This window comes from Cydia pomonella, chromosome 15 (assembly GCF_033807575.1).
Source record: "Cydia pomonella isolate Wapato2018A chromosome 15, ilCydPomo1, whole genome shotgun sequence".
Classification (NCBI taxonomy): domain Eukaryota; kingdom Metazoa; phylum Arthropoda; class Insecta; order Lepidoptera; family Tortricidae; genus Cydia; species Cydia pomonella.
The window spans coordinates 12,613,173-12,685,261 of NC_084717.1; the positions used below are offsets into that span (position 1 = coordinate 12,613,173).

The 72,089-nt window shown below is 36.6% G+C and overlaps 1 protein-coding gene across 2 annotated transcripts; it reads right to left on the minus strand.

The window, feature by feature from the left end:
* Positions 1-40,872: 40,872 nt before the first annotated feature.
* LOC133525823 (glycosylphosphatidylinositol-anchored high density lipoprotein-binding protein 1-like) lies at positions 40,873-47,557 on the minus strand. Of its 2 annotated transcripts, none has more exons than XM_061862213.1 (6): positions 45,248-47,557; positions 43,863-43,964; positions 43,163-43,315; positions 42,509-42,598; positions 41,929-42,064; positions 40,873-41,623 (listed from the first exon to the last, which is right to left on the minus strand). In XM_061862213.1, the coding sequence occupies exons 2-6, from the start codon at positions 43,940-43,942 to the stop codon at positions 41,447-41,449; spliced, it is 636 nt and encodes a 211-aa protein (XP_061718197.1). In that variant the 5' UTR covers positions 43,943-43,964; positions 45,248-47,557; the 3' UTR covers positions 40,873-41,446. The 2 variants fall into 2 exon arrangements, with proteins under 2 accessions (XP_061718197.1, XP_061718198.1); XM_061862214.1 differs by having other exon boundaries at positions 43,163-43,306; positions 45,248-46,394.
* Positions 47,558-72,089: the final 24,532 nt, after the last annotated feature.

Below are 72,089 nucleotides of genomic sequence, written 5' to 3' on the forward strand. Positions count from 1 at the left end.
TCAAACATTTGTTCTCATTTGATCTTTATTACAATATTTATTTATTCACTTACAGCTCATTTCTTTTATCTCTAGGGCACTTAAAAAATAAATAAAATAGCCATTTATTTCGACTTCATATTAAAAAAGCTTTACATTCTTGTCAAGTTTTCAAAATGGACAACCAATTAATTTAAAGAATAAAAGTTCAAATCCTGGCTTTTACCAATGAGTTTTTCGGAACTTGTGTACGAAATATTATTTGATATTTACCACTAGCTTTTCGGTGAAGGAGAACATCGTGAGGAAACCTGCATACATCTGCGAAGAAATTTAAAGGAATATGTGAAGTCCCCAACCCGCATTGGGCTAGTGTGGGGACTATAGCCCAAGCCCTCTCGCGCATGAAAGGAGGCCTGTACCCAACAGTGGGACGTATATAGGCTGAATTATTATGTTATTTAAAAGTCCATTGTCATTTATGTTATTAGATATATAATAGAAATCGTGAAACGTCTGGTTGACGTAACTGGTGACCGAAGAGCTGGCGGCTTCCTCGCACAACGTATCAGTATTGCGATACAACGAGGAAATGGCGCCAGCATCCTTGGTACAATGCCCCAAGGGCCTATTTTAGATATAAGCTAGTTATAGTAATCATCTGTATATATCCATTATGTATATTGTTATTGTCAATAAATATTTTTTAGTTTTTTTTTTAGATATTAGTATTGACATCAGTCGATTTGCGTCCCGACATAGACCTCCCCTCCATTCGTCTCTGTTGGTTGCTCTTTTTATACTTACGTAAAAACTGTCTCTAAGTGTCCAAATTGAAATTAACTTCTTTAATATGGAATGCTACTTCAATATCATATTACATCAGTGTTTATAGAACAGTCCAAAATTACGTTGACAAAAAAAAATGCGGCGTATTTTTGATAAGTTTAACAAATTTCGATTTTGTATCAAAGGTTCTTAATATATAATTGTTTTTGTAGTTAAATGATTGTACATAGTTTAAATTACTATAGAAATTTAGTGAAAGTCGTGTGAGTAAGAGCAACTTTTATTACAATAACTTTGTCATAAAATAATAAGCTAAATAGTTGCCACTACCGCTTGGCAATCCTATACTCTTTTTTATTGTAAAAAGTAAGCATTTCACCACAATCTCGCCTGATGGTAACCGATACAGTCTAGGATGGAACATGCTTACCAAAAAGATTCACTCTCGATTTAAAAATATACAAGTTATAGTGGACTGGGAATAGATTTGCAGGAAGTGAATTGTACTCAAATGATTCGAATTTTATTTTAAATTATATGTGATATCCTATGAAAAAACACCTTACTTCCAACCGGGTGCACCCAAGAAAAGCTAAGAAGTTGGAAGAGACAAGACATCAATATTCCCATGAGCTACTTAGCCCAACAAATGCGCTTGCACCCGCGATATCCGAGCAATCGGTTCATACTCCAATCAACGATTTACAATCAAGTATTCATTTTTGTATATTTTGTTTTTTTTTGTAAGCAAGTATTAAGCGTTGTAGTAAATACATTGCCACATTATGCTGAGGCAAGCTCCTATTTAACACACATGTATATTTCTCCCTTAGATTTACAGCTTAATTTTTTATTTTTTAAGTCTAAATTTAAGGCTTATTTGTATTAAATGTCACTGTCTGTTAACTCTGCCATTTCATGTGATGTCGAATAAAAAAGTTTACTAGGGGTAAAGTTGTTGTTATCGTGCTAATATTGATACCCGAGCAAGCGAAATATTCCAAAATTAAAATAAGCGTAACGAGTGGTACGAGAAGTGGAATCTTGAGTGTTGCTAGGGTTTCAAGGCACGAAGTATAAGCAAAGTTGCTACCAAGTGAAAAAAAAAATTACCACACAAAATATCTTTTATTGCATCACATACAATACAAATACTACTAAATAAATACTAGTGTATTTAATTTAAAATATCTTTTATTGCATCACATACAATACAAATACTACTAAATAAATACTAGTGTATTTAGTAGTATTTGTATTGTATGTGATGCAATAAAAGATATTTACTTACTTACTTACTAGCTGCAAAACATTATTCTGCACCAAAAGAAATTTGAATCAACCTTCTTTGACTAGGTTAGTAATCCGTGGTCCGGCGCGCTATCAATCTAAGCTATCCAATGAGCGTTCGCACTTTGCCGCTCCTCACGACTCTGTATTTACGCCGCCCGATTACGCGTCTAATGCGAAATATTAATTCAACTAACTGAATATACGTGTATCAACTATAACCTCATACGAATATATTGTATACTGTAAGCATCAGCTTTGTGCTAAGTACTTGGCGAGAGCATTGAAAACTATAATAGCCTACGGTGTATCGAAATCCAATTCTTACAGGCAAACATATGTACAAACAATGATAATAATCTGGATAATGACACGGACAAGGGGAGCTTCCGCTCGATGTACTTACATTTCACAAAAGGGACTCTACGTGTTGGCTTCAGATCCGCGCACGCCTCCCAAAGGTCGGGAACACCATTGTTCCGTGATGGGAAAGAGGGAGAAATCTAAATAAACATTTTTTTTAGCGATAGGTACAACAGTCTGCCGCATCTCCTGTTCCGGTGTGGGATCCGGCAGATAACAAACACTAATTCATGACGATAGGCGGTACGGGCTACTTAGGATTTTGTGGAAAACAAGGTTCTTTTCATGAACACTCAGAAAACTGCCTTTTAAAATCAGAGTCATATCACATTATCAATCCGCAAGAATCAATACAATTTTACGATGAGGACATCTCTAGTTTCTATCCAGACTGAGAATCCCCTTGTGTCCCGTTAATGACATTAAATAATTATTTACTATTCGCGTGAGTACGCAATGATGAAGTTATAATAGCGTCCACCTCAATACAAAACGTACTATCCGCCATGCCATCCCTGCTTCAAAATACCCTTGTTTCAAGATGGTACTGGGCATCGTTTGGTCATAAAGCTTGTCGGCTTGAGTGATTTACGCCCCGGTAGATGGCGCGTGAGGCGGCGCCGTGACGTGATAATTTCAATAAACACGACCCGTTAAACGTATGCGAGTTGCGAGGAGATTATGAGTCTGTACGGCTAAGAAATGATGGGAAAGGATAGGCTTGATTATTGGAAATAAATATTATACGACATTCTTACACATCGATGTTTCCTAGAGCTCAATAGGTGTTATGGGCACCTACTAGGCAATCGTTTAATTTAAATTATACGGCCGCTTTCAGTACAGCTCAATCGAAGGTCATTGATAAGGTGACGTTCGAATGTCAACTGCATCACTGCATTACTGTTGCAGTGTCGTAGTTGCCGTCGCTGTATATGTCAATTTCCGTATTCCTACTTATCTGTACCCGCCCCACTTGACCACCACCATACTAGAGGCGAGCACAGATTTGTATGTAGCACCTATTCCTATCTGTGCCTAGCGGGGACAGAAGGGAATACACCAATATCCTTGATAAAGTCAGTGGCGTTCGCCGCCGCTGTCACCTATTTATATATTCACCGATAAAAAAAAACTGAAACGAGTATAGGTACCTAGTCGATTAAACAGTTACTTATTGTTTACGTCTGATGCACTATTTCACTGCACATGTTTAACGGTAACCCTTTTCATTGCTCATAACTAGAATTTTTGAGTTTCGCGATCAAAACGTGTGCCTGCAGAGTGCGCACACGCGTCCCAATATCTTTAAAAGAAAAACAGCGTATCTATACAAGAACTCAATAAACAGTTAATGCCTTTTGATTTAGAATAACTGTGTGTGCTTCGACCCTGCGACCTGCGCGTTGCCAATTTGTCACGAGACCTAGAACTTTCTACCGACCTCCAACCAGATGTAATTATACGGGATCAATCAGCTGATGCAGTCATTTGTGAGTAATTGAACGTATGAATTATTAATTAGAATTGTATCTTATGTGTGCATTTGGTGGAAAATAAATTCCAAAACCAGGTGAAAAGAAGTCGAAAGTTTCACTACTTATATCATTGTGTAAGTATTTTTTGTATACGAGTATAAAAACCAAAAACGCAGAAAAAACACATTTCTGGCCAAGGGCTGCTCGTTTTTAGTTATATTTCGATATATTATTTTTAGATATATCATTTATTATATTCCCTTTATTCATTTTCTTTCTTATATTAGGTTTTTTAGGGTTCCGTAGCCAAATGGCAAAAAACGGAACCCTTATAGATTCGTCATGTCCGTCTGTCTGTCCGATTATGTCACAGCCACTTTTTTCCGAAACTATAAGAGCTATACTGTTCAAACTTGGTAAGTGGATGTATTCTATGAACCGCATTAAGATGTTCACACAAAAATAGAAAAAAAACAATAAATTTTGGGGGTTCCCCATACTTAGAACTGAAACTCAAAAAATCTTTTTTCATCAAACCCATACGTGTGGGGTATCTATGAATAGGTCTTCAAAAATGATATTGAGGTTTCTAATATCATTTTTTTCTTAACTGAATAGTTTGCGCGAGAGACACTTTCAAAGTAGTAAAATGTGTGTCCAAAGTGGTAAAATGTTGAACGAGATCTAGTAAGTAGATTTTTTTTAATACGTCATAAATGGTACGGAACCCTTCATGCGCGAGTCCGACTCGCACTTGGCCGCTTTTTTATAATAGGGCAGCCCGCCAGCAGCGGGGCTAGGCCCAATCTGCCGATGGTCAGGGTCGTAGAGAGAGGAACCGACGTACTATACGCGCGCCATGACTAAATTACCGCCTTCTGCATCTGATCCAGCGGCTTGACGAGAGTCTCTCTAAGGGTTGATCGAGACCCTTCGCTACAAGACCGTTCGCTGACACGATTTTCGGAACAATTATCATTGAGTCGTCATCCCACATGGCTGTTAACTCGTGAGCTAAGTTTAGATAGTTGCTGGACTTCTCTCGGCATGACTATTTTCGAGAACCAGCGCAGGTGAGTACTTGTAGTACGGCACTTCGGTACGCCAGGCCGAATAGGAGAGCATATTGCTGATGAATAATCCTTATTTATCATATCATTATCATACGAATCGAAAGATGTCCACTTAACGACAAGAAGAAGGCCAGTTTTCTGACCGACGGTGGTTTTTCTTCGCGCATGAGTGTTTACCTTTAGGAATAGTACTCGCCGGCGAAGTCAACAGCAATAAATATGCATACAGACGGAATTTATATTTACTTATAAGTTTCTTGCACGGGAAATTAGTTGATCACTACTCACTTTATCGCCACTAGTAAGACGGCTGCCTAAGTATGGGAGTAAGCTGTTCAATCAACACTAAACTCATATACAATTCATTGAAAACACAACCAGCCCACTTCCGGCAGAAGAAAGCTAACATATCTATTAGAAGACAAAGGCGATTGCCGGCCCACGAACGAGTTAATCACCAACTAATGAATTCAGTGATGTCGTTCCCTTTGCTAACACATCACTTACCTCTTACGAACCAGTACACAGTTACGGCCAATATCCATTTCATGTCATATGTTATTGCTGAAAATATCACAAGAAAACTATAATACCACTATTTTATACAAAACGTTCTGATTTTCTCATATGCCGAAGCATTATGGACGCTTATAACTTCAGAGGTGGCAAGAGCGTGATGCCAATCCTTTTCTGCTATAGTAGACCTTTTTCGCGCAACGCCGATCCCTTGTTCTGAGTTCGAGTCCTGGTACGGGCATTTACTTATTTCTGTAATAAGTACGAAAATTCAGCCTTTTCGAGCTTAATTAAATAAAAAAGGGATTTGGTTTTGAGTAAAATTGTCCTATAATATTTATTTATTATACCAATGCCTGAGACAGGTGCTTGTTAAGCGACGGGAAGACACATGCGTAGGCGCACGCGAATGTGCGTTATTGTGCTGCACGTCGGCGTACTTGCTTCTCGGAGTCATATTTGTATAATGATTGGGCTGGCCAACGCCAACGCCGAACATTGTAAAGGTAAGTTATGAATTGGCCGGAGTGAAGCCTCATAAGGCTAGTGAATTGAAGGTATGACGCCGTTGTCGGGGCTTTTAACCACCATGCTGACCTGACATCGATTGACTGACTCGCTGACTGACATACATATTTGAAAGACAATTTACTTAAAATAATCGACAGCTATACTAAATAATTCAGGTGCCATATAGGTAGGTAAGTAAGTACAAGTAAAGCGGATGATTGCGTGTGACTTTCAGATTAAATAAATATATTAGAACTGTTTTTAATGCATGGATCTATTGAATTTTCAACATGTCGCTGCACTACCTCGGCGTATCGTCGCCGCAGCTAGTCAGTACGTATTGCAGCGACTAATTACTACGTACGCATAGATTACTGATCGACTATCGCAAATATTTGCCATAAAAAAGTGTCCACTATGCTCTCAGTGTGTCGGTGTAGGTATTATCTCGGCATCGTCGGCGCAGCTAGACAGTATGTCTTCCAGCGACTAATTACTACGTACGGATGGGCGACTAGTCGCATTACTTACTTGGAGCGCTTAGTGGGTGCTTTGATTTGAATCTGTAACCGGTTCTTAATACGCTCTTCCAGTACTTTATTTATTTTTATATTTAATTCAAGGTAATTATTTTCCTTTTAATTTCTCAATTAAGTTATCTACTTATCTGAAATAAGTATAAAACGTATCGCTTGATATCAATCAAGATAGCTTCATAACTAAAAAATTATAAAAAAAAACTATATAAAGCATTCCTATATTATAGGTATTCTAGATAAAGTTATATAAATAAAAATTATACATTTGGGGACAATCTTACACAGATCGATCTAGTCCCAAACTAAACAAAGCTTGTACTATGGGTACTAGGCGACGACTCACATACTACGTATATATAGATAAATACATACTTATATATGCACATAGAAAATATCCATGACACGGAAACAAATGTTTGTGCTCATCTCACAAACAAATGCCGTTACCGGGATTCGAACCCGGGACCATCGGCTGCCCGTCGGATATATATTGTATTTAAAAATTAGAATTAAGAAGCAGTAAGCAAAATATTTTATCCCATAGCATCAACGCATCATTTATCATCAAATGACCTCCAACAAAACTACTAAAAATATTCGTCAAGATTTCGAAACAATAAAGACAACAGGCTGCTGATGAAATAACAGTTTAAAACTTTTAAAAAAATAATTCAATAAACTATATTTCAGACTCATCTGACATTTTTCTATCATTACAAAATGGCACCCACGCATCCATTGTATTCTGCTATTACATTGACTATATTATTTAACAGATTCATAACCAAAACGGCATAGTTTTTAGACCTTGTTATAACGCTCTTAAAGCTCATAATAAGATTGTCGTAAGTTAACCGGCTGCAAAGTTACATTGGTTATAAAATCATTGGCGCTTTCGGCAACTTCTTGTGGAGTTGTGGAGGTTCGGAGTAAATTTGCAAATTTCGTTCGTATGACTCATGGTGTGGGCCGAAACAAGTGACTTATAGAATATTGTTGTAATAAGGGAATTTATCACTTCATGCTGTAATTGAATAGCCATTACCGTTTCTATGATATGCAACAACAAAATAATATGAATCCATTCAAATGTATGCTTTATATTATTGTAATACCGCTTAAATTTAAACAGATTCTCTTAAATGATGCAGAGATGTCGATGTTATGAATGATAAGACAAAGAGTCGTAATTCAAAATTAAAATCTGTATGACAGTTTAAAGTCGTACTAAATTATGCTAAAACATGGCAAACAAGCTTATCTAATGTAAAAGCTTGCTAAAAAGCTGCAGTCCCATCTCTGTGTAAACGCGCAACGAAAAGTGCTTACCTGTAAATTTAAAATTTTGTATTAATATTACTTATCCTCGTATTTTTTCACATTTTATTAGTTTATGAATGAAAACATTCTCAAAAAATGAATCGCAATACCATCGTTAAGATGACATTCAAATGGCAACTGCGGCTGCACTACTGTTGCGAGATTACTGCTACGGCGTTGAAGCCGCCGCTGTAGCTGCCAATTCCCTTGATAAAATAAGTGACATTCAATTCTAATTTGTTTGTGATGAGAGTTTCGACTGAACGTCTAGCGACCTTCAACAAGGAGGAGTTTTGGCCGAAAGGTGTCAAGTTTCAGCGGTTCCGCGGCCGGCTCCCTGACACTGCGGGGTTGCGTAATGTATCGCAACCATAATGTAATTTGCAGTGTTTAGTTTTAAAATATAAGGTATTTATCTATGGGCCACTAGTTGCCTGAAATAAAGATTTTCATTAATTCATTCAATCTGTCACTCATTTTATCAAGGAAATTGTCAGATACAGCGCCCAACTCATGGCCGCAGCAGTAATGTCGCAACAGTAATGCAGATGCAGTTGCCATCTGAACTTCACCTTTACTGTTCACGACAGTCATGCTAGTGACCGCGGATGCCTGGACTGCCGAGGACTCGCGATAATGTTCATTCGGATATCAACTGCAGCTGCATTACTGTTGCGGCGTCGTTGTTGCTGCCTGTATCTATAAATTTCCCTGATCATTTGAGTGATGTGCGCCGCAATTCGTCACTCGTCACACAACAATCATGCAAACCGAGAGATACAGCGGTGGCAACAATTACGCCACAACAGTAATGCAGCTGCAGTTGATATCCGAACGTCACCTTTACTCATTGTATGTTCTTCTGATTACCACAATTAAGCCTGAGCGTTAAGCCTGGTTTCGTGACCTCGTTCGTACTTGATCTAATTATTCACATAGGAGTTTATTTCCCATCAGTTTCCAGCACGAACTTACCCTCCCTTCGTCAGTTGGGCAAACCCAAAACCTCCGTTAGTGTCGCGATGACCATCGCCCCGCGGTCACCGCGGCCTGGGAACTGCGAGATAACGCAGCGCACGTACTGATTACCGCAATTAGGCCCAATCTGTGGGCTCAATGGTTGATCTAACTAGTTTACATGGGAGGGCAACTTGGACAAGCAGTACGTCTGAATTGTCTGTTAATTGTGCTATTCCGCTATTTGTTTGCTCATTAGGGCCCATTGATATGTAACCCGTGTTATTGCTGTTGTCAACAATAACAATCTTATGAATAAAATTAATTAATAGGAAATTAATCTTATTGTCTGATGTCTGATAATAAATGGTACTTTACTTACATTATTTATAGTTTTTTTTTTTATGAAAAGTTTAACCATCTTCTTTACTAACGGTGAAAAGCTGGGCGTTGGTTTTCCTAACTCGTAACGGACATAGGAACATATAATAAATTAAATTCACATAATTCAACTCAAAAATTAAGATACGTATGCATCTTCGTCGGTATCTATTGTTTATGAATTCTGTGATCTTCTGTAAGGATTACCCCTGTTGGGCTGTTCCAGATATGAGCTAGACGATATATCGCTGTGTACTGCCATATCCTTCTGGGTTAAATGACTATGAATTTATAATAAAAGTACAACCAAAAATTTAGTTCCAAATTTCGATACATTTTCGTTTTTTCCACATATGACCCTGAACTGTTTTTTCACAGGTTAACCTTAGTTTATTTTTGTCGCTGCATTCATTATATGCGGCGACACGAGTGACGCTCGCGCAGATCCGGCGACAAGGCAGACGTGCGCGCAGATACCATCGCTTCTCATGCCCTGGCCACAGGGCAGATGCGGTCAGAACACGCTGATTGTGCGCACTTTCGGAAGTACATAGGTACCACGTGATGACAGGAATAAAGCAATGATAGGAATGACAACAAATTTTTAGTGCAAGCTAGCAAGTTATCACCGTATTGAATTCAGACTACCGCTGACCAGGGCGAATAGCCGATCAGTTTATAGTTAAAAAAAAACATATAGGTGGTTTCTACCCTGACTAATACCACTTTTTTTTTCAAGCCCTGGCCACAGGGCAGATTACGATCAGATAACACTGATTGGCACTTTCGGAACTACTAGGTACGAGACGAAACGACAAGCAATTTTTACTAGCAATTCGTCACTGTTTATCCTTATGAGCTCATTCTTCCGCTTTATATACTCGGACCGACCAATGACAGAAATAACAACCTATATTATGTATGCCAATTGCTACCAGTTACAGTTAGTTATCAATACTCTACAGTTTTAGGAGATTAACATGAAACGGTTGAAATGTCACTAGATCGTGTGCTGTACGTATATAAGTAGCGCAGTGGTTATACAAAAATACATCATACAATAGTGTTGTGTTCCTGCCGGTGAGTAAGGTTGCCAGAGCTTAATGCGCATGTAACTCCTCTGGAGTTGCAGATGTACATAGGCTACGAAGACTGTCATATCCTTCCTTTATAACGGAGTCCATTCCATCTGACTCCTACTTTCCTAGATGTATCCCTTCCGTTAACCGACCATCTTGAGCTTCTCGGAATCTCGCTGACTTCGAAACTCAACTCCGGCCCGCACATCGAGTCGAAAGCACAGTTAGCAGCAAAAAAGCTGGGCATCCTCAACAAGGTGAGGCAGTATTTTACACCTAGGCAGCTGCTTGACCTTTACCAAGCACAAGTCCGAACGTGTGTGGAATACTGTTCACATCTATGGGATGGTTCAGCCAAATACCAGCTTGAGGGGCTCGAGTCAGTCGAGAGAAGGGCCAAGAGAATCATTAATGACGACGATCTGACGAATGCTCCACTTCAAAGTCTGGAGCATCGTTGCAAGGTTGCCAGCCTAACGATCTTTTATAGGATACATTTCGGAGAGTGTGCCGAGGAATTGTACTATCTTATTCCTCCGTTGCCATTTCACCATCGGACTACCAGACAATCGGCACTTCGGCATCGCTTCATGGTAGATATTCCACAAATATACACGAAGCGTTTGCCTTCAACATTCCTTATGTGAACTGCAAAGGTGTGGAATGCCCTGCCCAAGTCTGTGTTTCCGCATGAGTACCTATACAATCTGAATCTCTTCAAGGCTAGAGTAATTAGGTAGGTATGTAAGCATGCTCCACCGTAGACCGCATCATCACTTAAAATCAGGTGTGATCGTGGTCAAATGCCTGCCTATCACCCATAAAAAAAACTGCTTACCATCAGGCGGGCCGCATGCTTGTTTGCCACCGACGTAGTATAAAAAAATCATCGTTTCTTATCTTATTATTTTTAACTACTATTCATTCAAAAAAAGCGATCATTAGAGTTTTGAAGGTTACAGTCACGGTCGGTACGGGTAATTCCGTTGTATAAGCAAGAATTTATATATTTAATATTGGAGTTGCAGGCGTACACAGGCTACGGAGACTGCTTACCATTAGGCGGGCCGTATGCTTGTTTGTCACCGACGTAGTATAAAAAAAAAGAATCAAGGATTAAACTGCTAAAAGATATAACCTCAGGCTAGCTGTAAGTATAAAGCGTTGCGATAGACAAATAGAGTCGTTTAGCTTAATATTGACCCTGAATAGTAATCGAGGAAAGGTCACAGGTTCGATGCTCAGGCATTTGTCTCCGTGCTGGCTAGGATTCATTCTCACGGTGCTTGTAAGGACTGTGTACTGTGTAGGTCGTGTAAGTTAATACAGCTTTCAGTAATTTATGGAAAGTATCAAAAACATCATTTAAAAGTAGCTACACAATCATTGATACAGTATACATTGGAATAAATTCTAAAATGGTGTACATCCAGTGGCTAATTAACGAGTTCAGTAGATACTGAACTACTAATTTATTCAATACAATCTTATTAGATAATAAGATGCGCGAAATTCCAACTTGTATTGAATAAATTTGAGCGGTATAAAGTACTATAATATTCTACAAAGTACTTTACTAAACGGCACCCTAGCCTAGTCGGTATTAGTGACCCTGCCTACGAAGCAGGAGCTCCCGGGTTTGAATCCTGGTAAGGGCATTTATTTGTGTGATGAGCACAGATTTGTTCCCGAGTCATGGGTGTTTTCTATGTGATTAAGTAAATAAAATAAATAAAAAAAAAAAAATATTATAGGACATTATTACACAAATTGACTAAGTCCCACAGTAAGCTCAATAAGTATTTATAAATATCTACATTCTATATATCGATATAGTATATTGATGTATATATATCGTTGTCTAAGTACCTACAACATAAGCCTTATTGAGCTTACTGTGAGACTTAGTCAATTTGCGTAATAAGGCCTAAAATATTAATTTTATTATTTATTTATTTACTGTGGGACAAGGTCGATTTGTGTAAGATTGTCCGATAATATTTATTTATTTATTATTTCTTAACCATTGGATTCCAATATTTCCAATGCATCTTGGGCAGTTTCTTGAATGACAATCGAATCAACGGGACCTCCATAATGACCATCCGTGAGCTTCGAACATCTAAAGTTAACAATTTATTTCTCGTTATACTCGTATCAAGATTAAAAATAAAAATTAATCCTCAATGGTATGAACGCCCTACCGACGGTGAGCAATGCTGCGGTAGAAAGCGGCCGGCATCATGTCGACCGATTCTTCAGAGCACAGCCCATTGTACGAGTAGTAGAACACACATAAGGAGGCAAGTCTCTCCTTAGACGTGAAGATACTAAAGTATGTAGTAAGTATTAGTGAAAAATGGGTCTCATCCCAGGTCAGCTGCTTAGCTGTCACGCTCGTGTCAGGCACAAAGTGCACAATATCATTAACTCGTTGCGGCGATGACAGACAGACAATCAACTTTCACGTAGCAACCCACATCTAACTGCACGTGACAATACTATCAGCTTCCATGGGCGCGAGGGTTGAGAGAGTAGCGAGTAGTTTCCAAATGGTAAAATTACAATTAGCTCAAGAAAATTAATAAAATCAGGAGAAATAATCAGCCTACCCTATTGTTACACCTTGTGGTGACCAGATGAACATACTAAAAGTTCTCGGGAATGGTTCCAGAGAGTATAGGGGGGGGGGGGGTAGTACCTATAGGTTTAAATTAACAAAGACATAAAAAATAGACGATTTAAGAAAACGTCGTGTTTGCGTAGTTGTTCATCATCTTAGTCACCTGCTGATCTACAATAAAAAAACTGGCCAAGAGCATGTCGGGCCATGCTCAGTGGAGGGTCCCGTAAGTGACGCGCCCGTCAAAATATTTTTTTTTGCAAAAACTCGTAGTACTCCCGTAGGCTTGTTTGCCATTGTTGTGGTATAAATAAGAATAAACATATAACGTATATTTACAACTTACAACTAAATTACATTAAAATTACAACATCTTTTAAATAACAATTAAAATGAGTTAACATAAATAAATTAAATTACATATTTATTAAATAAATTAATCTCTTAAAAAAAACTAAAAAAAAATTGTTGTTAAAAATCGTGATGTTTAGGTGTGTTTCCTACGTGTGCCTACGTATAATAAATACGCTACTGTAAGCAACTTTTGTTTAGAGAGCAAACGTGAAGTCGCAAAAAGTTACTGCTATAGTAAAAGTTGATCATGACAATACAAATATTCTTTATCACCTGAAAATTACAGGTATAAATGTAACCTAGGACCTAACAACGCGGAGTAAAAATATTTAGGAATTGGACCGTTACCAACGCCACTCTTTCTAGAACGGCAAGAAGAAGAAGTATAATATTCAGTCCGCTCCGAGCTTATGCCTCGCTCTAGTCGCACCGACGTTTTACGTGCTTTGTTCCTAGGCTGTGACAGGCTGCCTGAGAATAATACCGATTTATGGTTTTACATTAATTTAATGTAATTGAAGCTGCTTATTGTCGTGGTGGTTTGAACTTTTTCCCGTTTTACGGGGAACGTAAGTTGGACATTAACGATTTTAAGGGATGCGACTGTATTTTTAAAAGTTAGCTGTCATTGGTATAATAGTACTATTTATGTGCTTAATATACGAAGGATACTTCTTGCCATATCTTCTTCTTCCTCGCGTTGTCCCGACATTTTGCCATGGGTAATGGGAGCCTGGGGTCCCATTACCCATAGTCCGCTTGACAACTAATCCCAAGATTTGGCGTAGGCACTAGTTTTTACAAAAGCGACTGCCATCTGACCTTCCAACCCAGAGGGTAAACTAGGCCTTGTTAGGATTAGTCCGGTTTCCTCACGATGTTTTCCTTCACCGAAAAGCGACTGGTAAATTTTAAAATGATATTTCGTACATAAGTTCCGAAAAACTCATTGTTATGAGCCGGGGTTTGAACCCGCGACCTCCGGATTGCAAGTCGCACGCTCTTACCGCTAGGCCACCAGCGCTCTCAGCCAGGTATACTTCTATTTTGTTACTTTATTATAGGTTAGTTAGAATTATACAGTCTGTTACCGTCATGCGGGCATTTATTAAAACTGATAATAATACGATCCATTACTTCTTGCCATATCTGCAAACAGTATTTTAATTAAAAAATAAACTGTATACCGTTTTGTAAATATCTTGTTTTAAAGCGCTTAAAGCCGTCTTAGCAAACTTTAAGAGGGAAATATACCACGTACTGATCCATACAAAAAGAGAAAATGTTTTCCACTTCTAAATATATTCCATTCTTCATGATTTTTTAGTATGTTATTGACACAATGAAAAACTAGGTTTATAGCTTTTCCGGCTTTTTCAAAATTTGCCAAACAAAAAAATCCTAAAAAATATTATGCTGAAGCGATCGACATCAAAATTAAAGTAATTTGTTAAGATTTAGTTAGTGGAGACCGTTTTCCCCAAAATGGAAATTTCATAGAAAAAGTACCGTTATTATGTTAAGGTTTGCAAAGCTATTCTTCCCGCTTAAGACATTTAACAATGATTCTTAATTACATACATATCAAAACAAAAGTACCAGGTTATTTCGAAATTGAAATAACAGTTGAAAAAATTTGGAATTATGGCATCATAGATAGGACGAATATACTTTTTACGATTGAAAATCGTAATACCTATTATCAGGTAGGTTGGTAACTGTTATCTAAACAATCATGAAACGTACACACAATTCCTTTCAGAAAATATCAAAAACCAGTTATCACAAATCTTATTGTCAAAACATAATAGAGAAGAAAAACCGGCGTCACATACAATCTACATGACAATGTCTAGGCATTGACCTTCGGCCCTGAGGTGACCTGTGGCCTTCTAACCTAGCCAGCTCTTTGGGACGTGTACAAAATTGACCTTATCCTTTGGAAAAAAAACATACACACGACTTTACAAACTGCGTGTTTATACACAGTTCTCTTAGCGTGTTTTCTAGTCTGTGGCTGTTCGTGTATAGTATTTGCGTTTTCCAGAAGAGTTATGGATCTCGCGTGCCCTCTGCCCTCAGTTTTGCGTCAGTCTGTGGAACAATTATGCCGTATGTTAGTGTCGTTTGGTATTCTGTTCATTACCATATGTATTATAGTGGGCACAATGGTATTGTTGAGATATTTTAGCTCAGGATAAATAGCAAAACTTACTTACCTATTAATTAGATGTATGACCACTGGCCAAGTTTAATTAAATCAAAATAGGAACTCATTAAAAAAAAAACTAAGGAAATGATTCGCAGATCGGCCATTCAATATTTTTTTAAGTTTTATGTATTTAACTTTTTGCTATTGAGAATACGGTAGAAAGTTTCTAGAAACATATTTCTTCAATTATTTTTTAAACTCAAAGCCCAACCAAAAGAGACTTGAAGGAACTCACATGGTACAACATTTTTGAATCAGATTTAGCTATAATTTCAAGATTTGCATTTTATATTAGTTTTATTTTCTACCTAATAGTTATTTAATGAGAGTATTTTGGAATCCCAATGTCAAACAATATATTATTTTCAAAGTGAAAGTTGCTTTAAAAACGAACAAATGCAAGTCGAGAAAGCCATAGACCGCAGACAAAACCGCGTGGCAGACGTGTCAATAAATCTAACAAGCTATAAGTCAATCCATTTCCTTATGCCATCTCCATCCGTATCATACTACAGCGGGAACTTGCTGTCTGTTTGTTCATAGTAAAGGTGATTTGTGTTATATTTAATATTGTCTTCGGTTACCGTGATAGTGTTATGGAATAAAACTATGTAAACGGATTATATCGCGTATAAATAATTTAAAGTGCACCCGACATTTCGAACCCTTTATAGCGTTCCTGGTCAACAGGAGATTGATGAAAAATATATATTCACCTTTGCCAAAATTATAATATGCAAAACTACCTACTTACAAAAATAATGAAACAAAACCTAATTTTTTAGTTGTGATATATTTTAAATTCATTATACCTACGCGTTTTATTTCTTGCATAGTACTTTTTTTTAAACTACCTATTTAGAAGCTCATTGCAGATTACATTACGGTGGTAGTATAGGTACATACGAGTACATACTCGTAATTATTACCGCTATTTTAAAATCCAGAGTCGACATCAGATATATACAAGCAGTTAGGGTGCTCAAAAATATCTGAATAAATGCTAGAAGCAAAAATATATGAGAGTACTCTAACGGCTTTCATATTCATTGTCACTGTACTGTAGCACAAAAACTACTACTCGTCGACTATAATGGTTGAATTAAGTTTTTTTTTTGTTTTATGGTTATAAATGGTAAGCAAGTTATGTGAAAAATATTAATGTTTACTAGTGTGTATTACAGTGGCGGATCGTTCAAAGAACTCGATTCCCACCGGCTTGTCTAATTTCAGCCCGTTGAGTACTTTCACGATCGGTTCATGGAGAAAAGGAAAGCAAAATTAGCTCCGGGTTCCCTATGAATATTTGTGACGCGCCGCCACTGGTGTATTATGTATTTATTTGATACGTATTCTATAGCCCCCTGATCTAACCAAATGACAATGGCTTATTGGATATAGAAAATGGCAAACAAAACAGTAAAGTATGGAAATGATCACGTCGCTTTTCGCTTCATCTGTCATTCCGATACATTGACTACGGCTGTACGGCTCCTGCCCAATATGCCATAGCGAACGAAACGAAACTGTCACTATCGCGCTAATATGAGAGAGTGATACAGAGAGATGACTACGCTACGCTACGGAGCGTTAACGATTGGCATGTTAGCTACGCGGGCAGTTCAGTCACTGGAGTTTCAACTGTGAGGGCGCTCCTACCTAAGGTAGCGTAGCACGATGGCAAAAGGGGACTTAGGAGAACTCTCATTTGGTCTCTTAAGCTAAAAGGGCTCCACGTAATGATTTTCATCAGTAGAAACAGGCGGCAAATTTTAAAAATGTAGGCGTGAAATGTTGACCTCACGTACATAATTTAAATTTCACGCCGTTTTCTACTGACAAAGTTCTTTTGCCAGAGTACAAACGAGGGGTTTTAAAAAAACTTATACGGTAGAAACAATGTTAGTCGTGAATAAATTTCACCTTCATCTCGAAACAAACGGTACAGCAAACGCAGCCGCGGTTGGCCCTTGTATTATTATATTACAATAATAAGCGGTGGCCGTAATAACAGCATTCACCTTGCGCACAATGGTAGATATATATTATGTCATTGCGGGGCTGGTGCGGCGCACTTACCGGAGGATGATCATCGGTTAAGGATTCACTTTACACCGTAGTGTATCCTTAGAGCCCACCTAAATTTACATTTTTTTAATCTAAAAGCTATTTCACACAAGACGCGCCGGACAATCGCTTTCAGAGAGCAGAAGTGGCGGGCTAAGTGTCCAACATGTTATGCACACGATTTAATTCGTTTAAAAATAAAGTTGTGTTCATCTCGCTCGCGTTGGCACTTTTGCTGCTGACTGTACGTAATCCTTTCGCGGTATTAAAAAAGTTTAATGTACAGTTGGGTTTTTCTTGGCTGCTATCCTCTAAATCCTCTTTGCTTTATGGCAGTCAACTCACATATGTATTTGTGAACGGTATGTATTAAATTTAGTCAACCACAAATTGTTAATTAATTAATTTAATTTAAAATATGTAATTGATTACATTTCAATTGCAAATTTTAAATTTACGAAACTTTAAACACTGAAAAAACATAGTTTTCACTATTCTCATTCATCATAGGTAACATACCATATTCATTTCGATATTTCTAGAGCACTGGAGTTCAAAGGCTAGAATAAGCAAAATATGATTCTTCAATGCTCAACCACTTTATGTAAAATTTCACATTATGAATAAAAGTCACTTTTCATATAACCAACAATGAGACATGAGAAAATGCAAACAGTACAACCGGCCGCAAATTTTTCAACGGCGTAATGTTTATGTATGAAGGTGTCAAAACACTCTGTTGGGCACAAATTGCCCTAGGCCCACTATGGGCATCTATTTGAATTGTCTCCACTAGTCCTGCGATGCCTCGTACAATGGGCCAGTCCCGGATAAGATTGTTCCCGCTCCGATAGCCTTCTATAACGATTTATTGCTCAAGAATCGCCTTATTGAATTTTAATGGTCATTATTCAATGCTATTGTCTTTTAGGCCGCGTATTTAGTTCTGGATTTTGCTGAATTCTGTGGGAATTGAGATGGGAGCGAGGGAACACGAACGGCGACCTTATGATCACGGTCATTGCTATAACGAATCCAGTTTTTTTTTAATGTAGCCGTTATCATTGATCTTACCAAGATCGAATTAACAACATTTGAACGCTACGGATTAAATAATCAGCCAGGTATACTTTTCTTCCTCTTCTTTCTCGCGTTGTCCCGGCATTTTGCCACGGCTCATGGGAGCCTGGGGTCCGCTTGACAACTAATCCCTAGAATTGGTGTAGGCACTAGTTTTTACGAAAGCGACTGCAATCTGACCTTCTAACCCAGAGGGTATAAACTAGGCCTTATTGGGATCAGTCCGGTTTCCTCACGATGTTTTCCTTCACCGAAAAGCGACTGGTAAATATCAAATGACATTTCGTACATAAGTTCCGAAAAACTCATTGGCATAAGCCGGGGTTTGAACCCGTGACCTCCGGATTGAAAGCCGCACGCTCTTACCGCTAGGCCACCAGCGCTCTCAGCCAGGTATACTTCTATTTTGTTACTTTGTCATAGGTTAGTTAGAACTATATTGTATGTCCGTGATGGATAAACTGTTAGTTCTTATTTGTATTATCGTTAATATCTTTGTTCGCAGTTCAACAATCAATCTTATCTTATTTACTTATAGGCAAATAGTCTGTAGACGATAAAAGTGCCTTGTCGCTCTCCGCGCATTGCTGTATATGGAAGGTATGAATAGAAAATAAAACGAATAGCGTAGCGCCTCCTCTTTTGCACCTATTGTACGGCTAACATCATATAAGCTGGCGCTTATCCTTGGATGGGTTTAACTAAGAAAGCTGGGCTAATAGGTGCTTTGAAAAACACCCTTTGAGGCCTTTTATTGTCACTGAGAGCAATCCTTACACCATTATGGAACCTTTGTGTCTAAAGAGTAGATGTCCTGTTATACAACTATTGCATGCAATTCATGTCTATGCAATTGCCATCGCATGATAGCCACAGCGATTGCAGGCCGGTGACATTTCACGCCCCCACTGACCGTTCGACCCATAATGATAGGCCGCGATGGTTATATATGGTGTATTGTGACGTCGCAATTCCGTTTTGTAAAGGCCCCTTTATGTTTATGTCCGATTGGATATTCGCATATGATACGCGTATTAGGGAATAAATGTAATTTTGTATGTAAGACAAGAAGCAGCGGATTGTGTTGGAGATACAGATGTAACTTCTAGGTGGATACTTCATAGACGTTTGCATTCAGAGGCAAACGTTACAACAATGTCTACGAAGATATTGTGAGCTGTCAAAATCCTGATCAATGGCGGCGTATGGGCATATCAACAAAACATAGGTACCTACTGATACTGACTACTATAAAGTAGGTAAATAAAATAGAGTATTATTGGTTTTTTGTCCATTTTCTCTGGTGTTAGGCCCGGTTTAGCAAATGGAGAGCAAGCAAATCAATCATGACTCAAGTCAAACTACAAGGTCTGATCTGCTAGCATGAGTTGCGTTCTCGCGCGCGACTCCCTACATCTAGCGCCACTTAAGTATAAAATCGCATAGTGGTCGCAACTTTCTGACATAAGTTTTCAGCGTAGAAATCATTCTTGTCTAGTTCTTGTTAGCCTCAAAAAAGTCATAACAACCCCGCAATAGACTAGACCGTTTCCTAATTTCCATCACATAAGCAATAAATACCATGTAAACACCTACATCTGACCACCGCATTAGGTTATACATCGTGGCCATACATTACAACAAATGTCACCTACTAATTGCAGAGATTAATACTGTTCCTATATGTGAACGTCGTGTCGCAGCCTTATAGAGATGAGAGGAAGCGTGATTACGTAGACATTTGGTGGCTTTCCATTTCCATGCGCATGCACATTTCAAATGGCACATTTGATTTAACATTAAAATTATTGTTTGGTGTCTATACATTTGATTCATTGGAGTATAAAGTCTAGATGCATTTAAAGGTTGAATTAATTACACTGAAAGTGAATTTAAGTAATCTTTGGCGCTCTCATCGTTTTTTATTGGATGAGACTACGGTCAATGGCTGGCCAGTTTGTAATCAATAATATTTAACGTAATGGAACCGACTTAACGAACAATTATATTATTTTCATTAGCAGTTCCTCTTCATCAAAATAGTTATTTTCGTGATTAAATCCTTACCTTAAGCAGGATCCCATCATCAGATCCTGACCTGATGATAATTTGAACATGCATAAAAAAGCAAAAATAAACAAATCCCAATGAATTGAAAACCTCCTCTTTTAAAATCGGTTGTTAAAGATTCTATAAGTTCCTAATCCGGGATTCATATTTTATTACACGAAAAGACATATATATATTATGTACCTATTCTCAAATAATATACCTAGAGGATAAGAGTGATATAATCCAGCAACCTGGATATTATGCAAACAAGACCTAGATGTTACAGCCAGATCAAACAACAAATCGCTATTGTTAGGGCCTATCTTTATTAGCCTTCGTAGAACCACGGGCCATGCTACATCAACAAAAGTCGTGGAAAATCCGCGAATATGACTAAATGTACATTTTACATACACAATACAATCTACAATACATGTACGGATTTTCGCTTGTAACTGCAACTACGTTCAATGTTGAAAACAAGACGGTCAAAAATTCTTAATCATCTCGGATTTTTTTTCTAATTTTGATAACCATGACAGTTCTCATCTCCATACAATTCACAACCTTAAAACGCAAAATCTTGCAAAATTGTATTAGATGACAGCTGTCACCCTATCTGAGCTATTTGAAAAATACTATAACCATTTTTGTGAGGTAAATTATGCGGAACGATTAGGATAATAGGACCTACCCCATATAGTCATTATAATATGTGACAATCCTAATCAAAAGGGACCTTATGGCGGTCGGCGCTTACGTTGCGTACTGCCGCATTAGTATTGGCGCGCCGCTAATAACGGCGTAAGCGCCAACCGCGATAAGGTCCCTTTTGATGTGATGTACTGTCACATATATTTTGTAGATATAATACATATGGGTCTGAACGTAAAGCAATTACTTAAACCCGTTAATGCTTAGGTCATATAGAGCAACTTTTACCATGGAATCAACGCTAAAATCGCGCAAAAAATTTGGCTGTTTCATACATTTTGCTGGTCTGTTGTTTTCTGTGTGGTCTGAAATGTTGATATTTCCTATGGGAGAGCCAATTTTTTTCCCAGTATTTCGGGGTTGGTCCCATGGTAAAAGTTGCTCAGTATGACCTAAAGGTTAACAGGTTTGAGTAAATGCTTTACGTTCAGATACATACTGTATATTGGTCATAGAAAAAATACGAAATGATATTTTCTCTATAGCTATAGTGGATTTTTTTAAAGGAGTGATGAATGCACATGTAGACTAAATAGATCCAATGCCACCTCGCGAAATTATCCTTGATAGAAACATAATCCATTATCACCAAAAAATATGTGGAATGATGTTATAATCGGTCATTGTATATTTTCCCAAAAAATTGTGATATACGATTGTCATAAATGTAAAAAGCGAGGAAAGATAATCTACAAGATCATTTTCTCGAAGCGGCACAGTATCTAGTAGATATCTGCATGTACTGACCCATTTACAAGATCCACCTCACTATTTTGTACATATTATCCTCCTTTATGTCATGGTGGAGATACACTCCAAAATGCAGTTTGTACTTTTTATCACCTTTCCGAGTCCCAAATTCACCACGGTTAACCTATAGCCCACGGAGCGGGCCATCTTCAAAGGTCAGCGCCTGACCGATAACGACTGCAGCGTTGCACCATGCAATGCAATGCGCCTCAATGGAACCCGGGTCAGGCTTTATTATGTTTTCTACAAAACTATTCAGATGGTGCAGCATACGTTTGTATCTTTAGGCTTTACCCGTAACTGGAGACTTCCTCCGCGCAAAAGTTTAAGCTTTACCCTCCCTTCCCGTTAGTACTCACCGTATAGTATATTCGTATTTCCCCTCCTATATCAACCCCTTAGAGAATGATAGAATGGTACAGCATCCACACAGCACCTTTCTGATTTGCCTCTATAAAACAATTTAACTTTTGTAGATACTTTTGAACGCGAACTGTCGAGATGTATTTATTATCTTTATATATTATTATCTATTATGAAAAGTATTCGAGGGTGGCAGACACTTTAGGCGCGTTGTTTAATATGCTATTGACGCTGAATATACCTAAACATTATACAGATGTTTATTTAGTCACCTGCAAAAATTTACGGGGTGAATATATAGGTCATCCTGAGCAACTTTTACTATACGACCAACCCCGAAATCGCGAAAAAAAATTTGCTATTACATACATTTTGGCTGTCTGAGCTTGACATTTTCTATGGGAGGGTAAATTTTATAATAAAAGTTCCTCAGTATGATCTATATATTCAGCCCGTAAATTATTGCAGGTGACTAAATACACTTCCTGTATAATTATAACTCGTGTTATACTGTGTACTAAATCTCAACTGAGTTCAACTTTTTTGCGTGATTGAGGAACAATAATCTAAACATACAAAATTTCACATTTATCTTTATACCTCTATTAGATTAGTAAGATCTTCGCACAAACATAAGGAGCAGTATGCCGATTCGAAGAATGAAATACGATAACGATAAGTTCTGGTTTAGATAAGTTCTCATTTAGATATCGTTTGTATGTCGTATAATTGACAAAGCAGCTCGATTCGGGCAACCAATGTCACTTTGACGTTAGAAATATCGTAGATAGATCTTGTTGAGATTACGGAAGGTGGAGGTAAGGAAATAAATCTCCATGTACCAAAAAGGGTCATCAAAAAACCTTAAATAGGTGGCGCTACAATACCTAGAATACTTAAACAAAAAAATCAAATCATAGACAGAGCACTTCACTCCGTCAATAACGCCTAGGTTCTTAGCTACGCTAGCGCTACTCTGGAGAGATTTGGAACTATTATTTATAGCCGACAGCTGGACACTTTTGCAACAGTTCTACCATAAGAGACGTCACTCCTCTTAATTCCACACTCCATAGTTGAGATCACAGCGGATCCGAAATAAACGTCAATTTTGACATGTCGTTTAGCTATCGATCTTTCCAAGAACGTGTCTTAATCATACTTCGAATTGGGCCGATTGACATAGCATAAAATAATTACTATACATTACGATTCTGTTGATTTAATCTGATATCAGGAGCCTATCCAAGATGACAATTGTACATAGATAAACTTCAAACAAAACACAAAAATAAAATTTATCGAGATGCTACGAAAATTCACGTGACTATCTACATAGATAAGTTTCGATTGGCGTTTTCTATCAATAATTGTCATCATAGCTAGGCCACCTAGACTTTTATACACAAATACGTTAGGGCTAGAAGTAAAAATAGTAGAAAGAGTTAAAAGCATGCAATTAGCGACAGGCGAGTCCCGGGGACATCACACGTGGGCGCGCGGGATTATGCACGCCCCGGACGACGTCGGTATGTATGCTCCACTTTTTACCTCTTGTCTGTGTAGGTATAAGGATCCTGTTGGAAATTTTATTTCATCTTTTTCGATTCTTTTTTTTTCAGAACGATTTTTTCTGCTCTATATAGAACAAGCGACCAAAAAATTGTACATGATACTAAACTTTCTTTACTTTTCGTAAAACAGTGAACTACGTATACACCGTGTTTTTATTGAATTGCGTTAACTCCGGGGTTTCGGTAAGTACGTTTAAGGAAACTAAATGGCACAGTTAATTTTCAAAAAAAAATTTTTTTTTGTTTTTTTTTTTACAATTTTTATATTTATAAAAAGTAACTAAATGTTGCATATAGCGTTGTTGTAAAATGGGCATTACATTTAACTCAACCAAACAATTGAAAACTGTGATATGTCAATGTCATTTCTAACATCGATCGTCCGAGATAGTACGTACGTTTAGTAGCAAATGTATGTACTCGCACTAAACACTAATCAATAAGTAAACAGGCCCTAAGGCAAGTGTACACGCTCGTAAGGGCCTTATAATATAAAAATTTATGATTGATTATCTCCGAAATGGAGTTAATTAGAATATCGGTGTCTTTGAGAAAAATACTTAATTTAAGCTCAGGAATGCACCCTCGAAATTAACGCAAATCAAAAAAAACACGGTGTATAAATGAAATACTTGTGTATAATGAATAATAATATCCCTCTTGAAATGAATTTAATTATCTATACAAGTAAGATTGATATATTGTAGATAAAATAGGTGTATATAAATTACGCCGCCTATGGCGTTAACCTGAGGCCATAACCTTGCATTCAAACCCAGGACCATCAGCAGAAAAAGCAGAGCAACATGCCTACGCAAACGCACCAAAGTCCGCGCCATAATTGATACAGGCCGTTCTGAAAACCAATAGCGAACGCGAGATTTACGAGCGCCTAATGCGCATGTGCGGCGACTTTATTAACATTTATTATGGTAATGACCGCCTTGAATAATGTTTTAATATGCTCGAGATGCGTGGGGTACGGCTGTGGACTATAATGGACGAGCATATGTGCCAAATTGTGAATGAGTTCACAAACTTTGACATAAGGTCAACGTGGCCAAATCCGTCACGAGAGAAGCGTATTTTTTTTAACCATCAGCTATAGGCTCTAAGAAACCAGATAAACGGCAAACCAGCTAAATTCTCTTAGCATATATTACAAGATTTTTTTATACCACGTCGGTGGCAAACAAGCATACGGCCCGTCTGATGGTAAACTGTCACCGTAGCGTATGGAAGCCTGCAACACCTGGATCCAGCTCTTATTAGAACTAGTGCATCCGTTTAGCTGGTACAGCAACAAGGGTGATGCACCTGATGCACCATTATTGATTGATGATTTTTTTTTGGATTGAGTTATTAAATGTAAGTATTTTTGGACCATTTTCAGGCTCAATACCAATAAAGTTAATAATAAGGTACCTACTGTCGTATGAAAAAGGCGCCCGTGTATGGAATTTCGCTCAAATGGATTTGGCCCCATTGACCCCTTGCGAAATATTATTTACTGATAATGTTATTAGGCACCGTTACGTGATTTACGGTAGACCCATAAAATGCAAATATTGGTATGTCTGCCTATGACGAATACAATTAAAGCTTAGTTATTACTTGCGTCTAAAATCTGTATTGTGGTAACTTACGAGAACCAAAACATCTATTACTCTGTATCTGTGTCCCAGAAGACCTATGGTTCAATCTATATTTATTTTTATAACGTATACGGATTTTCCTGCTTAGTTACAAAGGAAGTTTTAATAAGTTTTAATCACGAGGAAAATGTCGACTTGCAGAATTACAAAAACTTTCAAGGCGACCGTTTCTTTCTAATGTTGACCCACGAAATATGTTATACAACATCGTGTGACAGGGGCATCATGATCACGATGTTATATAACATTTTATAACAGCCAATGTGCGAACACCATAACAACTGTAATACTAAATCCTATTCGCAATATAAATTTACACGATCTCTTGAAATTATTCAAACCAATAGCTATTAATCAGCACAATAAGCAGATACAAATGTAAAGTGACCAGCGCAGACAGCTCCACCGGCAATAACCATCCGTCATATTGGAAACTTATAATGGACCTGGCATTGTCTAAATTCTTACATTAAATACATTACAGGGGGGAATGGAGGCAGGACTTCGGTGGAGAAGGCAAATATTAGTCATACAGTATTACGTCGTTTAGAATACCAAATCCGATATGTGCGCATATAACGGATTTGGCATTTTAAATGACGAATTTATTTACTGGAATGGAACTGAAATGGTTTTAATCGGGTATCTATAAATGAACTTAAATAAGTACCTATATTAATCATGGTCAAGGTATCAAGGTATATGAGCTAAATACCTAAGTACATTTACTAAGTAAACAATTTTTACTACTTATAAAATCAATCGCAAAAAAGAGTGGTCCATATATTTTAGCTAATTGAAAACAATTTTTAACCATGGTTGTCACTTTTGAAATGGCTAAAAAAGGTTTTAGACCAATTAAATTTTAAAGTATTTTTTCTTATATAATGTATATTGAATTGTACAAAATATTTAAATAGAATCGTTGTACTGCTGCAGTTTTTCCTATCATTAAAACATGCTTGCAGTGCCTTAGAACAACAGCTATGTCTTATTAGTTTCTGATTATCCCTGGCTGCCTCTTTTAGATTAACACGATGTACTTCATGAATCCGTTCAGTAGTCTTGTAGGTTTTATCTTGAGCTTAGTACAAATGTTAGTAGCTCGTTGTATCGCCTAATCTGGATGTAAATGCATGCACGCAGCATTGTCCCGGCTTGCACAACCAACAATTAGCCCGCGACAGCGACAGCCGCGCGGCTGAACAGCCTAATCTATGGCTGCGGCTGGAACTTCATACTCTTCGTAGTATGCCGAATATATTAACTTACTTCATTTTGGTTTTTTAACTGAATTTAAGGAAATTATTGGCTACTGGCATGGAAGTCATGGAAGTCTATCTACCTAGCAACTAATTAATGTAAGTTTTTTTTTCATACAAACGTTGTCCCCATTTTATCAACATAAACATTATACATAGTATTTTGGCACAATTTGATGTATACCTCAGCAAAGCCCTTTCGTTTGATTTTTCCGTTTTAAAATTATTTTAATAGTTAGGAGCATTAAAAAAAGGAATATATTTGTTTTTTTCGCCTAACTTTAATAATAACCAAAAAATCTAAAAAGTCAAACAAAGGGTTAAGTACCTATACCTACACTACCTACAGTCGACGTCACAGATATGTTTACAATTTTGCACCTTGTTCCTTTATAATAAGGCAAAAAATTTAAACATATGTTTGACGACCGAATACTGTAAGAATATTTTCCATACTGGCAAGATCCAAAGAGGAAAATGGGCTCTAAGTTTGTATGGAGTAGCAGTCGTCCACCATCCTTTTAATACGAGTAGCCACCATACCGAAGCCTAGCCCCCAAAGTCATATATACCAAACCTCTTTAGTAACTGCAAAAGCCGGCGCGGCGGCAGAGGCGGCCGAAAAATTGAAAAAGATCAAATATTAGGGGTCTCGGCCCCGAATACGATTTCGTGCCTTTTGGCGTCGAGACCCTTGGCCCGTGGGGTCCGAACGCGTCTACACTATTCATAGATTTAGTTCAAAAATAGCAGACGCCACCGGTGATCGTAGAGCTGGCAGCTTCCTCGCACAGAGAATAAGTATTGCGATACAAGGAGGAAATGCTGCCAGCATCTACGGCACCATGCCGCAGGGGGATAGTTTTTTAATTATTTATTTTAAGATTAGTTTTATTTATTTTTCGATTTAGATTTTAAGTTTTTTAGTAACCTCTTTAGTATTAACTTTAAACATTGTCTTAAAAACTGAGTCAAACCCCTAAATCGCAAGGTCACATAAGACTCAAACGAGATACACTTTAGATACAGCGCTAACTCAATCTAATCTCCACCCAGTTTTTTTTTATGTTATGGTCATAACATACATGACACATTTCAATATCTATATGATATAAGGATATGACCCACAACGCGTGAATGCCAATATTTTGCCAAATATTTCACGAATGACTGTACCGACGAATATTCTTTCCCCACTTCAGCCGCATGCGGGCACTGTCCGAAACTTAAAATAGAGTCCTTACGAGCCCGAGATAACTTGGCTTTATAAGTGCTAAAGTTTTTGGAGTTGTGCTAGTTGTTCGAATGTTTGGGCTTTGGGTTAGTTATGGGCGAGATATGGAGTTTGCATGTCGGTTAGAAGTTTTGAGTTTTTATCGTGATTAGGTGTTCACTTACTAAGTACTATTTCTTTGAAATGGGTCATTCTCAAATTATATGATTGCGGTCAGATTCAACTCCGTCATACTTTTGTTACATTTAGTATAGTTTGACGGAGTTTAGACGCAGGCAAAAAACTGAAGACTGACCCAAATCTGAATATTGTATCTTCCATTTGTGCTATAAGTATCGGCATCAGAGTTATAATGCCTAACTACCGTTAAACCACACAACACACGTGCAGTATAGCTCGTGTTATGCAAAGATAACACGTAGTTTTGTCAAATTTAATCTTTAATAACATGACAATCTATATTATAACTATGTTGCACAAGTTCAAAATGTATGTTCTTTTTTGTTTCATCTGAGTTTTTTTTCTCCCATTTATATACATATTAGTCTTAGAACAACGACATTCAAATACATTACTAGTCGCACCTGAACGAAGATATTCGAGTTCATTTTGGATCATAGTTGGGTTTTGTTAGTTCAAAGATGGGATGTTTCAGGGTACTATGGTTTGACTTAAGAGCCTGTCAACACCCAGTGTCCTTGAAATTGATGTTACTTAAACAGTTTTTTAAGAAATACTATTTGTTTTAGTCAAGTAAGAAAAATATATGTTCATATTAATTATATTTCAAAGACCGTGGTTGTACTCGATACATGATTGAACGAAATCGGCTCGATAGAAAATAATTGCAAAGATTGGTCTTAAAATCACAATTAAACGGTTCTATGTCTTTGTTGTTTTGACTTATGGGTCTGCAATTAAAATCACAATTTCAAAACATTTATATCTAAACCGCTAATGAGTAAAATATTACACTAATAATCCACTTTTTTTTATTTAAATATTTATCTTATTATTCCCTTGCCCAGGCCCAGTAACATGCGACAGTGTTATCTCATTTACTCCGATACAAATAGACAGTGTGCGCGATTTAGGTATTGACAGCCTCTAAAGGTTCTTAACCTACCTTTGTTCTACCTAAGGAATATCGGAGAGCGGAGATAAAGACAAAAGTGAGACGAGTACAAACTATGGAAAATTATCAGTCAATATTTTGCAACCCAGTGCATCACGCGGGGAGCCAAATGCCGGTCATTAATTGTACTAAAAATACTGCACTTGAGGCCAGTGCTCGCCAGTTGAAATAAAATTGCTCATAAACGTGTTAAGGATGTCCACACGCGGTCAACACATGTTGATAACCCTGAGTACTGACTGTTTGTTTATTTTTAATTCTGAAAGCGCATTTGTGTGGATTTTGAGTGGACTACGGGTATAAAAATAGATTATGGTTACATAAAATTATGATGATGGTATTATGACTATGGTTAAAGTTACGTGTCAATTTTGACTCTAATGTTTTCAACATGGGTTATCTATTTTAATTACTAGTCAATAATATACGTATAACGATGTTTTTATTTATTTTTTAACAATTTTCATCTATACATATAATAAAGCTGAAGGGGGTCGAAAGTCTGTACATGGAAGATATTCGAAAAAAAGTAGGCTGGGGATACTAAGAATCGTTAACAGAACACGTTCCAACAGTTTTTAGAATTTTTGTCTGTTTGTCTGTTTCTCTGTTTGTCTGTTTATTTGACCTCGCATCACGTGAAAACGGCTGAACGGATTTTGATAAAAATTCAACCCCTAGAATGGGGGGTAGCCACTACACTCGATTGAGTTAAGTTTGCACCTGAATCTTATGGCGCTAAGGAAGGAGGTGCAAACTTTTGTGCTACGAGTATCGAGTACCCTGCTAAACTAACAGATATGGTGCTGAAATTAAGCCACCGAGGAAGGATTTTGCCAAATTAACTCTAAAGTTAGAAGAGGGGGGTACGGATATTAATTCAATTTCAATTGTGTTGATGTAATAATACAACGAAATTAAACGACAGTAAATTAATTGCTATACATTGCAGAGTGCCATCTTTTGGGAAACTGAGTAAAAATTTAGTAATCAAGTAAACTAATAATTTTTAAGAAAAAAAAACCGACTTCAATGAGGTAGACCGGTGAAAGAACGATTATTGTTGATTTTTGATTTCATACAATTAAATTAAAAAGACAGCGTCCTACGCCTAATTATGTAGAAAAGGAGGTAACATGTTTTTTTTTGTCACTGCACCCACCTTGACACATTTCAAATTTGCCCTATGGTTGACTGGTAAGATACCCGCAATAGGGTATTCGACTGTATTTAAGATAAATTATTTCACACCATGCATGAAATAAAGCACCAGATAATTATTAAAAAAACTACATAGGATAGAAATATAAAAATGTGTCTTGAAAACCTAACTACTTGACAAAGATGCACAGATAACAAATTGCCAAACGTGAACTATGCATCGTTGAAGAGTTCCATTATGTTCATCATGAACAGTTCCACTTCATCAAATGTCCCTTCTACAAATGTAAATACTTGATTTGTTGATGAAAATACAAAAATCACTATATGTATGCCTTTCACATTTGAAGAGTTCCCTCGATTCCTCATGGACCCCATCGTCAGAACTCGAACTAGACAAAAATTTGTCTTGAAAATCTAATTTACTTAACAAACACAGCGAAGAGGACAAATCGCCAAACGTGTATTGTGTATCGTTGAAGAGTTCCATTCTGATCATCATCAGCAGTTCCACTTCATCAAATGTCACTTTTTTAATGTAAATGCTAGATTTGTTAAAGAAAATACAAAAATCATTATATGTAGGTATGACTTTCATATTTGAAGAGTTCCCTCGATTCTCCTCCTTTTGAAATCTTGAAGTCGGTTAAAAATGACATTACTTACATAGTTAAGTAGTGGCAAAATCAACACACATATCAACACGCGTATAACTGCATAATTATTTAAAAAAATATTTTCTCCGTCATGAATTATACCTAATCGTAATTTTATCGTATCCATATTCATACGTATCGCCTCTTTTAAGCACTTAATAATTGCTACGAAGGTGGGTACTATGAAAAAAATAATTCTCTGATGTTTGCGGTGTAAATGTCAAACGATTTGGGACTCGCATTTTATACGCGTTAAAATGCCATAAGAACTAAAAACTGAAAATGCCTTCCCGAAAAAAAGCGAACCTTTCACGAAAGTCTCACAACGCATTGACGTTACGAAACTATAGCGACGATCGTGATTTTAGGCGTAGCCACAACTACCAGAGACGTTATGCAGGATCGTTCCATCCATTGAAAACCTCATTCGTAGCGTGTACGAAGACCTGAGCCATTCTTAGGTTTGTGAGAGATCCATACTCACGCCCATAGAGGAACGGTCCATGCTCACTCAGAAAAATTAGCAGGCGGAAATCGAAGGTGAACATGCAGTATATAATTCCATTAACACTGTCTTGGATGAAGGCAATGTCACAACATAACTAAGGAACTCTATCAGGTGGTAGAGTTCCTTAGTTCCTTAGCTCATTGAGTGCTTCAGGACTCCCAGCACACACATTAACCCCGAAAGTTGGAGTTACAATCATGCTTCTTCGGAATTTGTCGCTTCCGAAGTTATGCAACGGAACCCAGCTAAAAGTAGTGCAGCTGCAGCGTAACCTCATTGAGGTGCAGATCCTGACGGAGTGCGGCGCCGCAGAAGTCGTGTTCATCCCGCGCATCCCCTTCATCCTGAGCAATTTCCCGTTCCACTTCAAGCGCCTACAATTCTCCGTGAGCGCCTGCTTCGCCATGAACATCAACAAGTCGCAGAGGCAGACGCTGCGCGCCGCTGGCGTGGACCTGTGCACGGGCTGCTTCTCGCACGGGCAGCTCTACGTGACGTGCTCGCGCGTTACTCGTGTTGATGCCCGCCGGGGAGACTCGCAATGAGGTGTACAAATAAATATTGTAAAATGTCAATGTTATGTAAATATACTATTACATACCGAATTATTAGTATGTAACTGTAGATATAATTATATGTACATATACATTTAGTTGTGCATACATAAACATAATGTAAATACTCGGCCTCAAGTTTTTGATATCTACGAGTATTCTCCTTTCCTCTAATCCTACTTCTAACTAATAGGTATTACACCTAAATTCGATAGTGTTCGGAAGTATGGATTTCTATGGGTATATTTCTTACCTTTTCATGCTTAGTCTGATTGGTCTGGAGCACCGATTTGGATGATATTTTCCATGGACATGATTTGGATAGGTACAGTCAAGGACGTAAAAAAAATACAAAAGTTGAACTGTATTGTCCGATATACATCTACTACTGTATGTCGTTTAAATCACGTCAAAAATTTGAATAAGGACGGATTTGAAAAAAAAAAGAAATGATTTTGGAGTGTAGTTTTATTAAGTGGTACCTAATTGTAAAATATTTTATCTAGACTACAGTCCTCTAGCGTATCCATCTGTCAACTTTACTTCAAGCTCCACCTCCAGGGGAGAGGCAGAAAAATTAGCTGTGAATGACCCGGTTACTGACACAGACCGAATACCACGCGGGCGGAGCCGCGGGCACAGCTAGTACTTATTACTTCCGTAAACAATTCTGTACAATTATATCAGTGAAGTAAGAACCTGTTTTTCAGCGTATTAATTTACCGCTTTTACGATCAACTCCACATTTCAAGTGAAATTCTTTCCGAGCTATAACGAGTCATACAGACAGACAAAAAGACGTCTTTATGCGTCTGCCGACCACTGGCGGGGTGCCAACAAAAAACATCCGCAAATAAATGGTCACCGACGGTCAACGGAACGGTCTTAATGGCCAAAGTATTTTAACACTGAAATAACTGCGCAGGATTTGGATGCATTTCAAAGGTGCATTAACATGGCAAGGCGATTGCCCTGGAAAAATATATAGTTTGGCAAACCATTTCCGTCAGTATAAAAAGACCGGCAAACTTGAAAATGTACGCGCAAAGAGTGACTCTTCCCCACAAAATTTGGATTTCACGTCTTTTTCTACTGACGAGGTGGGTTTGCCAGAGTATAAGAATAATTAACCCTGCCTATGAAGCCGATGGTTCCGGGTTCGAATCCTGGTAAGGGCATTTATTTGTGTGATGAGCACGAATATTTGTTCCCGAGTCATGGGTATTTTCTATGTATTTATTTACCTATTTATATATTCTATTTATCGTTGTCTAAGTCCCCACAACACAAGCCTTGTTGAGCTGACTGTGGGACACAATTTTTGTAATAATGTCCTATAATATTTATTTATTTACCTATTCATTTATTTATTTATTTTATAAGTTCAAGTGTAAGTTCTTATAATGTTATGAAGACTACATAAAAGACGAAAACATCGAGGCAAAGGTTAATTTTCCTCTCTCAGTTGGACAAACGTTTTTTTATGTATATTTTCTTTGAATTTATATCTAGGTACGGTGATGTCTGAAAATATCGTTAGGTACGACAAAAGTGCCAAAAATATGTATACAGGACTTTATTGCCTATATATTAAGGTAGTGTATACATATTTTTGGCACTTTTGTCGTACCTAACGATATTTTCAGACGTGACTACGTACGATCCATATGTATAATCAATATCTTCCACATTTTAGTATAACCTTACATAACAAACATAGTTACTAGAAAAATATGTTAAAATACATGAAATATTGTATGTTTCACTCCACATTTATGCCATGACGTGCGTTTTCACAGCTTTTGTTTCATCACAACTCACTTCTCATGTATAGCCGATGGCCGCAGAAATGTATTGTTTACCGAAACGATAAGAAACATCATGACGAGGCTTATTATAAACGTTATAATAATCACAGCCGACACGCAATGTTAGGTAGGTACCCAAAATCTAAGTAAAAAGGTCAACACAGGACAATATGACGATGATTTTGCATAATTTTATTGATCTAAATATCCGTAGATCATTGATCATCCGGTCAATAATACATGTCAAACTTTTCGCGATTGGCTAGTGTTGTTCCAGTATCGATCGATTGTAAGTTATCGACTTTAATTCAACACAGAAAGAATATTTCTTGTCTTAACACTCAATTACTTCTTGGTCTTAGTTCATTTGAAATTAATGCAATACTAATCAATTACCTCTTAATGAGTAAGTAATTTTACACTTGAATAATATTTAGATAGACGTACAAAAAGTGATTATACATATTTACTGCGATGTTACACACGAATTAATATCTTAATTTAATTTAACCTACCTCTCCCCGCGACTTTACGTAAATACCTATAAATGATTAAACTGCCCTCACCCATGCTTCCCTCCCTCCTTATAGTAAGCCTTTATAGGAAAAATCTCGGGATAACAATATATATGTGCCTCATCAAAATTCGTTGAGACAACCATACAAACTCACAATTGTGAAAATGTAACTTCCATACCTATGTATTCTCTATTCCAATGGTCTAGCATGACAATTAATAACTCATTAACTGGATAATTTATTCCTCAAACTCATTTCAACATAAGTAATAAAAAAATAATGCACAAAACGGGTACAGTCACCCAAATTATTCAGGGGTGCTAAGCTAATAGTTTTGCTCACTGTATATCAGAGATACATGGAATAAAAACAAATGCGTACTTATCGATTTGGGGGATCTCAACCTATATATCTTACCTATACAATAATGCAACCGTAATAATATTATATCGTTACGTTGACATTGATATTTTATTAAATATGTTTGATTTGTGTATTTCAAGTAGTCACATTACAACAAATAAAAGGCATTACCTGAGGGCTTGGTCACTTTTTATTAAATATATGACATCTATTTCAGTTTATAAGAATCAACCTTATCGAAGAAAGTCACATCCCTATTAGTTTGTGCAAATTTGGCTGACCGACGGTGCGTAGCAAATGACACGATCGATCATACCATCGCTTTGTGCTAACGGTCCACACCTGGACGCAAGGAGCATTCGGTAAACGGACGAGCTAACGATGCGAGCACGTGTTTTGGTAAAAATCTCTGTGAAATTGGCGAAACCAATTGAAGTTAACATAAGCAATTCCATATCTCAAAGAAAACTAAAAATAACAAATATTAATATCATGCAGTTAACCAGCGTCGACAGTAGCCACCTATTTATACTTGTGGATGTATGAGCTGTAAACCTCTCGTTAAGATTTTTTTTTTTTTTTTTTTTATTTATTAAAGTTCTAAACATTAAATTAATCGCAGAGTTTCTTATTTCTTAACTGCTAAGCCAAAGATGGCTTGTTTACAGCCAGAGTTCGGACTAATGCACTAAGAATTTAGTTATGTTATAATATTGTACACATGTTACATTAATATTATTCTAATGTTATCCTTTATAAAATATGTTCATGGTTATTAGATGATAACAAGTATTTTTTTATATCTTTAGTTGATTCAGGATTGGTTAGGTATAAATCTTGTATATGTTTCGGAAGGCTGTTTAGTGTTTTTGGAAGCAAGTAATAGTTGGTTCTCATACCGTACACATTTTTTACTGTTGGTAATATAAATCGATGTGAGTTAGGTAAACCTCTTAGCCTATTGTTACGATGGTATTCCTTTAGATCGCATACATCCTTGCAATCTTCTTTAAGCATTGTTAACTTGACTAAGTTTTGTACGGGAAGCACATTACAAAATTGAAAAAGGTGGGGATAGCCATCACTATTATTTATTTGTATGTTTTTGGGCACAATGGTTTTCAACAGTGTTTTCTGTAGATTGTATATTTTAGCAATATTAGTTTTGTATGACCTTCCGTAGCTATTCAGCCCATATCGTATTACCGATTCAGCCAGAGAGAGGTATAACATTCGTAGGGTGTTGTATGGTATCTTATGTCTTAAAATTGTTAGCCTTCCTATGACAGATCTTAGTTTATTGCATACGTATTCAGTATGCGGTTTCCAATTGAACCTATAGTCAATTAGTAAGCCAATGTACATATGTTCTTTCACAAAATCTATAGTAGGGCAGTCGCAGTTTATTTGTTGTATGTGTAGGCAACTGTGTGCGTGTGCCTTAATTACTGGAGCGTAGGAAAGTTTGTTATGTGAAGAACGTATGTGCATGGCCTTCGTTTTGTCCGCATTGAGGATTAGGCCAACATCGTGTGACCATTTACAAATGGTGTCGAATATATTTTGAATTTTTTGTAAGGCAGTCTTAAGATCCCTATCCGCAACAACTATGCAAGTGTCATCGGCAAACTGGTACACATACTGTTCTCCGACCGTATTACACATGTCATTCGCATATAAAATATATTCGGTCGGGCCAATTATTGATCCCTGTGCCGTTCCTTTTGATGTTTTTATCATGTCGCTATACGAGTTTCCTAGCCTAACTGTGGTAAATCTGTTTCTGTGGTAGCTTTTAAACCATTCTAAGAGGGGGCCCTGAATTCCGTTTTGTTCAAGTTTTTTATATAAGGTATTGTACAACAAAGTTTCAAAAGCTTTGCTAAAATCAATAAAAATTACTAATATATGTCTTTGGTTATTCAAATGCCCGTTTATTGCATCACAAAATTGACCTAAAAGTTGTGCAGTGCTTTTGTTTCTTTGAAAGCCAAATTGTTTATTGTTAATTATGTTATTTTGTTGTAAAAATAAATTAATTTTATCACTTACGTAACGTTCGACTATTTTGTCAATGCACGAAAGTATTGTGATGGGCCTATAATTATTGTAATCCGTTTTTGAACCCTTTTTATGTACCGGCCGGATGGTACCTATTTTTAATATATCTGGATAAGTTCCTGAAGTTAAGGATGTATTAATTAAGTGTGTAATTAAAGGCGTGATTTCATTTGCAATATACTTAAGATCTATGGCACGAACTCCGTCGTAGCCCGGGCTTTTATTTTTATTAAGTTTCTTTATAATTTTATTAGTCATGTCATTTGTTATTTTTCCTAATCTCATGACTACATCCGGTTTCTTGCAGTATGTGGATTCGGTTAGAATTGGTGTGTTGCACATTTGTGTGATTGAATCTAGATTACGCTGAAATTCTTTAGCAAAGTTACACGCCAGAGTTTTTTCTTCGCACTTAAATGCACGTAAGACCGTGTCCTCTATTGATTTACTAATATTCCCACATAACTCGTTGACTATTCCCCATACTACTCTAGTGTTTGTAAAATTATCTTTTATTTTATTTAGATAAAATCTGTTTTTAACCTTATTTATATATTTATTAGTAATATTTCGGTATTTATTATATATTATTCTGTTATTTAAATTTTCCGGGTCCGATTTCCAGATTTCAAAAAGATCGTTTCGCCTCTTGCTCATAAATTTAATTTTACTATTTGCCCACTCACACGATTTTCTTAAATAACCGCGCTTTGATTTGATAACTATTTCGCAGTCATTGAAAAATGTAAAAACAAAAAATACTGAATTATTTGAGTCACAGCGTACTCGCAATAGTCTTAAGTGCCATAGACGCTAATGGCACTCTACCAAACATTGAGCACTATCACATCACAAAATGTGATGTGATGTGATAGTGGCTGCTCTCTGGCGGTAGAAATTTGTAAATAATTAACCTCTTACTTTTCTGTGTACGATAAATTGGTAGGATTCTTACCGATATTTTTGTTACATTATTGAATTTTTATGAAGCATATTTTTATGCTCTATATAATAACAGAACCGACATTTGAACCAACGATTTTTTCATTGCTAATACTCTGAAAAAGGGTCGCTGTTGTTCTAAAAACTGTACAGAAAATGATACGTTTCTGCTTTAGAGCACTGTACTTTCTAAGTACGTTTTTTCTCTTTTTTACGATAAGCAATTGAAATTTTGATTTAAAATGAATTTGTTGTACTATTTCCTTTCTGATAATTAACTTTCCATTCCATATATTATACAACGAATATTTTAATTTAAAGTTTTAAGAAATACTACTGAAGTTTATACTTAGCCGTGTTTTTAAATGCACATATATTTTACTTTCCTCGTATTCGAAATGAAAAATAGAGGGATTTTTAACTCAGGTAACAATCTACTATTGACTACAACACACATTATGAAATGTTAAGTATTTATAAAAGATCTTCTAATTACACTTCGTAGTACGATTTCCTAGTAGATTCCTAATTTACCTGCAATGACCTCTAAAGTTTTAATCGTCCGATCAAAATAGTTTTGATTTACATCCAAAAACAAATATTTCAATAAACCAAAAGACCCTCGTAAAACAAAAGTCATCAAACTTTTTGAAATCAAACTCTAACAATTGGGCCAATATCCACCCTCGCATGTCCGACCAAACTTCGCGACCCGGATCTCAGCCACAACCCTAGTTCATGCCCAATAAAAATAACCGGTCCGGCTCGAGATATTCCGGATATCGAGAATTTTCCCACCCTCAAAAATTTATTAAGACAAGAACCAATCCGTACTTCAATCGCTCTATTCTGAACCTTATTGACTACAGATTAAAGTGCAAGCTGCCCGCAATATATACTGTAGATTTAAGAAAGTCTCTCCCTCACAGGCGATTTGCCCCATATGTCGAGACAAGTGAGCTGGCTCCTTAACGCACTGGACACCCCAAATGAGGGTATTTGGAGGGAAATCGTCGGGTTTATTGGAATTTCCTGTGGGTTGTTTTCACACGTGATTTACACAGGGGTTGATGGAGCGAAAGGAAACAGACGGCCGACGTGAATGAATAAAATTTAAATAAAAATACATTGGTTATTGTAAAATTTGATTTATATGAATTATACAATATGTAGATAATAAAAATATCCTTTACAAGATTATTGAAAGCAAAGTTTTTTTAGACTAATTACAAAGTTTTGTATTCCATCGTATTTATAGAATTTTAATTGACTCGAACGTAAAAAGTTTAAGTAGTAAATAAATTAACTACTAAGAGGATCTGTCACAAATTCAACCTAGTTGTAATAAGGAAAGGCATGATACGATTACATTTATTTATACGATTAATAAAGCAAAATAAAAGTCGCCCACCCAAAAGTTGTCTGGGATAGATCGCTTTTAAGTGATAAGATCGCATGTTGTCCTTGGTTATACTTCTGTACATGTGTTGTAAACCGTTTGAGGTGTGCATGAATTGGCCTGTAAGTAAGGGAAAACAATTTCCACAATATCGATACTTTTCGATAATATCATATACTGAGGGCCTACCGTGAAACACAAAAAAAAGAGGCAGTTAACGCCTCTCTATCTCCCTTGCATATTCGAGCGATAGAGACGCAGATGACGAAAGTTCGATCTTCGCGTTTCTCTGTAAATAAATCACCAAGTCATATTAAAAACTTCTAAAAAAACTGTTTAACGGCCCGATTCGAAGAATGAGATACGATAACGATAAGTTCTGGTTTAGATAAGTTCTCATTTAGATATTGTTTGTATGTAATTGACAGAAGCAGCTCGATTCGGGCAACCAATATCAAATGTCACTTTGACGTTAGAAATATCGTAGATAGATCTTATTGGGATCACAGCGGAATCGAAATAAATGTCAATTTTGACATTCTTCGAATCGAAATTCGTATGAATAAGTTACTGGTTGCAGAACATCGCAGTATTACCCCCCTATTCATCTATACATATCGATATTTTTATCGATACCAAAACCGCCTTACATCCCTTGTCAAATTATAAAAGGGCAGGTTGCCCTCACAGCCTTATGATTGAAAGGCGACAAGGGAAGGGTCACTCGACCCGCGGTCAAGCCCTTTCCGCCCAATTGAACCCACTTCCGGCCCGGGCGGAAGTCTGAATAAAATGAATTATTCAAGGGCCATGTGTGATCGAGGGCTTTTCACGAGTTTTTGTTACAAAGTTAATAAGGGATAATTAGCTGGCTTTGATTTAGAACTTTTTGTTCTGCGATAAAGACTTAAAATTTAAGTGTGTATCGGGTTTTTGCCATTAGCTTTAAACCTTTAAAATACATTTCTAAATATTATAATGTAACCCTTTTAACACAAAGAACTCTAGGCGTTAGGGATAATTGTGGCTATTTTAATACGCTAAATAAAGTATTATAGCGTATAATCAGTAAGGCTAAGATGGTGGGTCTTTTATCACCTGTCAGCATGCCTGTCACGTTGTAACATGTATGTAAGTGCCAAAGTGACGCATGACATGACAAGTGATAAAAATGCGACCTCATCTGCAATAGCGTCTGCATATTTCACAGCTCCTTTAAAGCAACTAAGCTTTCAAGTGAGTTTTGTGTTTTTCGTGCTTGCATCAATGATCATGACTCATGAGCGTCGCCAAGGAGGGGCAGCTGCACCAAAGAGTAAAGTATGTACTGAGCTGACCAGCGGTGGCTGCATGGTTCCATTTTTATCACCTGTCACTATGCCCGTCACTTTCGCACTTCCATACTTGTTAGAACGTGACAGGCATGGTGACAAATGACCACAAACACTTATTCTTGGGGCTGGGAGCACGATTCACACCAGCATCAACTCGTCTTGGTCTAGCAGAGGGTACTCGAGTTAAGCATCTATAGTGTTATAAAGAAAAAAGCCTAATATTGATTAAAAATTTATTACAAAATCAGTGTACAAGACAGTAATAAAATATCACAAAAACCGCACCAACATTTCACATAATAAGTAGAAATCGTTTTAACTTTTACCTCGCGCGCAGTTAATCCATGTTAAGTTATAGAGAAAATTACGGGAATTTTAATGGTGTGAGAATATATCCATAAGATATCTTATATATGTTAAGGTTAGTATATGAGGCGGGTAGTCCACCTAGTTTGGAAAATTACCAAAATGTCTTTCTATGCGTCCTAAGAACGTGGTAACATTTTAGTCGCCTTGAATTTTTTTTTCTAGATACGCAGAGCACCTTAACACTCTAGTAGAAGTAAAAGCATAGCGACGAACGCACGTGGGCTAGGTTTTGCTTTAACTAGGCTTCGTGCGAACTTGGCACTATAGGCATTGCTAACACTAACTGTTACACGGAGTTCACCTTGACCACCATCTACAGAAGCAGCAGCACGGTGACGAACAACAGCACGTTGCCTTTGCAGCGGTGGATGAAGACGGTTTGTGTGCGCTCGGCACTACAGGCATTGCTAACATGCTCTATTTGTTACACAAAGGCCACCTTGACCACCGTCTGCAGAAGCAGAAGCACCGTGACGAAGAACAGCACGTTGGACGGCGTGGTTTTGGCAGCGGTGGATAACAACGGGATTTCTGAGCTAGAATCGAGGTGTGCGCGCGGTACGATGGGCATCGCGAATGCTTGGTTGTTGCAGCGGTCTCGCTAGAACAAATGAGGTTTGCTTAGACAAATCAAGACAATCATAATATTTTGGCAAAAAAAGGTAACCTTAACGTTTTCAAGAAGTTTTAAGTATATTGTCTCTCATGCGCAAAATGATTTTTTTCTTATACAATTACCTAACGGCACGCAGTGTCCGGGAAAACCGACGAGGCCGGTGGGGCAGCCGCGGATAACGGCCATTGACGCCTTATCCTTCGATATCACTGTTGTGAAGCACTTGTCATCCAAGTTGCGACATATCACTAAGTGGATCCTGGATTGAAGAATCTTGTAGGTATACTTACCTCACAGCACGTAGTGTCCGGGGATCCAACGCAGCCGGTGCGGCAGCCGCGGATGACGGCCACGTATGCCTTGTCTTTTGATATCACTGTTGTGAAGCACTTGTCGTCCAAGTTGTGACATGTTACTGAATGAACCCTGGATTAAAAAATACATAACATAACTTAGTATTTGACCGCTATCAAAACAGAAGCGTTTTAGCTACCTCATGCAACACTTTCGACATAATGTCTATATTGAATGAGTACACAAGTTCGACATATTTAAACAGCAACTGCTTGAATACGTGAAAGTAATTTATTCTTGATTTCCATTGAGCGTAACAAGAGGTCCACTCCATGCTGGAAACATCAAAATTAGTGAACTTAGAGCCTTCTGTTTATCTGGCCAGGACAAAATGATAATCTCCCGACAATTGCTGAAAACGATTACCTATAGCTAGCATGTACCCATGTAGGTAATGCAGGTGCATTCTGCTTTTATACATTGGCAAGCATTGTATAGTGTCAGTTTCCAGCCTTGGTCACTATTTATTTGACTATCACTAGGTATATCATGATAAAAACTTCATGAAATTCACACCTGTATTTTGCAGGATCAAGACACGACCGTAGCGGCATCTCGCTTCTGTAACCACACACGTAGCACTCAAGGGGAGCCCTCTTCGTTGTTCTGCCGAGCAAAAGCATTTTTGTCAAATTTTAGAATATGCACGCGACCTGTATATAAGATATATTAGATTCCAAACTTTATTTGTTTGGAATCTATCTCACATAGTAATCTCTTTAGCCCGATCTAGTTTGGACGACGATATAGATACTTATGTCGATAAGTATAGCTATACTTATATATATAAAACATCGATACGTCATGAACGACAAATGAATTACCGGGATTCTAAGCTAGGACCTCTCGTATTGTAGAACGGGTCACTAGGCTAGGAGGTCGTAAATTCAACCGGAAAATATTTGCTTCTCAAAAATGGCCTACTTTGTATACTTACTTTGTTGACTTTGTTTAATATAGTTCACCTGCTGGGCACCTGCACCGTCTTGGCCCGGCGTGGCACCCGCGCCTGGCGGCCGGACGTTCTTCACGTGTATATACTCGTAGTTCAAACCAACCTGCTGGGGATAACGCCCTCTTGGCCCGGCGTGGCGCTCACCCGCGTCCGCCGGCCCAGAGGTATATCCATCGTGTCCGGACGTTCTTCATTTGTATATAGTTCAAACCAACCTGCTGGGGGTAACGCCCTCTTGACCCGGCGTGGCTAGCACCCGTGTGCGCCGGCCCGGAGGTATATCCATCGTGTCCGGACGTTCTTCATCGTCGTCAGTCTCGTCCGCCTCGTCTTCCTCCTCGTCATCGTTATCCTCACCTCTGTGACAGCTGAACATATGTTAGTTCTACGGGAGATGACCAGGGTTATCTCTCTCATATTATTGTTTATCCTGGGTGTATCGTCAGATACGTCTTTTGAACAGAGAGTACGACACGCCAAAATATGATAAATCAACTCTTTGTATTTTAGTACAAACGAGCTGTGTTTGTATCTAACATATTGAGAGATCCTCAAATCAAAAATCAACGGTAATCTGATCGTTATCTGGCTATGGCTAAATATATGGCCATAGAAAATATTCTACTTTCCATACAATCCAAATTGAACAAACAGACATACTTACAGATTAAGAGGAAAGGGGACGGCCGATTCTCCATACAAACGTAGTCCCCATTTTCCTCTCTGGATATTGACATTATGGAAAATATTTTTAAATATTTTTTTTGTATATTATACACTATACTATCCTACGTTTGAATTTTTTCGGTTTTTTTATTATTATAAAAATTAGGAGCAAAAAAACAGATTTCATACAAAATTTTAAATGATTCTAACTCCTACAATAATTAAAAATTGGTATGAAACAATACTAACTCTTCATCATCCTCGTCATCCTTGGCGTCGGTGCGCAGAAGCAGCAGCGCCAGCACCAGGCAATACTTCCACCGCACCATGGCGCGCGCTTCGAGCCCCACCCTGTTAATAATGGTAAAATTAAAATACAATTTCAAATCACAGTAATACACACTTTTACAAATTAAAAACTAAAACTAAACTAACCCTATCTTAACCTTGCCCTATCTTGTGTCTAAATGATATCTACAGATATCCCCTAGGTATGCCGCTGCCATTTGGTAGGTAATGTGCCCATAGGACTAGCCGCGTTTCCCCGCTGGATGGCAATACCAATGCACTGAGCTAGGAACGAGCCAGCCTTGCAGTCACCGGTAGAGCGGATGAGAAGGTATTTTAATTTTTGAAAAAGTTTTTAGGCTTGCGGCCCTCACGGACCTAAGGTTTCTATGGCAAACGCCGCAAATACATAACCGTCGCCTAAACACTCGTATTTGCGACGTTTTGCAACTTCAGCAGTAGCGGCAGCACTGCCTGTCCTTATCGACATCGCACCGAGGTGGGAGGACGGGAGGGTGTCTACGCAAGTTGCATCCCATATTAGAGGTCGTCCTTGTTCCCACGGCACTAGGGTCAACTCGTCGGGCCTTTTGCCGTCGTCACGAGCTAAACCGTCAGGCTCCAATGTAGCCAGCACGTTGACGCTGACTAAAGCCGGACGGATGATGTCATTAAGGCAGGCATGGCGGGACAGACGACCAGCGCTTTTGGGGCATGTGAGTCCATGGTAACCCAGACGATCGATTGTAGCCCCGCAGAAGCACTGGAGAAGCTCGACAAGCTTGGCCCCGAGTCGCAGATCGACTGCTAGGCGAAAACTGTTTGAGTCTAGTAAATTTCCAAAATTAGCTGAAGGGAAAACGTGTAATCAGTGTCTCGACTCTCTCGCTGATATAGCTATAATACCTAATAGTATATTTAACTCGTATTCGTTTAGCAATTCTGCGAAAAATAGGGAAAAAAAAAACACTACTAAATCATAATCAGTATTAAAAGCGTTCAACGCCAATAATCCGCTTCTTTCCACTAAACTTAGCAGTAAATGTTTATAGATAGAGGATAAAAACGAAGAACCCCTTTTAAGTCGGCTTATACACGTTATTGTACGAGTGTGCATAAACTCTGCCTCTTTCTCATATTACAGTCTCAGTGCCAAATTGGCAATATTAACGCAGACAGTGCAATATTGCTATAACGTTTATCACAAAAAATTTACACATTCGATTACAGAGGAAAGCAAATAGACCCGGATGTCTTCGGATACATATAATTATAACCGATAGGTATAGCCAAATTATGAGAACGTTCAGACAGGATAAACAATTAATTAATATATAATTACTTACCCTAAACTCAAGTAAACATTAAATTTATCATTTCATTTTCTAAAACAAATTAGCGTATTTTTATTTTTAACAGCTCGTACACGATTTTGACACGGTTCTCAATTTTGTTTTCCGAATTTCTTTAAACTCTTTTAAAGAGTTGTCATAGGCTTTCGTCTTTGATCGTTCGAGCCATGGAGGTTCATATCTGGAAATGTCAGATGTGGCGAAACAGAAGTACAGAAGTATAAAGCGAACATGAATAAAAAAATATCTTTAAATAAACAATGTCAGTGAAATACAATGAAAATATATAACTTTATTTACTGCTATTTATTGTACTTTATTATAGGACCTCCAGAATTGGTACTACGTAAGTACAAATAGACATAATTATTAAATACTTACCTGTGATAAATGTTTTAAAAATGATCTATGAAAATGATAATTAATTTTGTTTGTCAAGTCGTTTGTCAGTGGAGCATAGGCAGAATCATATTTTTTTCCGAGAACCCCAAAAAGAGGGATTTTTCTTTATTCTTATGTTAGGTACTCGTAGGTACTGACAAAATGGTTTGCCAGACTGTATCTACATAAAGTATACCTACCTATTAGAACTTATAGCCAGAAAGCTGTTATTTTAGCGGTTGAGATCGATATTTTGTAATAAACTTAAAATTAAAAATAACTCCCTTCCCAAAACAAGATAATTTTATTGTAATAAACACATACAACAAAAGACAATACAAATAATAGGATGTCAAAACATGTTTTGTTGAAAATTTTCTTATAAGAAAGTATAAAACATTCTGCTTGCTCTAGAGGCTCATATCATTCACCTACATGCAATACATGTGCTCGCATGCGTCATCTACATGTGTGATTGAGAACTAGCTATTCGCCACTAGGTGGCGCGTTCGATTGTAAGGGCAACTATTATTATAATATATATTGATATCAGTAAAGGGCTCATGTTTGTCATATTTTTCTGCAGTTTTTGTAAAGTTACATGGTTACGTTATTAAATATCTTAAAGGAACATAAATACATACAATTTCAACTTGTTTCAGTACAGTACAGTACAATAGTACTATGTACGAGTAAATAATTAATTATGACTTAAAATACAAAATACTCAACAGGATTTATGAAAATATACTCGTATAGTTACCCAAATTAGTCATTTAATTAACAACTACTATACGGTAGACCTCAGAGTGCTCATAGCTAACCCAGAATAGATATGTCATCTTTAAACTTACATCATAAGCAATTGTGATTAGATACTTTATAAGGTATATTTCATGCGTAGATTGGGGATAGTTAATTTGTATATAGGTCACGTAAAATATTTGTCGACATTTTTTGGAAGATTGGCACATTTATTTATTTAGAAATGTTACATTTACATTTTTTACACTAATTGTAAAAAAAAATAGTAGAATCCGGCTATAACGGCGCCCAAGAAACCTGTAATATTACTTAATTTAGTATAGATGTTGAGAGCTCATTGTAAAAGTAAATTTTGTAATCAACTGAATTTACTGCCATCTTTCGACACAGGACTAGAACCCTTAGAATGGCATATGGCCATTTGATCCATGTTCTTTCACTCATATATATTAAATATCAAACGGTGTCGCCATCTACTCGAGTATAGGCCAAAGGTATATCGCCATCTACTTATTCCAGCATAAATTCTTCATGATTTTACAAAGCACGTTTTTTTCTTAGACTTTACTTATCTTATACGGAGTAAACGTACTAAAAGAACTGATATTTTTTTATTATTAATATAATTACATCCGTTTGTATGTATTAATATTTATGCTACCATATCACCACTAGCTTTTCGGTGAAGACAAGCATCGTGAGGAAGCCTGCAGGATGTATGCATACATCCGCGGAGAAATTCAAAAGTGTATGTGAAGTCCCCAACCCAGCCCAGCTTGGCGACTATAGCCCAAGCCCTCTCGCGCATAAGAGGAGGCCAGTGCCCAGCAGTGGGACATATATAGGCTGAATTATTATTAATATTATTATTATTTTATGCTACCATCAAATAAAAAAAACACTTCAGTGAAAACATTTAGGTACTTAAGCTGTATTACAACATTTTGTCTTCGATGGAGAAACTTGTTTGTTTGGGAGAAACCAGTTTTGTACGCGTACTTTAGTAAGTACGACTAATAGCAATGCAAATTTATTAATTAACAGTGCCATCGCCCGTGTCAATAGGCAGCGGTAGCTGCAACAGCAATGATACTGCAGTTGCGATCCAAATATAACATTTAGTTAGATAGAAGAACAAAATTATTTTAAGCGTCCAAAAACATTCAAAGAAAATTGTCTACTTCCTTATAATAGTTATAATATTTCTTAACTTATCCGAATATTACTTAAAAGGGAAGCACGTGATCGTCCATAGAAAAGAAAATATATATCCACTTCTAAATATTTTCCATTCTCCATGATTTTTTAGTATATTATTGACACAATGAAAGCCTAGGTTTATAGGTATTCCTTCTTTTCTTTTGTACAACAAAACAATTTTTTTTTTTAAAGCGAAACCTGAACCTAGAATATATTATGTTGAAGCGACCGACACCAAAATCAAAGTGATTTATTAAGATTTATTTAAATGGACTTTCATAGAAAAAGTACAGTTATTTCGTTAGGATCGCAAAGCTATTCTTCCCACTTAAGAGTTTTCCTTACTACTTATTTCTTAAATAATTCTACCTACTTATACTACTACTAATGTAACTAATTATTATACTGTTAAAAGTACAGCCAGCAATAAAAGCTTGTATCAAAAATGAAATTTATGACAAAAAACTTATTTATTTTCGGTAGTCGATGTACGGTTGTCGTCTTGGAACCCCTATAAGGAATGCGGCTTTTTTTTAAGGCAGTAATTTGGCAACAATGATAAGGTTGACTGGTAGAGAATGCCTCAAGGCATTAAGTCCGCCTTTTGTACTATAAGATTGTTTTTCTTTTGTGCAATAAAGATTAAATAGATAAATAAATCGGTTAGCGGTTATTGATTCTACACCGATACCAAACTTAGCTTAGTAGCTTAAATTATAAAGGAGAGAGCCCCCTCCACCCCTCTCTTATAAATTTACATCAAAAATCTTGGTGGCTCCACTTCTTAAATCTATCCTTAGGACTTGAGGACCAATCCTGCCAAAGGAAATCTTTTGTTCACGACACGCCGTATTTTATGAGCTGCACCTAAGACTATATCAATCAATCAATCAATCAAATTGTTGAGTATGTATAGATTTATACTGGCAGGTTGGATATTATGAATGTTTACTTGAATTCTATGTCAGGTGTCACAGCTTTACAAAATGAATATCTGTTGTTGTGTTATGTATGATAAAATGGTTTAATTAAATATATATTGTGTATCCGACATCTGCCTATCATTTATCATGGTAGCAGAGCGTGGTTAAATGAAGAACAAGTGGCAAGAATCTACAAGTAAGTGGCAAAATGAATAATAGCGATAAAATAATTATACCCGTGTTTGACGGAACCGATTACGCGAATTGGAAAATTCGGCTGATGAAATATTTACAGTTTAAAAAATGTAAGGAAGTCGTAGTTAGACTTAAAACAGAAAACGACGACGCTAACAAATGGGAAGAAATGGATATTCAGGCCACGAATTATATTTACAGCGCTATTACCAACCAGCAGTTAGAATATATAAGTGATGTAGAGTCGGCATATAAAATAATATTAAAATTCGACGACATGTATTTGAAAAAATCTACCGCTTTACAGATTGTTTGTAGAAATGATCTTGAGAATATAAAACTAGTAAAATATACGGATATAAATATTTTCTTTGACGTTTTTGAACGAAGTGTCAATAATCTAAAAAAAGCCGGCGCCATTATATCTGAAAATGAAAAATTAAATTACATGCTAAAAGCGTTACCGGAAACGTATAGCTACATAGGCGATTTAATAGACGTATTACCGGAAAATGAAAGAACTGTTGAATATCTGAAAAGTAAAATACGAATGAAAAATTTACAAAAAGTAGATGAAGAGCTACCTAACCGATCGAATGCGTTTAAAGTAAATTCTGAAAATAAACCGATTTGTTTTACGTGTGGAAAACCCGGTCACGTGCGCAGAGATTGCTGGCACGGAAGTCGCGGTTGTGGACGCGGATATTCAGGTCCTAGTCGTGGTCGTGGACGGGGTGACAATAATTTTAGACCAAATAGAGGCAGAGGATCTTACCAACAAACTCATACTATTATAATAGAAATAGCTTCCATACATCAATTGTGCATAATTCGACGAAAAGTGAAGATAGTACGGTGAAGTCGGGAGAGATAAATTGGCTTTTAGACAGCGGCTGCACAGACCACATTGTAAATACAGATGAATATTTTGACAAATATATAACATTGAAGATGCCTGTAAAAGTTAAAGTTGGAGATGGAAGAATTTTGGAAGCAACGAAAGTTGGCAGCATAACAACATACTTTCCTGTTTATGCGAATAAAAATAAAGTGGTGATAGATAATGTATTTTACATAAAAGAAATGAAAGCAAACTTATTGAGCTATGCGAAGATTACAGACAATCACACGATCATTTCGTCAGGACATTTGTCAAAGATATATAATCGGAATAGAGAACTAATAGCAATTGCAAAGAAGGAGGACAGATTATATAAAATAACAAGTTTATTTACAAAAATAATTGGTATAAATTTAGCAAGCAGCAATATGACATTGAAAGAAAAACTTCATAGAACACTTGGTCATGTAAATTTTAATCATCTTGAATTTATGTGTAGAAAACAACTATTGGAAGGAATACCTGAGCAATTAGAGTCAGACTACATGAAATGTGCGATTTGCGTTGAAAACAAAATGCATAACCTACCATTCAATAACAATCGAACTAAAGCAGAAGATATATTACAGATTGTGCATACGGATGTTAATGGACCACACAGAACGATAGGACATCAAGGAGAAAAATATTTTTTGACATTTATAGATGATTTCAGCAAGTTGGCAAAAGTATATTGTATAGGATCAAAGGAAGAAGTATATGATTGTTTCGTGGAATATGTAAATGAGCTACAAAATTTAACAGGAAAAGTAATAAAGGAGTTGAGATGTGACAATGGTAAAGAATATATTAATAACAGAATTTTTAATTTTGCGAGAGAAAAGGGTATTATGATCAAGCCCTGCCCAGCATATGTTCATGAGTTGAACGGGACAGCGGAAAGATACAATAGATCGATTATGGATATGGCACGATGCCTTTTAGCAGAAGCAAAAGTTGACAGACGATTTTGGCCAGAAGCCGTAAAAACAGCAGCTTATTTAAAAAACCGTATATTGACAAATACTCTTGAAAGAAAGACTCCTTACGAACTATTTTTTCAGAAAAAGCCATCCGCAAAATATTTGAAAATGTATGGCAGTAAAGTTTATGTTAGAACGCCAGAAGAAAGGCGAAAGTCAAAATGGGACCATAAATCAGAAATGGGAATTCTACTTGGATATACAGATGTTGGATACAGAGTACTGATTAATAACAGAATTGTCATAGCAAGACACGTAGATGTAATTGAAAAAGATGTAAAATTAATTGCTTTTGAAGGTGAAGAAGAAGGCAAAGAAGATAATAAAAAAGAAGAAGAAAAATGGGAGGACACTTTAGATGAAATTGAGCCTGAAGAAACAGTACAAAGTATCGATAATGATGACAACGTAAACAAAGAGACGAGAAAGTCTAAGAGACAAATTAAAGCACCAGTTCGTTTCGACGAAGAATTTGGCTACTACTGTATAACTGTTAATTATTGTGATGCGATGATTCCAGATACCTTTCAGGAGGCGATCACATGTGACGAGGCTGAACAATGGAAAGTGGCAATGGATAGAGAGATGAACAGTCTGGAGAAGAATAATACTTGGACGCTGGTAAATGCTCCTCAGAAGAATAAGGTACTTGATGTTAAATGGGTGTATACGAAGAAAACCAACGATCTCTATAAAGCAAGGTTAGTGGTACGAGGCTTTCAACAGACAGATGATGTCGAAGATACATATTCACCTGTAGCTAGAATGCAAACTTTGAAACTGCTTTTATCTTTCTGTTGTCAATATAACCTACATGTACATCAAATGGATGTAGAAACAGCTTTTTTAAACGGTAAAGTGTTATCCGAAGTGTATGTCAAACAACCGTTAGGCTATGAAGATGGTACTGATAAAGTGTATAAATTATATAAATCCTTGTATGGTTTAAAGGAAAGTCCACGTGCGTGGTACGAATGTTTTCATAAATTTGTGTTGACCTTAGGGTTTCAGCGGAGTAAATATGACTATTGTCTGTATGTTAAAACTGATAACAACCAAACAGTTTATATATTAGTATATGTAGATGATTTATTAATTGCTTGTAAAGATGAACAAATGGTTGCTAAGATAAAGAATAAATTGAGTAGTTATTTTAAAATGAAGGACATGGGAAAAGTTAAGAATTATATAGGAATTGACGTTGATTATGATTACAAGAAAGCGAATATTTTGACTCTGAGCCAGGAAAAATATATAGAATCATTAGCAATAAAATATAAAATTGAAAATTCTAAATTGTGTAAAACACCGATGGAGATTAATATGAAACTTGACAGATGTGAGCTGAATGAACATGTGAAATATAGAAATTTGATAGGAGCGTTGCTGTACATTAGTTCTGGTACTCGACCAGACATAGCATATTGTGTCAATTATTTGAGCAGGTTTCAAAATAGTTATAACGAGACTCATTTTAAATGTGCATTGCGTGTTTTAAAATATTTGTACGCGACAAAGAGCCTTAAGCTCACATATTGCCAAAACTTGAAGGCTAATATTATGGATTGTTACGTAGATGCCGATTGGGCCTGAGATGTTTTAGATAGAAAATCTACCACAGGATTTGTAATTAGGGTATTCGGAAACGCTGTGTATTGGAAGTCAAAGAAACAAAGCAGTGTAACTAAATCCTCAACATTTGCAGAATATATAGCGTTATCCGAAGCCGTAACTGAGATCATTCTTTTACGAAGTGTGCTTAATGATGTGTTTTTAAGATTTAATGATCCAGTGAATATATATGAAGATAATTCAGGAGCGATGGTTATCGCCAAGTACGGTAATTTTACGAAAAACTCAAAACACATTGAAGTGCATTATCACTATGTACATGAAAATTTTAAAAATGGTGTTATAGATATTATAAAAGTGAATTCTGAAGATAATGTAGCGGATATCATGACTAAATCGTTAGGTCATATTAAATTCTTTAAATTTAGACATATGTTAAATGTAACATAATATACACCGTGTTATACACCGTGTACATGGTAAAGTTTTAAAATTGTAATTATTCAAAAAATGTGAATTCTAATAATTTCATATTGCAGATTAGTATTGCTAGTGTTAATGTGTTGCCATGTATAAATCTAAGGAGGCGTGTTGAGTATGTATAGATTTATACTGGCAGGTTGGATATTATGAATGTTTACTTGAATTCTATGTCAGGTGTCACAGCTTTACAAAATGAATATCTGTTGTTGTGTTATGTATGATAAAATGGTTTAATTAAATATATATTGTGTATCCGACATCTGCCTATCATTTATCACAAATCATTTATTTGTTAGAATACAGTCAAGTGGATGTTATCAAATACATTTCAAAGAACAGTGTATTCAGCCAGCTAACGGGCATACAAATCTTATATTCATTAATAAAATTAATCTAATGTACCTATACTACATTATATTAAATTTAATAACTATGCGGAATATGGTCAAAATATTCATTTAAAGAGTAAAAAGCATTTTGTACTAAAAACTCCAATAAATGTTTCCTAAATACAGGCATTTAAGATTCTCTTATTGAATTGGGTTATTTATTATACAATTTGGGTACCATGCCATAAACACTTTTTGCACGCAGGGCTGTTTTTAATTGCTGATAAGAGATTTTGTGTCGCTGCCGTGCACTATTATAAACCGGAAATTGATTAATATTTAATTTAACATACATAGCAATTTCAAAAATATATAAACACGGTACAGTTAATATTTTCAAATTAGTAAAATATCGTTTGCTTCTTTGCTATTGCGAGTAGGACGTGCTATTGTCACTTATTTTATTTTATTTGTCGATCTTATTTAATCAGTCGCCATCCGAATATAACCTCAACGGTTAAATAATAACCTCAGACTCGGTGTGATAATGATAACCTATCCCACATAATAAATTTAAAAAAATTATCAAACCTGAGTCGCGCTTAAGGAATTTTTTTTACACGTTTAAACAATAACAAAGTTTAAACAATAGTAAAAAATGTGTGATGTTACAGAATGGAGTCCAGCTTGCAATTGGCTGTTTTTAGGGTTCCGTACCCAAAGGGTAAAACGGGACCCTATTACTAAGACTCCGCTGTCCGTCCGTCCGTCTGTCTGTCTATTTACACTCAACTGTGTCTCATTTCATCAAAAAATTATCAGAACTGCAAAATATTGCACTTTCTTGCCAAACCTATTCACGCCAACTTACGTACCTAACTAAAATCAATGTCAGTGTCAGATGTCAGTAGATTCGGAATGTTACAGTAAAGTAACCTAGAGGGCGCAGCGCATGGAATGTTGTTGATGAAAAAAAATAGGAAAATAAATTTAAATTTCCCTCAAAGTCAGAAAAACTAAAAGCCATCGCTGTGTAGTGTGTTGTTACGAGTAATTAGGTATATTAAAAAGTATTTCATTTTTGAGAGCAAATTCACAGGATACTGTAAAAGGTGTATTATTTTGAATAGATGTGCCTATTAATATTCCTAGTGTGTCCTCAATTTCCTCAGGATGCCATCACCAGAGCCTGACCTGATGACCATGATAACCTTTCTTCTATCTTTTTTACCCGTCTTCGATATCAGGGAACATGCAAAGGGAAAAACAAAATCCCGACGAATAGAGAATTTGGTTTAACGAAGTTTTGAAGTCGGTTAAAAATGGGAGAATATGCGAAACTCTTTTACTCTCATTAAGACATAATTAGAGTGACAGAGAAAAATGCCCGCAATTGACGAACATCGATTTTCGCGATTATAGCTCTACGGTCTAAATGTTTTTACGTATGTAGATATTGCCCGAATTATTCTCATAAAGCTGTCACTCTAATTATTAGTTATGATTATTTCTATTTAATTATTTTTTATGTAGATTAATTATTATGCGATTGAAACATATTTTAGACTTCAATTTAAAAAGCTTGTAGATAGTATTGATACAAATAATATTGAAAATAAATATAAAGAACAAACTTAGTTTGTGCTGACGTACCTACCGACCTATAGTAGGAACCTATTTAACATATTGAGTTTATTTTATTTACTTAATCTACATTTTATTCGTATATTGTGTTTATTTTGCAAGGTATCTTTATTATGTTAAGTATGTGTCATAAAAAGCAAATAGTTAATAAGTAAATCGTCTTTGCCACAAATTTTGTTCAATTTGTTTGTACACGAGGTGAAACCACTGAAACGGACCAAACCCCCATCAAAAATCAAAACCACATTTGACGGACAGTTTACTTTCTAAAATTTAGGACCACTGGAACCCGCAAAAGTGCTTCAAATACTTAACTAGACGTTACCACCTTAGTCTAATCCTTAGGTATTGCAGAAAAAGGTAGGGGCCATTAATTTAATATGTAGCTGGATTCTAATAGGAACTAACAAGTTACCTATTTAAATAATGTAGATAACAAAAAAAAATTACTTTATAATTATAAAACGCATTAGCCCCTATATTTTTCTCTACTTATTACGTTAAATATTTCCGTACTAAATTCTCATTAAGAAATTACACCTAAGTCTAAGTACGTGCGAGAAATACACCAAACGGAAGTACACCTCGAGAAACGACATTGTAAGTGTTAATGAATAAGTTTTGAATTCCCTTTTCGCCCTATAACTACGAAAACGGATGTGGCATTTAGAAACGTGGAGACTTGCATGTTTCTTTTTTTAAGTTTAATGACGTGCCAACCTAAATAACGTGAGAATTCTCTGACTCAACGATTTACATTGTATTACTGTTTGAGTTCGTCTTACAAGATTCAGCAGTACTACTACTACATGCAAAATACCGAAGGCCTTAGCTTATCAAGCTCTCATTGCAGCGTAAAACTCATGAATAAATGAACAGCTACGTCATTGTAACTCTTTCATGCACGCAGCTCTTTGCGGTGCCGTTACAAAGCGACCGGCGATCCCGAATACCGGTCCTCATTAAAAAATGAAACCCCGCAAACATCAGCGCCACAAAACCGCTGACTCGTCAAAGCGAAAAGCGCTACCTACCGGCGAGTAGTGGAACTATGCGGAACTACACCACTCGCGGAACCAACCTCTGTACTTTTTTAATTAGCCTCATACACTGAGTGAATGCGTGAAATACGTAAGGTTTTTTTCCGTACGCGGTTAGTTTGGTAGCTTTGAGCAAAGTATGTTAATTCATGAGTGTACTCCGGTCTTTTGAAACGTTCGAAAAAGGATTTTCCCCGCGCAATAGGGCTTATTTGAACGCTTTGAGTGCGCATAGTGCTTATAATTAGCAACAAATTCAATACTCTCGATCTTTTACGGTTGGTTACGTTTATAATGCGTTTTGGCAGAGTTTTGTTTACGCAAGCCAAGGTGTCGATGTCGACGGCGCCGCGTCTGAACTTGGCAAGTCTCAAACTTCTTTTATCTCAGTCTAGGTTCGTTCAAAAAGTGCAAACTCTGTACAAAGTTCACTTTCGCCTTGTGAACTAATTTTTCGCTCGGTGTCAAGTTCAGGGCTGCGGGGGGGTGTCGCGGGCGGCGCGGGAGGGGAGGGCCCGTTATGATAAAATAAAATATTCATTATGATTTGCTCAGCGCTTGTTCGCGGCAGTAGTCACGCTGTTGCGATTTGGCTCCTGCAATGTGTATTTTTTTATTATCAAGTAAAAACTTGATGTAAACGATAAACAAAAAGAGCTGTAAGTGGTATTTTAGACTTATGTTCTCTATATGGAAATGATACTGAGTTTTTCATTGCTAAGTATTTCTTTTATTTTAGATCCAATAATCTTTAAAACGAATTGTTTTTGCATTAATTATGCAGATCAAAATGTTTCCGAGATCTCTGCAAAATAGAATAGTAGGTACTACCTAACTACATATCATGATTGGTTTATTAATATGTAATCTTATTTCGGAATATAGGTAAATCTAATTAGGTTTCAAACAAATATAATAAAAACTCAAATAAGCAATGTTTACTAATCCTAATCATAACTGCAACAAAATAGGGAGAACGAAATACAAACTAAACGCTAGTCAGTATTTTAAACTTCATTAATCTATGAAATTATGACGTGTACTTTTACTACACTTTCACAGGCTGGGCTATCAAAATCGTTGGCAACTTTGTTTGGTCTGACTATAATTCTGATGAGATTATAGTCTTCGGTTAATTTATTACAAACGTGGGCACGACATCAAGAGGAGCCAATCCTAACCGTCCACCCTGTTTTAAAGAAGACTGACGTAAAAATCTTCCCTGACCTATCCCAAAGCGAAAACGAGAGCGCCTGTAAACGATTTTTTTCCCTTTTTCGCCCTAATTAGTCCATTAATCGGAGAAGACGAGACGGTGAACCAATTTGTACTCGATTATCAACGTCGATTGTTGATTTGACGACTTTCATTTGTTCGGGTGAACTTTTCTTTTAACGGCCAATGTTTTAGGATTCATAGTACGATGTACTTAAGTGTAAAAATTCCTTAGCATGATCCCCATGCTAAGGAATATATAGCAAAGACGGTAGAGTTACTATATCGTACTAGACTCGACAAGCATTTTATAGAAATTTCCAACAGATTCTTAATTATTTAAACAAAACGGCAAAGACTACTTATAGGTCTGCTAAGCCTTTTTGTAGAAAAAAGCGCAAAATTCATAATAATATTATTTAGATTTTATCTATGGGAGATCGATCATCGATCCTTTTAGGTGTAGGTCGGTACCTATATTGAAAAATTAGTTTGCCACACTATCTACCTATTCTTACAAATTCAGAAATAGAGCGCGGCTACGGAAGAAAATAAAAGTAGATGACAGCACTGGAGTAATGACCAGGAGGACATGTTATAATGGTAATCATTTAGCTCAAAAGTATAATTGTTGAAACACTTTTGAATGATTCACGGTTAGTTTCACTAGACTTATATCGACCGGGATATGGACCGTCATTATCTTTTGTATTGTTTTAGAGCTCCCGATATTTACACGCAACTGACACAACTCACACAACTACAATTTTGACACCCACTTCTTCAGTTACCCGTGAACGAACAAGATGCATGTAACTACGTCGAAATATCGAGAGTTCGAAAACAATACAAAAGGTGATCTCGATCCATATCCCGGTCGATTTAAGTGTAAGATAATTGTTGAAAGCTGCATGTAAGGTTGAGTTCATTGTCAAAGTACTGGGATTTTATCCCTATTAAGTTTCCACCTTATATAGAGGTAGAGACCAATCAAAACAATTTTTTGCCTATCCGTTACTAACTGTTCTAATATATTCCAAACATACCTCTAAATAGTAAATCAGAAAGCAACACATGGAGTTCTAACTACTCACGAATTTCAATCGAAACTCTTCGTCAAGAAACAAGACTTCCTATCAAACCCCTAACAAACCTTGCTCAAACTAAACATTCCCTAATTCCAGCCCTCCCAGTAACTAACATCGGCAAATGAGACTCGCATGTGCCAACCGCCAATTTACGAAGACCTAGCTGTGTTCTACCGAGCGTACTCATCTGCCCCAAACATCTAAACCAGCAAGCTAGGGAGGGGAAGGTCTCGTAAAACTGGCGTTGTCTGTGTCTGTCGAGTTTACATCCAAGTTATTAGACATTTCGGAAATTCGGTTTCGGCAAAGCCTGCGGCGCTGCGGTGATACGAGCTCGATATATAACGGGACCGCGTACTACGAATTCTCCAATGTACAAAGCCTCTGTTAAGTTGAGCATTAACTTGTCGATGGGGTATGGTCTGATTACTTGAAGTTTTAGTATAGGGTTTACTTAATAGTATTTATAGAATAATAAAGAAATAATTAACACAATACTTACGCTCGACAGGATACTTTTTGTGTAACTATAAAAATATGTTTATAAGCAACTATGAAACCGGGTGCAGTACGAAAATAAGGCCAAAATTATTTACCGACATAGGTATACAGAAAAGCCAGAAACAAAGTCGGGCTGCAGTATTTTTTCAATGCCATTTAACTTAATTTCTTAACATCCAAACTTATTTCTTTCAAACATTTAGGTAAAGTATTTAATTACTTTTTTTTACTTTATAACCATTTAAGTATAGTACATTACGATACAAGTGCGAAAAATAGGAAATTCGAAACGAGTGGCGATAAATTAAAACACGACCGAAGGGAGTGTTTTAAATCGACACGAGTTGCGAATTACCTATTCGCACATGTATCGTACAACGTTTTACAGTACATATGGCCCTTTAAATGTTCGACACAGTAACGTAATATGCTACTTCTCGCACTAGTGCTATAAAGTAGCCCCATATGTACTGTAAAGGTATTTTTACGATTCACGAATGAAATAAACTACTTTTTCTCTTCCATATACGTTGCAACCCGCTGTCTAGAAAAAACAAACACGGTCTACTAATAATTCGTATAAATTATCGACAGAAACTATCGACAGTTTCCCATCCCTAAGTGACATCCGGCTGCAAACGCTGTAGCCCGCAGTCCGGGCCGGCAAACACGCTCGGTAAATAACAGTATATAACATACGACGTATGTAGTATATGCTTGTAGGTATTATAGAGTATACGGTGTACAGAGTAGAGTAGTTATGGATACGGTTATGTAATTGTTGAGCTTTAGGATATCTTGTATAATAGTACGCAGAATTGGCCGTAATCGTTAATTCAAACTAATAATTAATACATTGCATTGACCATTAATTCAGCAATGAATCAATTGCATTAAGCAGCAATTTAATTAGAATTTAATTTTTGAGAAGCTTAATTATATTGACCATCAATCTTATTGCCTATTTCATGGCATTAAAGTTTCAATTGGCATTAGCATTAATTAACGTGTAACGTGTAGGTAACTGAAATATTTTTTTTATAAACTAATAATTAATATTACTGTTGCTTGTAAGTGCTAAAAATAAAAATATATAAGTCTAAGACAGAATGTAAGCCTCGTGAGTTTCAGGCGAAATTCGAAGCTCATCTTTGTTATCCAACACGCAAATATTTGGCGATACACGGCATATTGCTCGGATACCGAGATTCGAGAGCTGATTATCCAATAGGAAATATAAATTCATATAGGTAAGTGTCCTAATGCTAGAAATGCTAATGCCTCATGGATATTTTAAAGATAACATCTACTTACTTGCCTTCTGATTTTCTCTATTACATGCGACCAAAAAAAATGTTGATTGTAAGTGCCCATTTTATGTGTAGGTACTTACATGAATTGTTAAACAATGCTGTATGATTTTTCCTTTGATTTTTTTTATACTACGTGGTGGCAAACAAGCATACGGCCCTCCTGATAGTAAGGAGTCTCCGTAGCATATCTACGCCTGCAACTCCAGAGGAGTTACATGCGCGTTGCCGACCCTAAAACTCCGCACCCTCGTTGAGCTCTGGCAACCATACTCACCGGTAGGAACACAACACTATGAGCAAGGTCTAGTGTTATTTGGCGGCGGTTTTCTGTAAGGTGGAGGTACTTCCCCAGTTGGGCTCTGCACTAGATCTGGAATGATATCCGCTGTGCTGTGCCCTCCCACACAAAGCGAGATGATATTCACAGTGCCCATACCTCTCTTTTTGACGTAGTTTAAGGACATATCCGGGTCCAAGAATATCTCTAATACTTTAAAAAAATCTTTGCTTTCGAAAATCCAACAATTTGAATTCAGATCATGGTCAGAAATATCTTCTTTGTTCGTTTAGCAGAAAGCCATTTGGACTTCTGCGGTGTCTTTATGTGATATATGAGGTAGCTCCGTATGTGGAACCTGTAACACTAACGTTTCAACAACTGGGTTTCGTAAGGAAAGAAAGCGTTAAAATAAAACGTTTTCATAGATGTGTGGCTCTTTTGTAACTTGGCTGCTTTATGCCACTTCTTCCTTAGACAGTGAAAATTAGAGGTAGTAAGTATTAGTGCTGCAATTTTACTTAAAGGAAACATTCATTTATTTTTTTAAATAAACAAGACATGCATTAAAAAAAATCGCTTGTCTCGCGCGGGAATCGCACTGACTAAAAAACTCTACAATTTGCTGTTTTATTCCACTTGGCAATGCAGTTAATGTTTAAATATTCTCCAAGAAACATTAGGTCTTAACTCTTACATTTGATTGTAGTACAAAATATTCATAAAATAAAAAAAAAATACTAGTAGGTACACAAGAATGTATAAGGCAAGCGAATTAAAAAAAATTTAAAGCAGTTTTGTTTCTTTAAAAAAATTAAAGAATGTTTCCTTTAAGAAAAATGAACTAACTTAAGGTTATAAAGTACTTTCCCTCCAGGGCCCATAATTTATTTCCACCCTGTACTTATACATTGATACCATTTGATTGAACATTAATTTTAAATAAATAAAATACAAGATATGCTTGATTTTCTCACGAGAGCGACCCAAATTTCCTCATTCAACAATATTTTAATAGCAGCTGTACCGCAAGAATCAACAAGCTAACTTCTAGCTAACAAACTCTCCAAAAACATCCATACCGCAATAGAGAAATAGCTTGCAGGACTTAGAAAGTCTTAGGCGGTTACTACCTTTGAAAATTTAAAGTTAAAGTGCACACAAATGAAATGTCTTACGAGGCCCAGAAACCGTCCGGCGATAACGCCTATTTAACATTGTGGTTTTCAGAGGTAACCAAAAAAGAACAATGTTATATAAGATTCAGAAATGTATAGGCATTTACACCCTTTTTAGTATGCTACATACGCTCCAAGGAACTCTAATGCCGTTGATTTTCCATCAAGTTCTACATTATTCATTACTTGCCGACAATATGTACATATCTATACTACATATGTGTGTGTAGATTGTTCTAGAAATTTGGTGTTACGTGGCTTTGTTTGCTATGTTATGTATTCTGCGGACGTACATGTGTGAGTAGGTATACGCTTTCAGTTTTGCTGAGACAGTGATTAATTGCTGAGAAACTTGCATAGGTCCACACAACAACGTCACCTGAAGCCATTTTTGCTCAATCATTAAAGAGGGAATAAAAGCTTGTCGAATCTAACGAAATAAACTAAATAAAGGTAACTTTTCTATGAAATTCCATTTCGGGAAAAATGGTTTCCACTAACTAAATCTTAACAAATTTTGATTTTGATATCGATCGCATCAGCATAATATATTCTAGGTTCTACTTTTTTGAAATTTTTTTTTATGTTTTGCAAATAAAAGGTAAACCTATAAACCTAGTTTTTCATTGTGTCAATAACATACTAAAAAATCATGAAGTATGGAAAATATTTAGAAGTGGAAATACGTTTTCTCTTTTTGTATGGATGATCTAGTTAGGAGCGGTTTTAAAGCTGCCTCTGACATATTCGTTCCTTACTTTATCCATTAGAGTGACGCACACCTACCATCTCAACATGCATATTTCTGCAGAATGGAGTTTGTTTAGGAGTTGTTTAATAGTTATATAGTTAAAATATCAAAATGTACCTACAAAATAATAATATATCAACTGAGATAAACCCGATAAACTCCGCTTGGAACTAGCGGTACTAACACAAGTATTGCTATACTTACCAGGAGCTATCCATTACCAATATTGTTTAAATCCCACTAGATACCAAATTAACTATATTGATTTTGATTTTGATTTTGAGTGGCCCAGCATTCGGAACCATGGAGTATGGCGTATACTATTGCCGTAGGGCCTATATTATTATCTATTCAGCCTTATTATCTATTCCTTACTGACACTAGCACTATTGAATAATCTAAGGCACTTCAAAGGCCTCATTACGCTAAGTATTAACTAGTAACGAAACAGTTTATCCAGAAACTTCGATTCAGCTGTGAAATACGTCAATTTGGGAGCATTTGAGCAATCATAGACGCGTCTAAGGCAACTGACTTGACTCCACTTATTCGTGCGAGTATTACGACAGGTACCTATATATGTACTCTTGTACAGTTACCATCAAAAGTAAAGGATCAGACTACGCGTCAAAAGTATCTAACCATTATTTAATAACTTAAGTAACAAAAATAGATGTCACTGTACAAGGTGTAACAAAAATAGTGGGGATCCGTTTAATGTGAATGTGAAAATGACGTATGCCCATATTCGGTATCGTGTTCTGTACCCCTAGTGTAACTAAATTCGATTTCCAAACGTGACGTACGCGTTTGCGTTTAGTCTCATTTTGTATTGGATTTCGAAAGAGCGCGCCAAGCGGGACGTTTTGGAAACTCAAAATCCTATACAAAATGAGACTTAACGCAAACGCGTTCGTCACGTTATGATGTCGATCAAAGTTACACTAGGGGTACTGATTAGGAAAAAGTAAAAGAATAAATTTTTAGGCACGAAATATTTTGGCCTTCCTATGGAGAGTTGGCCGACTTGGACAACCTGGCACATAGAAAAAAGAAAAAAAAATGCGGTCAATAAAAATTTCTTTTTACTTTTTTCTATATGGTATGTACCGTATATATCCTTAAACAGAATCTCGTTATAACACAGAAGGTATTTCCGCCATAAAATATACAATGCAATATTTTTTATTGTTTATAAATAATACAAAAGAGGAGCTTAAACTAAACAATAAAATTGGTAGACGAAAGGGAGTCTTATAGCTAAAATAAGATCTATTCCAGACAATCTTTGGGTGGTGGAGACAATAAGCAGCGAAAAATGCTCAAATCCATTAGGAATTTAGAACCTTAAGAATAGGTGAAGCAAAATTAAGTAGATACATTATCATAAAATACTAAAATGCTTAACTTACTGGGGCAACATTCACATTACTTAATTAAAAAACTAATCCTAGAGGCTGTTTTCACAACCGCCTCATCTTAAAACCTACGTCTTTCATATTCAGCGCGATCAAAACCACGTTATCCCCCCCCCCCCCCCCCCCTCCCAAACCTAGGCAACTAAATTGGGGCCGGGGGGCTGGGGAGAAGCCCGAACTTGCTTAGATAATGTGCATACATTAAACTAAGACGGAACTAACGCGTATCCTGATGAAGGAAGTTCTCGTCTAATTACGGGGTGATTAGGGAGGGGGGAGGCGGTTGAATATGAGCGCTTAACTGATAATCAGGGCTTGGAAAAACCTTTGTACATTAAGGAGATATTGAACGCAAGCAGAGTGGTAAAATCGTAAAACAATAGCATTGAATTTAAATATCGTCGTAACATGGGACATAAAAGGCTATTATTGAAGAACGTACTTGGAGAGACTTTACACCTCCAAATTTTATTAGTATTAGTACTCTGACATTGGGGACCTTTTACATCTCCAGATTTAATGTGTTTTTAACCATAGAGACTATACATCTCTATTGTATTGTAGTAATTATTTATTTTAAGATTATTATAATGTAATGTTTACCCAGGTATTGGCTGTTGTATTTATAAATGTTGTTATGTATTTTTCATGTCACTATATGATGTTACTATAAATGTTGTATTGACTTGTAAAAGAGCCCTTGAGGCCTTCTTGCAGAATAAATTTTTGAATTTTGAATTTTTGAATTTACTACCTATATTTTGAAGATACTGAATTGAATGTTAGTACAAAATGTTTAACTGATACAGATGTCATTTTCGAAAGAAAACATGACCAAGGCCTGCAGTGCTCAGGCTTGGAATAGGTTGACCTATGTTTCTTGCCCAGTTATGAATGTATATAAAATGTTTACAGACGTCCATTGAGCTATTATTACCATAGAGAAGCCGTACCAAACAATGCAATCATCACAATCGCAACCTGTACCACGCGACCAAAACGTCGTAAGCGCCTTAAAATTCATGGCGCTTACGCGTATAGGTAGCGAGATTCACGCTCCGCTTCTATGGTTTGTTGTCAAAACAACAACTCATGACGTAAATTACTGGTTCTCTGTGCCGATACGTAGTAATGATAGTTCAATGCAGCTGTCATAATAAAATACAAATAAAAACAATTATACGGATGTTGCCTCTACTTAATAGTACATTACGTAGAGGCAACATCCGTATAATCGTCAAGTGCGAAAACTAGAAAATTCACGAGTGGCGATAAATTAAAACAAGACCAATAGTGCGGTAAAATAGCACCATACTGTATGTAAAATTAATTATTTCACACCATACACGAAATAAAGCACCAGATAATTATTAAAAAAACATTGACAGCAGTTTTTTTTTGACACATTTCCTATTTAATCAATCCGATAGAACTAAAAAAAGAAAAAAACGTACAACCGAATTGATAACCTCCTCCTTTTGAAATCTTGAAATCGGTTAAAAATAGGAGACTTGACCGTGACGTCATTTGTGCAATTATCATATAAATTCCAATAGTTTCGACAGTTCGAGAAAAGAAACTTATTTGACTAGAAGGATTGTTTTAATCATTAGTCAAGACATAAGAACTGGCATTTTCAGCCCTAACAAGATGAAATAACCAGCCAACCAACGCTGTTCCGCCTTTCTGCCAGCACCATCCACCAGCCGCCAGACACACAGTGGACATCTTCGCTGATCATTGGCCTAGGCGTTGTCCTGGTGGCTCGCCTATGATTCGGTAAAGTTATGTTCTAATGTATGGGGAAGACAAATAAATTATATCCAGCTTGAAACAAATGTAGTATCCCCCCCTTTTAGCATGAAATATTTCCCGGTTGACGGTTTATTTTCATTTTTGGGAAAAGTAGTTAGGAAAAAAGTATCAATGCAAGAAATAATTTTTAAGAGATAAGGTTATATTCATTTCTTTGATATGATAAATCATTTTCATGTTATAGCTAGATGAACTTCAACAAATTTTTGCCGCTGAACAAGCTGGTTCTCCCTATACGATTTTTTTCAGTAGGTACTGTGTTATATTCTAGTTTATCTAGTTGCAACATGTTTTTTTTGTTAAGAATTTCATAAGGATTTTTCCTTCATTTAAACTTTATTCCTAAAATGCATACTTTTCTCAAAAAATAAGAAAGCTGTCAACCGGGACATATTTCATGCGAAAAGGGGGGCTACGTCAGGGGGAGGGGTAGGACGCTAGTGTGCGTAAAGCACCATACCCAAAGGTATCAAACTGCATGCATTATATTAGTTTCAATTTGGTCATAATTTGTTTTTCAAAAATCATAATTTGACCGAATCACTATTCTGATAGTCAGGGCCCGTACTTTTCATGCCGTTGACGCAAAAATGACGTAATTTAACATCCAGGGAGTTACTACAAATTTAGATAACTTACTTATTGATGGGTATCATAATAAATACTTATTACGTGAATAAAAGCTTGTTACGCTGTTAAAAACCAAAAAGATGTATTATTTCATAAATTAATAATCTATTATTTATTTGTGTGACAATAAAATGAAAGTCAGTTAGACATTTCTATACTGATTGTCAAGTATATGTATCAGTTACGTAAAGAGGTTGACAAATGATTAATTATTACGAAAATACTAATTGTAGCGTGACGTCATTTTTCTGTCAACGGCATGAAATTTACGGGCTCTGGTGATAGTGAAGTGAATCATTGTATGACAGTATAGATGACGGATGTGTATTTGTTAAATGATAAATGTGTGTAATTGGTGTAAGCCGTTCTTGTGAATAAATTTTAAAAAATCACTACCACATAACTGAGGCTATTGTTAGAAATTATTATCGTTTATATCGGACTGGTTGAAGCCATGGATGCGATTGATTTGTTTTTATGTTATATAATTAATAATTATAAGCGAAATTTTTGAAAACCTCAATAACCTATATTACTTACAATACCTTTAAACGAGCAATTCTTATATTTTAATATATTTCGGGGATCTCGGAAACGGCTCTAACGATTTCGATAAAAATTGCTAAATGGGGGTTTTCGGAGGCGAAAAACAGATATTATATCTGAGAAAACGCACATTTTTGAGTTTTCCGAGCATAGCTCGGTCTTCTAGATATTATTAGGTGCTTGCATAGGTATGTCATTTCCACCACGAAGACTAAACCCTAGCTTGGATTGCAGAAACGTCGGAGCATATTTGCAGAGATCATCCAGCTTACAGCTCATAAGTCGATCCCCGGGAACGATCGTTAGCAAACAGCCTTCAAGACTCCTGATAAAATGTATTTACTTGAAATGTGAAAGATCTTGTTAAAGTGCTGGCGGAATTTATAAAGGTAGAAACCTTTTCTACCTTAGATACAGACAGATGCTTAACAATTGTAGTAAAATCTGTCCGACCGAATTAGCTAAAGCAAAGTCGAAAATGATACGAGTGGGTAAGTGATATCTTGCGACTACTTAAATTCAATTACTTAAATTATCTCATGCACGCATTTAAACGAAGATTAATTAAAAAGATTTACGTCAGATTAAATTTACATCCCAATTGGAAATTCCTTGTCGCATACGAGGATAGATTATTAGTTAGCGTAGAAGTTAAACCTTTCATCCCATTATCGCCCTTATAGATCGTATCATTCACGATGACGTGTGCCTTGACTCGTATTGTGATGTTATTAAAGGTTAGATTTGACAAATCTGCGCGTCATCATGGATAGCACGAACTAGAGTAGACCTTATGAAAAATATGTTTCTCGAACTCCTACCTTCAATGTTTTAGGCTATGCGTATGCATATCTGCTATAGTATCCAAGTAACGGAATTGTTTTATGAACATAGAAGGCAGGTGAAAAATAAAACGTTAAAAATAACTTTAAGAGATGTTTCTGTTATATCTATGGACAAACTTTGTGAAAAGACTAAGTAAATAACAATTAACTGGATTGTGATTATACAAGAGCGTTGTAAATATCTTGGCAATTTCTATCACGCAACATGTCTCCAAATTCTCGTAACTTCATTAGACGTCACGTCATTCCAACATAAACATGGTTCGGCTGCGTAACGGCCACGATCTATGCCGTACTAAGCCCCGAACACAAACAAAGCAAAGCGATTGCACATGTCCCCCACAAGATAAATAACCCCGCGCCCTGCCACCCACTACAGTGTGCTGAAATACAGTAGGATAGGAGCTGTATTGTGTTTGTATAGAGAGTAGAAGTCAAACAAACAATTAAATGTAAGTAATTATAGATATAGAGGCATTAATTACTTGTTTATTTACGTGAAATCCACACATTTCACAGAACTTCTTTAATATTTTTCGTATTATTGTAAGCCTGTAGTGAATAGGCTGAGAATTCCGGCACTTTTTCTATTCCTCCCGGTTATATGCAGTGTTCAGCCATTAAATCTTACATCAATCAAATACCTCTCGTTTCTACGGAAGTTACTCTACATCTTATATTTTGTTGTTATCTGTATGTCTTTATTTTTACTGCTTGGGTACGTACTTGAGACGAAAATCTGCCCCATTCAAGAGTTAGATACGTCTTTAACTTGTTAATTTAGACAATATAATAATTTTAATTAGGTAATTTAATTTTAACTGTTTGTAACAAATTTATAGGCTTCTGGCCTGAAATAAACTGTCATTATTATTAAAAAGCGTGTATAACAATACTTATGTAAGTACCTCGAGCGTCTTGTTGCCGTAACTGGTGACCGAAAAGCTGGCGGCTTCCTCGCACAACGTATATATGCCGCCAGCATCCTTGGTACAATGCCTCAAGGGCCTATTTTAGATTTAAGCTGTTATTGTACATTATAAGCAACATTTCTCATCAAAAAAATAACATTCTAATAAAATTAGTACCTACCTTTAAAATAACATGATAGAGAATATTTCAGACCTACTGTTCCAAACTCTACCACGCACAATTGCTTCCACCCAAGGCATCTTAGAAACGCTGACAGGCGGCATTTACCTGAAGCGAAATAGAGCCCATGTAGTGAGCGGCTCAAATTGCGCCCCGGCCTAAATTGAGAGCTCACTACATTATGTACTATCCTTGTGTGTAACTACTCGTGTACAAGCTCTAGATTAGAGAAGGGTAATAGAGAATCTCCATCCCAAGGTGCCTTTCTTATCATTGAAGATGGCGGCGGCGGCGATTAGCGCGAGGTATCAGAGCTAAAATATTCTAGTATGAAGTCTAAGTTATACCGATTATAATAAATAAATAATAATGATAATAAAAACAATATTAAATAGAAAATGAAAAATGATTGAAACTTATACTTTATGACGCTTATAAATGACATCATTAACGGAAATATTGAAGGTAAGTGAGGAAGGGGTGCACCAAGGAATATACACCAAGAACGTACACCAAGAAACTAAACGCAGGTACACGATACAAATAAAAGAGATAAAGATATTTTATTATTCAAGTAGACATATTACAATGCGCTTATGAACGTCAAATGAAGCTACACCGGCTGTAACTTTACATCTCTGACCCGAGAAGATTTAAATCCGGCCTCAATTGGAGGAGTGTTAAGTTACGCTGCACTGACATGTCTATGTCAACAGATATGTTCTCGTCAATAAACTTTCATTCATGCATTTATTCATTCGTTCATTCATTCATTCAACTCTTCAATATGTGACAAAACGATCACTTCGAGTTAGAAGATATTTAAAGCATAGTGGAAAGGGGCAGGGTAGTACATTGTCAGAATGGACTATGTTCGCCGGGTGAGATGAAGACTCAATTGGAAACCTACCCGTCGTCGTAGCAAATCGCCCATAAGATGGAAGGACCACATTTGTAAACAAGCTAAGGAAAACTGGATGCAGATGAAAATGTTACTGTTTATTCTTCGATTTAGGCCTAGGTATAACACTTACGATAATGAGAATGGATCGACAGGCATTGAGGAATGGAGGAGAAGCCTATGTCCGAAGACAGGCTCTAAAAATGTAGTCACAAAAAGTTTTGCATAGAACGTACCTTCTTACTTTCTTACCTTCGTTCGTTCAACTGACTATCGTATTACAGGGACATGGTTTGTCAGTTTAATTAATTTGTTTCTTAATGTTTCCGTTACATAAAATTCCTTTATGACCTCATCTCAAAATTGAAAAAAATAATAATTTGGTGCTTGTAGTACAGAAATGGTAACATAACTTACATAACAAAAGCAACTACACTTGTCGCACGACACGCTACTTATATAGAAAGGTGAATAGTTAGTCAATTATCATCTCTCTCTTATTAGATTAAAATTACTAATAAGAACAGAAATTAAAATTTAAGACACTTATGGTTTCCAATTAGATCGATATTATAAGTGACATCTAGTGGCGAATAGCAGAACTACAGTTCACTGACAAAAACTTACGGTACATTCAGCAGATGGCAGCACCGCAGTCTATTAACAAAGTATTGGGCTATTAATGTGACGAAAGCGCTAGAATTAGACCAAGCTAAGTTGGCAGTGATGATAACCCAGACAGTGCAAGTGTTATTTATCCGTGATAATTTCATAGAAGTAATTTAAGATAATCAATCTCCTCCACAGGACAGGCATTGCCTAGTGTGCAGGTCAGTAAAAACTGTATCTAAGTGAATATTTTTCGGAAAACGATTTTTTTTAAGAGTACTTGTTGGAGTTGTTAGCTGTTTGTAAACTTTAGCAAATGTTGACGTGTATCAGGCCAATTCGAGTTATTATTATTAAATCTCATTCCAATATGATAATGACCTGATATTGATCTATCAGTGTCAAAAGTGACGTTTTTGGATTCGAGTTTTAGTAACTAATAACTATTAGAGCTATAATCGCGAAAATCGAAGTAGGTAAATTGAGTAAAAGAGAAAGATCACCGCAATTTGCGAATTTCTGTTTTTTGGTAAGCCCTCAGTATCATATTGGAATGAGATCTAAATCTTCTTTCTTAAATTCGATTTTCGCGATTATAGCTCTGATCTGATACTGATCTGTCAGTGTCAAAAGCGACGTTTTTGGTTGAAGGTTGCCATAATGCGCAATTCAGCAGGTCCTCTAAAGGAGATTGGAACCAACTCATACTCGTATTGGAATGATTTCAGATCCATTTTAGATCAGTATCACATTTTATTGTTGGAATGGGCCTGTAAGTTTAATCATATTTGTTTTCTCAATTTCGAGTAACAAGTTATTGGTGTTATCTTTATATATTTTTTAACTTAAATCGGACCAAGCTAACTCTGCGTGCCATTTGCATAACAAAGTTTGGAAGGCCATCACTTATAATGACACCTCCACACTTTGTTCTGTCAAAATCGGAACAGATAGCTTAGGCGGACTATAGTCGAAATAAAATAAGGCTCAGGCCTTAAGGTAGATAACATGTACAAAAAATCACCCTTACTAGGGCAGGGGGCCTAGCCAAAATGACAATCGTCGAAAGAAAACGCCAATCTAAACTTAAATGTGCCATTTTCAACAAAAAAGGAACATATTGTCGGTTATCAATAAGGCGCTATTTCCATATAGCATCTATTTGAAATCAACCATATCGACAACTGACAATGTGGCCTTTTGGTTGAAAACGTCACAAATAATGTATGTCACGTGACTTTTCGTAGCATCTGTCATCGAGATACATTTTTTTCTTTACGTTTAGCGTTTGTTTATGTAAGTACTTATAGTCGCCATCAGACATATCGGAGCGGCCAAGGTATTCACAATATCTGAACAAGCACTTCAACTACTTGACAATAGAAGCGTGTTCATATATTTGTGAGCGCCTTGTCCGCTACGATATATCTGATGGCGACTGTACCTATGACGTCACCTTGGCTAGACTAAATATACAGAAACAGCTGCCAGGCTTACAGAAAGTGTCAGGCAGTGTCTTACCTGAGCGAATAACTCGCGCACGCGAGTCATCGCCCACGTAAGCCGCGCTGTAAGTTAGCACGCAGCTCCGCATCGGGCGTGATTGATAAGCCGAGCCGCCCCGCGGGATCGGGACGAGCGGATATCTTGACTTCTCGAGGTGAAACCGGAGAGCGGTTGAAATCAAATGGAGAATATTTGGAGAAAAACTTTCACGAATTTTTTTACAAACTTAAACCGGGTGGGGCCTGTAACAGGCTACAGGACAATATTGACCAACATTAATTTGGTCAACGACTTTTAAAAATAAATTGTCTTTTGATTTTTAATACGCTTTACAGTGTATTCTATCACGGGAGTAACAATCTACGTTTTAAATATTTACTAGTGTTATTAAAATATTGAAATCTGCCATACTTAGCCAAACAATAGTAAGGGAGGGTCGGCTAAATTGTACCACCTCTAGATTTCCCATTAAACAACCTAATTTCTTCCGGAGTGGTTTTTGTAACAGGCACGATGGCAAAAAACTAATTTGAGTTGATATTTTAATTAGAGATTTCGTTTGAATAGTTATGTCTAGCATCAAGATTTCTAGGTATTTTGATTAAATCAATCGTAGCTTTAAGTTGGATTTTAATACACAATACCTATTAGGTTACCTAATATCTGAATCCAACCTAAACTACAGACCCGTTAGCTGTCTACTTAATCAAATCCTTTTATTATCCTAATACTAAGTCACCTCACAACTCAGTGATT

Excerpts from the sequence above, each read along its gene's own strand:
- LOC133525823 (XM_061862213.1), bottom strand. The coding sequence starts at position 43,942 with ATGGTGCGGTGGAAGTATTGCCTGGTGCTGGCGCTGCTGCTTCTGCGC. Across the intron at positions 42,599-43,162 it reads GAGGGCGTTACCCCCAGCAG|AACAACGAAGAGGGCTCCCC; the intron begins GTTGGTTTGAAC and ends TTTGCTCGGCAG. Across the intron at positions 41,624-41,928 it reads CGGACACTACGTGCTGTGAG|CGAGACCGCTGCAACAACCA; the intron begins GTAAGTATACCT and ends CATTTGTTCTAG.